This window comes from Lytechinus variegatus, chromosome 1, assembly GCF_018143015.1.
Source record: "Lytechinus variegatus isolate NC3 chromosome 1, Lvar_3.0, whole genome shotgun sequence".
Classification (NCBI taxonomy): Eukaryota; Metazoa; Echinodermata; class Echinoidea; order Temnopleuroida; family Toxopneustidae; genus Lytechinus; species Lytechinus variegatus.
In genome coordinates this window covers 69771441-69826044 of record NC_054740.1, presented here as the reverse complement: position 1 = coordinate 69826044, position 54604 = coordinate 69771441, and the positions used below count along the sequence as shown (strand labels likewise).

Sequence of the window (54604 nt, the reverse complement as noted above, 5' to 3'; positions counted from 1 at the left end):
TGGAAGCTGCACTTTTTTCTAAATCCATGTCATTTTCATCAAATTCGGCTAAATTGTAGAGGAATGCATATCAAAGATGTAGGGAAGTTAAAAATATGGGGTCCATGTGCTCGTTTTTTTAACTATGAGTGTCCAAATTGATGTGAGTTGGCATGAAAACGCCCAAAATGCGCCGAAAACGTGCAAAAGTCTAATAATGCCGTCCAAAATGCGAATGCTTCCTTAGTTTTGCCCCCAAACATACAAAATCCATGTCATTTTCATCATACTCTCTAGATTTGTATAGGAATATATTCTAAAGGCATCAAAATATTAAAAATATGGGGTCCATGTGCTTGTTTGTTAAACTATTGGTGACTAAAGTGTTGCGAGTTGGCTTGAAAATATTGAAATCCACCTATAGTGCGCCGAAAACAAGCAAAAAGTCTGATAATACCGTCTGAAATGCAAATGGTTTCATATTTCGCTCCCAAACATTCAAAATCCATGTCATTTCCATCATACTCTCTAGATTTGCAGAGAAATACATTCTAATGACGTTACAATATTAAAAACATTGGGTCCATGTGCTCGTTTTTAATCTATCAGTGTCTAAAATGTTGTAAGTTGGCTTGAAACAGTCTAAAATGCACCGAAAACATGCAAAAGTCTAATAATACCGTCTAAAATTTCTAAAATACGAATGGTTCTTTAGTTCTGCTCCCAAACATTCAAAATCCATGTCATTTTCATCATACTCTCTAGATTTGCGGAGGAATCTATTCTGATGACGTTACAATATTAAAAACATGGGATCCAAGTGCTCAGTTTTAAACTATCAGTGTCTAAACTGTTGCGAGTTGGCTTGAAACCACCCAAAAATGCACCGAAAACAAGTAAAAGTCTGATCATCCTGATAATACCGTCCAAAATGTCTAAAATTCGAATGGTTCTTTAGTTCTGCTCCCAAACATTCAAAATCCATGTCATTTTCATCATACTCTCTAGATTTGCGGAGGAATCTATTCTGATGACGTTACAATATTAAAAACATGGGATCCAAGTGCTCAGTTTTAAACTATCAGTGTCTAAACTGTTGCGAGTTGGCTTGAAACCACCCAAAAATGCGCCGAAAACAAGTAAAAGTCTGATCATGCTGATAATACCGTCCAAAATGTCTAAAATTCGAATGGTTCCGTAGTTCTGCTCCCAAACATTCAAAATCCATGTCATTTTCATCATAATCTCTATATTTGCAGAAGAATATATTCTGATGACGTTAAAATATTAGAAATATGGGGTCCGTGTGCTATTTTTTAAACTATCAGTGTCCAAAGTGTTGCGAGTTGGCTTGAAACAGTCTATAATGCGCCTAAAACGGGCAAGTCTATTACCGTCCAAAATGACTAAAATACAAATGGTTCCTTAGTCCTGCTCCCAAACATTGAAAATCCATGTCATTTTCATCATACTTTGCACGTATATGTGCAAAGTATGATGATTTATAGATATTCTAGCACCTGAATATTCCAAATATGCAAATGGGTCCATATGCTCGATTTTTGGGTATAGAGATTCAAAGTTAACCCAAAATGGATGATGTTCTTAAGAATTGCTCATCCAAAAGAATTTGACATAGACCTCACGAGACAAGCTTTGCTTTTAAAGGGGTCCTAAAACCAATTCGTCTATGCTGTAATCTAATTGATATATGTTTATGTACTCATTTACGTTGTATGTATACCTATTTTGATTATAATGTGATGCTTTGGGTTTTGAATAAAAAAAATTGAACGTGAACTATTTATAATAAAAATGATTAAAAGTTCACAATAATGATAAAAACAAACGAAATACTTCGAAATCATTGGTCAATTACAAACGTGACAGTTACATAATAATAACACTAGATAAGATAAAATTCACATAAACAGGCACAAACCAATTGAATGCAGTGGCCAGCTATTGTGAGCAAAAAAGTTTGAATGAATGGCAGCTCGCGTGTCGCATCATTCATTTACTGTGGGGAAACGGATACTTATCATGATTGCGAAAATTAGGTCTGAAATCATGGTCTGAATATAAACAAAAATTGTTAGCTCGAGATAGGCCTAAGTGAGTGAAATGCGTGTATTAATTTTCCTGTTCCCCTGAAATAACAATGATGACATTATTGTGGTCATCACCAGGTTTCCTTGACGATACATAACTTATCAAATAGAGTTAAGTCAAACTTATCGCGATGCTACGGGAACTTTGACAAAATATTCGGCTTATCGTGACGTATTGCGTCATTTTATCGGCAGCTGGCAAAACGCATGCGTACTGCTTCAGTCGTAAACTCATTGTGACGTCATGTTTCTGAAATCACACGCTGCGCTAAGGATCGATGATGTTGACAACGTTATTTTGACAAAACAGAATACCAATGTAGGTCTATAATAGGCCCATATTCCAGTATTGATATAGGCTTATAGTCGTAAATTTATCAGGAAGAAAAGTAAATTCAACTTACAAAAACCATAGGATAGTAGATCTAGTCTAGGTTATCATATTTTCAATGTGAAAAAAATAATAGAAAATAAAGATGCAGCAGCAGCCAGCACTACAAGTACCAAATCCAACACAACCACAACAAGCAACTCAACAATATATCTATGTGCAACCTCAACCACATCAAGGATGTTGTAGTGGATACTCAGAAACATACAACATCAGAGCAGGTGAGCTGATCCAGTATATGGTAACCATGGCAACGGGGTTTCAATAATTCAATCATGTTCAAATTTTGTTTGAAGATAGTAGGCCTATATAGTAGAACATTATTATCAAAAAAATACAACATAATGGGGCTTGTAGATTGAGTTGCAATTAAGATCATTAATGACTGCATACGTCACAATTTCGACTTTCGTTTAACGATATGCCGTTGACTAACCACATCTGCTCTGTCGGTCATAATAACGTCACATTTTCTGTCGTAAGATATGTGAATATCAGAAACTTGTAGATTAAACCACTGACATGAAAATGGTGGGGGGGGGGGGCTTAGGGTCATTATAAAAAGGCGCTCCTATATTACCCCAGCTAAGCTGACCTACCAATTCCGGTGCGCACAGCTTTTTGAGGAATTACTTCCTGCCGGTACCCATTCACCTCACCTGGGTTGAGTGCAGCACAGTGGGTATATTTCATGGCTTGGAATCAAACCCACGTCCTTCAGATTGAAAGACGAGGGTGTTAACCACTAGACCACGACACCTCCACCATTATATAAGATGTTGTTTCCTGAATATGAGATCGAATTCTAATACAACATTAGATATTTATTCTAAAAAGGTCAATTTTTTTTAAATGCCTGCTTCGCTCTCTCATGACTTTATAGAAATGTGGCCACGCGTGCCATTAAGAGCCCCTCGAAATTTTTGACTTATTTACGCCACTGATTGTCTCTATATAAGTAGCCATAATAGCCCGATTTCTCGAAGGGTGGCTAACTTATTGTTAGCCCATGGGCTAAATCGCGTTTTGGCCAACCGGGCTAAATTTTGCATTTCTCGAAGCTCGATCGGCTAACCTAGGCCGGGATAAGTTAGCCACCCTTTGAGAATTTGGGCCAATAACGATTCCTTGTACGACCACGATTGTTCTCTTGCCTTTTTCTTTCTAAAGGTCGTACTACCGGCATCATCCAGCTTATTCTCGGTATCGTCATCGTCGTCGTCAACGTTCTCACCTACGTTTACGGTCACATGGGCTACCCGAACGAAGGTTTACCAATTGGCATCGGATTCTTCTCCGTCATTCCTTCGGGTATAATCGGAATCACGACGAAATCCCGACGCAACTGCGTCATCATTGCATATCTTGTCATGTCAGTTTTGTCCTCCGTCAGCGGGTTTGGGGGCGTGGTCACTGAGGGCTTGGCGGCGGGCGTGTTCTCCTACGAGTCAGTCTGCTTCTATACATTCTGCTACTTGGATACTTTCGACGTCGCCATCATCCTCCACGCCGTCGGCGCTGTCCTTCTCCTCATCGAAGGCATCGTCGCTATCGTTGCTTCGGTGTATTGCTGCAGAGGATTGAAATGTTGCCAGGGGTGTTGCTGTCACGGTGATGACACGGGCAACTCGTCGGCAACGCCTGTAGTAACTGCTACATCTGTACACTATCCACAACAACCGCTAGGAATGATCGCTCGTACGCAACCGGAAACTTTTGTTGTAAAAACAACAACTCCCGTCTAACTTATCGAGGAACAAAATTTCGCCGAAATATACTTGGTCTTTGCAAGTTCGCTTCTTTCTTTTTTAACAGACATGAAAAAAAAAATCATAACCCTTTTTTCAGAAAACTTTGTAAGACGTGAAATGATAATCTAATCGTAATTTTGTTTAATATTCAGCCCCCTTAAAAATGCTCCGCTCCCCCCCCCCCGTGCGGAATTTCCATGTATTCATTGCATAAAATTCGTCCATCGGAAATGGCTCCAAATACATAAAGACGCAGAGTTTGAGAAAACTATATTTTCCGTCTCTATCATGGACCTAGTGTCATAACATGATGGCGTCAAATCTGCCTGAAACCCAATTGATTTCAGAGAGACTTAAGGAGTGAAGCAAAATAAATATGCAATGGTAAAAGAATAATCATACAACACAAGTGCAGAAGTTTATTATTTAAATATCTGATGTTTTGGGGTAAACTGTAGAATTAAATAATTTGAACCAATTTTCAAGTATGCATATGGAGAGTGGGACTTTTAAGAATAGGATTAAAATTCAAAATTTTCGATATGCAATCAGTTATTTCTAAGATTTAGTGAAAAAGAGAAAATGTGCAAAGGAATTGATTTAAGTGTGTGTGTGTGTGTATTTGAGTTTTGTCGGACGTGTATCAATTAGATATGATTATTTACGTCTGGGACCGACCTTTAACGCCACCATCCGAAAGACGTGACCAGGTTTAGAAAAATAAGTTTAGAAAAATATATATTACCTGGAGAGGGCGCAAATTCTAAATTACAGAAGATGAAGATTTTCATATTTCAGATTTTCATGAAGATTTTCATAAACAGTCGGTTTATTGGCAATTATCATGAAACAGGTAAAACTCAATTCTATTTTTATAGTTTTTGAGACTTTCCCATGTCTGCTGATATTGATCCATCTTTTGAAAACTGCCAAGAACACACTTGTCGAAACGCGGGTCGGAATGTAGAGTTTGGGAAGTCCTTTTCCTGACAAACATAATATGCCCAAGTGAATACCGTGACGGCTCAGATCTTCTTCGCCATGAAAATCTTCAGAAGTTTGAACCTCTATTCAGGGGCGGAAATCTCTCCCAAAGGGTAAAGGGGACAAGGGGCTGGAAAATTTGACAAGCAAAAAAAATGGTTATCATCGAAAATTTGAAGTCATTTCGACGAAAATGAATTTTAAATTTGACAAGCAAAAAAAAGTCATCTCGTCCCAAAATATATGTTTCATTTCGACCAAAAATAGTAGGGGGACATTTGATAGTGTGTCCCTCCTACTATTTTGAGTAGGGGGGACACGTCCCCCTGTCCCCCTTGGATTTCTGCCCATCCCCCATTTAGTTTTTAGACCTATTTTAAACATGACTTACTTTCTGATTGATGTTTACTGCTCACTTTCTGAACCGCGAGCCGATGCAGCATCGGCTTTTTCATAGCGTGTAAACGCGAGTAACTTGCATCGGCTCGCGGTTCAGAACCGGCAATTTGCACCAAGTAGTAGGTTCTGAACCGCGAGCCGATGCAGAATCGGCAATTTGTGCACATTTCGTTTACTTTACCAGTAGGTGGTTTCAAACCGCCTCGATCACAATAATCCCCATTAAATTACGAGAACATTTTTAGGCTAAAATTACCCATTAATTTATTCCTGCATTCACACCGCCCTATATGGTGGCTTGCGGTAAATGCATTTTTTTCTATGAATGCAGATGCCGACGGTGGCAGGCGGTGGGCAAAGAACATCATGCATAATGTCTGGAGCTGCATGTCTTTCTAATTCTTTCTACCCCCCTAAATTGGCTTCGTGAAACAGATATCGCGTTCTACACATGATAGAGCGCTTCTACCAAAGACCCTTTCAGTTTCATGAAATACCCACCTGGTGGGTATTTCATGAAAGTTGCCAACACTGACTAAATTGTCAGTGCTGACAATTTCAGTGAAATCCTTGGTTTTGATTGGCTGAAAGGCACTGGCCTCTGACTGTTACTAGGTAACTGTCGGAGAAAGACAACTTGTCAGTGCTGACAACTTTCATAAAACAATGTCCCCAGGTGCTTCCGATCATTCCTTCGAGATTACTTTTACTGGTTAAAACAACTATAGCTGACTAACGTGTGTGGAGGGTGGACATTTATGAAAGAATGTGGTGTATGGAGGACCAGTATTTGTCCAGTCTAGTTTTGAAAGAGTCTGAAGTGAATGCCGAGTTTACAGAAGTAGGAAGACTTCCAGGGGGGGGGGGGTTCGTAAAAGGACTTGTCGGGCGTTTTATCTGACAAGTCCCATTTTATCCGACAGTAACCATAGTAACAGTACCCCTCAGCCAATCAACATCAGAGAAAGCTGTCAGATCTGACAACTTGTCGGATGAAAATGTTGATGAAACACTCCCCTGGAGTCAATCACTCTGTAACTAATACCCCTTTCATAAACCCAATTATGCGGCTATAATAGCAGCATAATTTGGTCGTAAAATCGGAGGAGGACCAGAGTTATCCGCATTATTTGATGCTGCAATTATCCGCATAATAGCAGCATCGGGACCAGATGTTGAGTTTATGAACGCATTTCGAAAGTAATGCGAATAATTGCCATGGAGCGGTCACAAGGTCACCCTTTTCCAACGCAACCGCATCGGAGGGGGTGTGTGTGGTTGCCATGACGATTATCCTCCTTTTTCAGGACTGGCGCTCGTAAAAATAGTGCAGATTATTTTCGGAGTTATGAACGCAATTTTATTGAATTATCCGCATTACTCTTAGGCGGCTAATTGGAGGATAGGTTTATGAAAGGGATGTAAAACTTTCTCTTTAGCGATGAGTTGCTTCTACAGCTTCATATTATTTTGCCCTTGGTTATTTTGATGCATGCATGATTGGGATTAGTTTAGGATAAGCCAAACATTTTTTTTAGATTTCTCCCCGGGATTTCTCTGATACCGATACCCTGCTCGTTTAGCCTCATTTTTTACGTGGTTGCCATCGAAGCTGATTTCATCCATAGAGTTAAATATATAACTTTATGATTTCATCCCCAGTTATGAATTTAAATATATTCAAATGAACTATAGAAGCAAGGGCAATTTTATTTACGTATGACGCGCGCACTTATTCTTGCATCCACATAGATATACCCAGAGTTATCAATAGACAGAGTGGCGAAACCGGAAGTGTGTTCTGATTGGTCCGATATTTCATGGAGCCCCAATTAGTTCCCTCTGGCATATTTTCTGCGCTTGTGATCTTCTGCTGGGTGCATACCCCCGGAAATATCAATAAACTACACGTTTTCTCACATTTAGTGATTAAATACCTCGTTACTTTCCACTCGTGGATATATTTTCTAGACGCCAATGTGAGTATTTTAAGAAATAAAGTTGCCTTTTTGGAGATACATCTCGTGTTATTTTGCATAAATCGGCTTCCAAAATAATGTCGAATAAAGTGTTTGGTTAGAGAGAAAAATTGCATTTTTTCAATTTTTGTGTAATCATGTTTTGCACAAATTACCTCAACGTGTTGAAAATAGTGTTTTACTGTGATTGTCAAGGTTGAATGATCTTTTAACAAATTATTTCATGTTATTTTGGGGGAAATTGATTTAATTTCTACCAAAAACAGTTCATAGAATTTAGCATATGGGACTACCCTTCATAAGACCCTAGCCAAAGATAAGGACCTGTGCCGCCGGAGCTTTCGGCGGCGGAAACCTTAGCCCACCCTATAGGCCGTAGGCGGTTAATTGCAGGGATGGCGCCACCAAAGGGTGAAGGCACTTTTTAACTTTAGACTTTAGTCTAGCCTAGTTCTAAGTTGTGAGTCTTAATCTTAAATCTACTAATATGTAGATGGAAATATCTCTTCAGAGAGGAAAGTATCCCTATATTATACTGTAGACCCTGTTTTTGTTATATTTTATAAGGCAAATGTGTTAACAATTTTAGAATTAGATTTTTTTATAGAAAACAGATCTAACGTTAGGCCTAAGTAGTCAGGTTAGTAATAAGACTTGAGCACTGCATGCAGTGCTCAAGTTAGATTAAAATTGTAATCTAACAACTGAACTGCAGACAGTACTCAAGTCTATTTACTCAATCTGGACTAGGGTCTAATGTTGGTGAATATCTTCAGTAGATGTAGACCTAGTCTAGGCCAAGATTGATTCTAATTAATCGATATTAAGAGGCTAAAATCTAATAAAAGAGCTTAGATCTACCTCTCAAGACAGCAGGTGAATCAATCTACATTCTAGTTAATACAAACAGAAGGAATGATGACACAGAGTGCTTTGGTCTATGTCCTCAATAGCAGTAATGGTGCCAGATCTACATCATACTTGTACAAATATATTTTCAATTTTTTCAATTTCAATTCTTTTATTTCATTTCCATTCAAAACATAATACAAAGTAATATAAAGCAATGCAAATCAAGTACAATTTTATAGGGCATTCTTACTTCCTAAAACAGAAAAACAGTATAATATAGAGCATAAATTGAAATAATAATAATATATTTATCAGTGACTGCATATTTATTGCTGCATGTAACCCAGCTATGTATGTTTTATGGGGATCGTTCATCTAGTTAGAAGTTCAGGGCCTCCTGACAGTACTGTAATTTTATTCACTCCTAGTGTATGTCCGTGTAGTATTCAAAATGTGTTAACATGTGCTTTGACCTTAATATGACTGTGACAACAATGCTTGCATAGATTGATGATGGAAATGGCACAGGTCTAATGAGTAGCCACATTTTAGCACCTCACATCTTCATTATGGATTACCTGCTGGTAACTGTACTTGATCACTAATTTTGTTATCATAATTGCATGTGTTTTCAAAGATCATGCAATTAAGGTAATGACCTCAGTGACTACAAGTTTTAAGCATCAACTTTGGAAACAACTAGCTGAACAGAGTTTACTCATTTCAAAGGTGGTTTTTGGTAAGTCATAATCTAATAAACATCTCAGCTAATGATGTTTTAAAAATAGTTTATCAGGGAATGAAAGTTAACACAATCAGGAAATAATGCAAAATTGAAAGTAAAATATATATTCATTCCCCCTTATAATTGTGCAATTTGGAAAGAATGAACAACATATATTGATATAAGTTTTATGTATAATTGGTTTTTTATTTTCATAAATGTATTGTTAGGGTATTTCCTCTTTTTTGTTTACAAATGCATCATGTCATTGGGACTATTGTACTACATTTTCAATAAAATCCCTCATTATCCTTGTGTTAGGATGTACATTTATATTTCCATGTATACCCATCTTTTTTATCTTATATCAAAATGCTTTTTCATATTATGCTATTTTTATATAAGATTCAGATGAAACGTATCTCCTGTCCTCAATGATTTGATTATGTAACCTTCAAATGCAATGTACCTGATGGATGGATGGATTACGACATACTGCATTTTGATGCTGATCTCCGATAAAAGCAGAGGAAGAACAACAAGGAGAAGAAGAAGTGTCTGTTATTCAAATTTGAAATTCATTATTAAAAAAATCTAGTTTAATTAAAATTGATTCAACAGCCTGTTTTTTTAATCTAATGCATGTGATTATGTAAAGGGAAAATAAAAAATTGTTCACATTATTTTTTTTTACCAAGATATGATTTTCCGATTGAGATTTATTTCATTCTTATTGTCATTCTCGATGTATATATAGGATATGCATGCGCAATTTAAAAGTTTTTATGAGCTTTATTGGATGTGAAGGATTGAGTGACATAACGCAAGATTACAAACAAAGTATTGTTTGAATCCATCTTATCGTGCATAGAGAAATATATTTCTTACATGGAAATCACCTATGATATCTTATTGTTTCTCTTTTAAAAAAGTATCAGTTTATCAGGAGTGGATCCAGCTTTTGCCAAGAGGGGGAATGGGGTGGGGCAGAATTTTTTCACCAACATTTTCCCCAATCGACTGCTCAAAGTTAAATTTTGTTTGTTTCTTTGAAGGGTTAGTCAGTCACTTCATTCTTACAAAACAACATGAATATACAAAGGCCCTATTTAAACTATTGCGAGCACGAAGCTCAATCTAAAATTTTCAAAAGTTTCATATAGATTTTCCTGAAAAATGAACATTTTGGGGTAATTTGTGATCCTGAACAAAATGCGTATGTAGCTAAATAATTCATGAATAAATAGTAATTTTTTAATATTCGTTCTGGCCTGATCGAAAAGGGACCTGTTAGGGACTGTTTGCAGTTAGCCATGACGACGATACATATTAGATCAATCAAATAATGCAAGCGAGAAGCGCGTGCTGAAAATTTTTGACATTCCGACCTAAACAAGGAAATTCAAATTTTGTAGTCATGAACAGAATAATTAAACAATGCGAGCGGAAAAAAATTGAGACTTACATGTAGACCTAAAAACGGGACTCTATTCATGTTTTGTAAACCATGAAGATGGGTAATTATATAGGTATCTTCCTACATTAAAAATTTTGATATTCTGATCTGAAAAATGTTCATTGAAGCTCTATTACAAGCACTGAAAATTAAAATTGTAAAGTCGATATGGAATGCATGTAACAGATGATGCGAAAATGAAGCGAGAGCTGATATTTCTTGAATTATTTTAACCTAGGACTGGGACATTCTAAGGACATTTTGTCATCATATGAAAATGGTCATCTTTCTATTTCTCTTCCTAAACGCCAAATGAAATGTGTCAATATTCCATTATAAAAAAATTATTGAATTATCAAGAATTCTCGAAAATTTTATTGTTTATTTATTGATTAATAAGCCCAATGAGAGTGCGAAATTTGTTGATGTCAAGGCTTGAAAACTTGACTTATAAAGCACTTTTGTGATTATGAATAGGATGCATGAGTTAATATTTTATTAACAATTCATCAAGGGTTGTAATAAAAAACGGTTTTTATAAAAAAATTCTTAAAACGTTTTAAATCGTTTGTAAAGTTTTTCCTACCAATTATGCAATTTTATGTAAATCAATTAAACTATACAGTATGATTTAAGCTCTTGTTGTTTTAAATACATTTTTGGAGTAAGTATCAAAGAGATGACTTCAATTTTTCATTGATTTCCCAGAAATCAAATTTTAAATCAAAGAAAATAATGAAAGCTCGATGTCCGAGCTGAAATATGTTTTGTATTATAATTTTAAAAACTTGAAATTTTAAGCTCCGTATCAGCATATTGAACAAGATATGTATCACAAACATCAACATGCAATATAATGTGATATGAACGATAGTTTTTGGGGTATTTTTTACCTCTTCCACTCACATTATTTTATTCACTCGCCCCCCCCCTCATTCCTCTCTTTTCCCTTTTCCTTCTTTTTTCTTCTCTCCCCTTTTTTTTGCTCCGCCAATGAGATCCACTTAGCAGTCTGGTTGTTTTCTCCCTCATTTTCAATATTTGTCCTTGATCTTGCTATAGCTATAGGCTCTCCATCTTAAACATGCATGACAGGCGTCTTTATAAAAGTTTAGAAGGTATACATCGGAGAATGAAAGAGAGATTGAGAGGGAGAGAGAGAGAGACCCGGAGATGAGAGAGGCAAAGAGAGTGATAAAGGGAGGGGTAGTACTGATAAACATGTACATTTACAACTAAAAGATTATTAGAGAGTCAAAAGGGGCCTAAGCTTTCGATCCTAGCAGAATCTTCGTCGGAGGCAAAATGACAAACATATAAAGTGGAACAACCATGAAATAGACCACAAACATCCAACAACAACACTAGAGACAAGGAGACAAAAGGGGCATTAGTGAGAAGAGATGACCAATCAGGTTAATGAAGGGGAAGAAAGAAAAGGAGTAGGTAGACACAAAGGGGAGTAGGTGTGAGTAAGGCCAAAGAAAGACCTCAAGCCAAGAGGGATTAAGATATGGAGCAGGCAACATCAAACAGGATCTGGAACAAAACAGTGATAAAGGGTGAGGAAGAGATGAATAACAAGAGAAAAAAAGATTATTGACAATTTCCACCATTTGCCAGGATAATTGTCAGATTAAACCAATGAGGGGGAAATGGAGGTAAATATTTTTTTTAATGTGACAATTATTGTCAATCCGCAAATTTAAAATCAAGTGAAATTGTTTTTACCAAGAAGATCGAAAAGTTCCGAAAATAAGAGGAAAATAATCAGCATTTAAATAGATGATCATTTCAGAGTAAGCCTACATCATTTCACTTAGAATAATGACATTGCGGCCGCTGATGAAAGTTAAGATGGAAACAACTATAAATCACATTTCTTCAGATATGTACAAGATATTATGATAATGATGATCAGGCGCAACGGGTTGAAAGGCGATCACCCTCTACATTTTTTTTAAATAGTTCAAACAAAAAAGAGAAAATAGAAGGAAATTTGTACGATTGTATGGGTATTGGCACTTTCATTATACCCCCAATTTTTCGTTTGATAAAAAAGTTTATATAACGCTTAGATCCTTTGCCCCCCCCCCTATTAAAAAGATGATAGTGCTTATCAAGGGCATCGCCAGGAGGGGGGGGGCAAAAACCGCCTCAACTTTTTTAGTTAAAAAAGAAAAGAGAAAGTATGTTCGCCGTCCTGATGATAATGATGATCATAATAAAAATAATGATTTAAATGATAATTATTTATAGTGACAATGATGATAGTCATAATAATGATAATAATATAAAGAAAACAACACTAAATTAAGAAATAATTCATACCTAAGACTCCCCTTTTCGTTATACAAAACAGAAAGATAAATTGTTAATTTTTAAGTGACATAAAAAAAGACAAGTTTGCAGGCCGATCCGATTACAAAGCCTTTGACATCTTGATTAAATTCTAATATTCATACTGTCGAAATTATTCGAGTTCATTTTAACACATGAAATTCGATATGAGTACAATGCTCCTATTTTTAATTGATTGACAGTCAGTGAAAATATTGTAGCTAGGAGTTGCCACCTGTATGGGCCCGACCCCTAAATCAGCGCAAATAATAATTATATAACCCACATTTTCAGGGGACTATATTATATTCTAAGTTTAAATAAAAAACATATATCGTCAAAATATATGCTTTTCCTATTTTGTGTGATCATTTATGTTTATTATCCCCGAACGATACCGGAGCTGTGATTACAAATTTCAGTGTAGTGTTTCAGAAGTAGAAAACTGCCCTGCCCCCTCCCTCAAATTTTCCACTCCATTATGTCTTCGGCATCACCTTGTTAATTTTTTGTATTCCCATATTCTTGCCTATTTTTTGTTGTCCATTTTTTATTTATAAATTGAGTGAATCAAACTTGTATAATTCTTCAAATAATTATAAAAAAAACGGAATGGAGCTTTAATAAATATTGCCAGACAATTAAACCAAAATGTTAAAGGGGATCCATCATCAAGTCCTAAATCAAAGAGGAGAAATTACTTTTAGACTAGCTCGATTATGATTTCTTCCGGACCTAGGCTAGTTTGCCGAAAATCAATTAAAGGAATAATAAAAACAGAAATAATAAAAACGGGAATAAAAATAGTGATGATTGCCAAATCATTGCATGTGCGCAGAGGGAACTAATCAGCCTCCCATGGCTGACCTTTGACCGCGCGTATCATGTTTTCAGTGCGCGTGTCGCCACTCTGTCTATTGATAACTCTGCATGAACATCATTAGCGCCACTTACGACGAACTTCCAGAAGTGGTGATTACGAAAATGGAAAGTGTCCTGAGAATCTGCTCAAATTCATTGCGGGGTACACTATGTAGATTTCATATTTTATCTAATTCACACTCGGTAAGTACGAATCAATAGTTTTAGTTAATTTTTAAGGAAATAAATGCAATAATTAAAACTTAGTTTAAAACGTTACTTCTTAGCCTAGTGAAGTAGTTCGGTCCCACGTCATTCGATTTTGTGTTGGCCATACACAGTCACAGTCATGACAGTCGGCACCCATGGGTTCATATCGTCTCGCGAGCGAAGGATTATCAGTCATACGCACGCGACACACAACTACACTTCCAAAATACAGTGGGCTTTTGCCCACATAAAATATTATGTATAAATAAATATTCCACATCCTGCTATGACACTTACCGAATCATTTAGATCCTTCCGTGACTTCTCCTTGAAGTTTCTTTCTAAAAATATGTATATTTTCTTGATCTTTAGTGAAGATTTTACGGAGGTAGAAATCAGTCAGCGTTGATATCAATTTTCTCCTGAAGAGGGCGCGCGATTTATATTCATATCAAAGACACGACAAGGGAAAGAATAGGCACCTACACTATTTTACACGCATATCGACGCAAGGCATTACGCAAAGTCCGTGAAGTGTCCAATCTTTTCATTGTATAGACTTTGGTATACCGTATACGTATTATTGACGTTCGTCAAAGCTTGTACTGCTGGTTTCTTTCCAGGCACGTATATTATTTTCATTTTTTTTTATCAGTCATCTTTTTAAATTAATGCAAATGAGTGTTATCATCACCAATAATAATCATTATGTTTTTTGAAGGCATTTCATTAATTGGTGCCCATAATTAGTAAATTAATCATGAGGATTGTGCATTCAAAGAATTTAGATACAGTTATAAAATTACCGAGGAGCTGAATCAAGGTTGTGAAATTATTAGCGCCACCAACGGGCTTCCTTGTATTTCCGTGGAAGAGACAAGCGAAGTCACTTTCGAGGCCGAGGTAAGCAAAATGTGCTTTTTTTATCGGATTATTATTTTATTATTATTTTCATATTCAACAAATTATTGCTACTTACCGGCAAGAGCCCCGGTGCGTAGCGAGAAGGAGCTTCGGCAAATATTACTTCAGCAATGAAGCGATGTTTGCCGACTACTTCGAAATCCAGGGTCAAACACGGTCTATTGTACGAGGTTAGTACATACTAACCTCGTACAATGTGTGAGTGGACAGTCGGTAGGCTTACTCTTAATGTTAGGAATAGAGCACTCATTCTATGAACAAGGTTATGATGTATGGGAATAGAGGTGCTGGTCAGATAATTGGGATCGTCCCAGTTTACAGGGACTGTCTCGGTTTTCAAAGATTTCTCCACACAAGAAATCTAAGAAAGTTCATTCACCTGTCAAGTGCCGACTAGCCAGGCAGGAGTAGTCTTGAGGACTCACTGATGATTTTTTTAGAGATGTCATATACTTCTTCATCATTGACGTCTTGACACTCTCTCCATAGTGTCTTCAGCGAAGGACCAAAACAAAGATGGATTCCCCCCCAAAATCCATCTTTTTAAACCGAACTCACTAGAATTTTGTTAATTTTATTAATTCTTACACCTTCCTACGCCTAATGCGTAGGAAGGTTTTAAATATTACTTTAAAAAATGTAAAAAAATGAAGATTTCTTACCTAACTGATGCCGCGTAGACCCCTCGTTCCACATGTAAACAACGGAAATACAATAGCGTCGACCCTTGAACCGCTTATGTATGACGTACTTCCGGAAAGCAATGCCGTCTTAACGAACAATTTAGAGATAAAAAATCTTATTTAACAAATATTAAAATTTATTTTGTGATCATAAATAATTTATATCATATATATAAATTATTTATGATCACAAAATAAATTTTAATATTTGTTAAATAATAAATAAATAATTTATATAAAAATCTTATTTAACAAATATTAAAATTTATTTTGTGATCATAAATAATTTATATATATGATATAAATTATTTATGATCACAAAATAAATTTTAATATTTGTTAAATAAGATTTTTTATCTCTATATTGTTCGTTAATACGGCATTGCTTTCCGGAAGTACATCATACATAAGCGGTTCAAGGGTTGACGCTATTGTATTTCCGTTGTTTACATGTGGAACGAGGGGTCTACGCGGCATCAGTTAGGTAAGAAATCTTCATTTTTTTACATTTTTAAAAGTAATATTTAAAACCTTCCTACGCATTAGGCGTAGGAAGGTGTAAGAATTAACAAAATTAACAAAATTCTAGTGAGTTCGGTTTAAAAAGATGGATTTTTTTGGGGAATCCATGTTTGTTTTGGTCCTTCGCTGAAGACACTATGGAGAGAGTGTCAAGACGTCAATGATGAAGAAGTATATGACATCTCTAAAAAAATCATCATTGCGTCCTCAAGACTAGGCAGGAGGCTTCTAGAGATTTACTAATGTAAGGTTACTCTAATACGAAGCCAGGGGCGGTATTCTGAACATTGTCTTATCTCCATATTTTATCTTATCTCAGAGATATGACAAAATCGGTATTCTGGTGGATGTCATAACTTTTGTCACAAAAATTGTCATAAATTTTGTCTTATCTCTTTGGCGCGCACCAAAAATACGCGGCTTTAATGCGCGTAATCTTTTTATACAAGCAAAAGATATGACAAAAGTTATGACAGGGGGTAGCAGTCATAAATTTTGTCATATCTTTTAGTACCAAATATCCCGATACCCTGCCGACTGAATGTCAAGCATATAACGATATCATTTAGATTAGATTGTGGTATTAGTTTCACTCATCATCCACGACAATTTTTAAAATTATTTTTTCATGCTACAATTAGTTAGGCCCTACATATCAATTTCTCTTTTTTTTCTCTGTTTTCCTTATTTTTCTACTTCTCCTCTAAAATCCTTCACAGCTCCCTGTCTCTCTTTGTAATTAAGCGCATCAATATTCGCGTAGTTGCGCGATGCCACCAACAGAATTGGGAATACCCCCTACCTGTCACGGGGCATTCCTATTGGCTAGAAGGGCTCCCACTGGGAACTAACGATGATTTTGATTGGATTGCTTCCGAAAAGATGGGCGGGAACTTTGAGAGATATGACAGGGAAAAGACAATGTTCAGAATACCGATTTGTGACAATCATAGCGGTGTCACATCTCGGAGAGAAATGACAAAATTTATGACAAAAGTTATGACAGAGTTACAGAATACCACCCCAGGTCTTCCTTTCTATACATTTGTGTGTACCACCATAAAACCTGAAACTTTTGCCCCCGAGATTTCTACTTTGTAAAAGATCTAGCCCTAAATCATGTGATAACAACTTCATTTCCGACATTTCTACGCTGTGGATTTTATTTTTAGACAAGAATTCATAAAAAAAATGAGAAAAATATCATGTAAAGACGGAAGAGACTTGCCCGATGTTTACACCGCCATCTTGTTTCCTATTGTTCTTCCCCAAAGTTACGCGAGTGTCTGTATCATGGGTGAAGAACAATAGAAACAAGATGGCAGCGTAAACATCGGGCAAGTCTCTTCCGTCTTTTCATGATATTTTTCTCATTTTTTTGATGAATTCTTGTCTAAAAATAAAATCAATAGCGTAGAAATGTCGGAAATTAGTCAAATATCTGGTATCATTATATTTGATTAATTGTATCCCCCGAACAGAGCGGAGGAAACTATGGATTTGGCCTCGTCGCGCCGCATCTGTGTCCGCCGCAGAGATTTCCATGTTAGCGCTATTTCAGCTGCATTTCTGCATCGGCGGTATAGCGAAGCCGCCTATCGATTTTGGCGTGTGCAGAGACATCGTTGCCATGGTAACAAGTTTTTGTGAAAATAGCAGAGATGTCCTTGTGAGTGTTCTACCAGCTGCATTTCTTCTCCGATCATCTTCAAATGTGGCATGAAGGTCCATTATGGTAAAATGGTAGAGCAAAACCGCCTATTGATTTTGGTTTGGGCGGAGACATCGTTGCCATGGTAACAAGAGTTTATGTGGAAATAGCAGAGATGTCCTTGTAAGCGCTCTACCAGCTGCATTTCTTGTCCGATCATCTTCAAATGTGGCATGAAGGTTCAGTGTGGTATAGCGAAGCTGCCTATCGATTTTGGCGTGGGCAGAGACATTGTAACTTCTGCTTTTTTTCCTGTTTGTCATAACAGTTAGCACACAGAAGCAACATTAGAATGTGAAGCGAAGATGCCTATCATTTTTGGTGGGGGGTCTTAGGGTTAGGTTTGGGCAGGTCTAAGCTATTTGACTTGTGACGTACGGGATATTTAGAGACTTTAAAGTTGTGTAACATAAAAAATAAATGCACAACAGAGAATCTTTTATGGATTTTGGACGGCCAGTTGTGCCCTCTTTATTCAGTAGAAAAATTGGTGATCTAAAATTCCATTAACGATGTAATGTTTTAATTAATATGCGCTGTGACGTACGGGACCAGACAAAAGCTGATTTTTTTGAAAAAAAGTTTGTCATTAAAACTCTTTGAATTGGAATAAGCTGGAAATCTCTCATCATGTTTTCATCTTGTATCTTATAAAGTTTCATTAGCCATGAATGAAATCATAGAACTCATTGTTATGTAATAGCTCAAAATATAAACATCCATGCTGTGACGTGCGGGACATGTGATGTACGGGACATTTGTCCATGTATAAAACGAATGGGGAAAATGAAATTTCATCAAAATTTATGATGAAACTTGATGTAAACCAAAGTAAGTTAAGTTTTACATGGATTATCATGATTGATATAAATTTCTTTAATACCATACACTGAAACAAAACATAGCAAACATTTTACGACCTTTTAAATATTATAAAAGATGTCTTGCAAATAATTTCATGTTTTAAACGAATGGGGAAAGTGAAATTTTATCAAAATTTATAATTAACTAAGTTTTACATAGATTATCATGATTGATATATATTTCTATTATAGTATATGATTAAACAAAACATAAAAAAAACTTTATGACCTAATAATTATGAAATATTTAATTAATAACACATGTTAACATATATGCTAATATATGTACCCTTGTTATTTATTACAAATCATGACTTTATTATCAGCCTTTTATCAATATTCAACCACTGATATAAAATCATTTATCTCAATTTACTTTATCTTTGCTCCTAATTGAAAAATAAACCTAATTAAAATTACATAGAAATCCTATGTATAAAGTATAGTGTGTCCCGTACGTCACACATTTGTCCCGTATGTCACAAAGCTTAATTAGCTGATATAATTAAACATGAAATTAATTCAGTAAATTTGCTTGAATTTTTGGATATATAGTAATATAAATAGAACTCTCCAAAGAGTGAAGAAAACTGTTCAACTTTTCCTTAATTAGAATAAAAAAATATGCTAAATTGTGACGTACGGGACGCTGCCTGTTGGATACCAGATAATTAACTTAATCAATTTTCAAAATCATTTTTTTTTCTCAAATGTTTGCGTGAACTTAGCACTACAAGTCCCAACAGAAATATTTTCAATTATATCCTACATGAATTAAATCCTGTATGCTAATTGGTTTAAATTATTATTTATTTGACCAATATAAAAAGTACATACACATTACATTAGAATGAAATTTACAGTACATTAACATGCAAAGAAATGCGGGAACGGCATGTGGGTCAGGGGGCACAAAAGCGAAATACATCACTGTTGCCCGAAGGCATGAGCCCCCACACATGCCGCTCCCAAGACATAAAAAAAAATATATAAATACTCTTTCACAAAATATTGCACGTTACAAAAGGGAATACTGAAAAGGGTGCCAAAATAATTAATTAGATAGTCTTGAGATGTATTAGAAAAAAATACCACTGCAAAATTGGAGAAATATAACATAGTAAAAAATTAACACCTCGGTGTTGAACAGTAATGAAAGGGGCATCTTTAAATAAACTTGCAATAGAAATTGGGAATTCAAATATATATGATTAAGCAGATCATGGCATGAGAAAATGGCATCATGTGACCAAGAATATTCCCACTATTTTGCGATGATGTCCAAAAATAAAACGCCCACCGAAGAAAATGTGCTATTCCGTGCCGTCAATGATGGAATAGTCGACTATTCCATCATTGACGTCACAGATCATTGACACAGATCATGCAATCTCTCGGGCGCACCGGTCAACGAGTTGAATCTACCAGGCAAGTCCCGTGAAGGGACGGCGCAGGCACAAATCTGCATTCCGCTGAGCACGTGGTTTCAGGAAAAGTAGATCAGTCTGCGCAGCGTGCTAAGAAAAGATGATCTTCTTGTACAAGAGTAGGTAGACTACTGTTCTATATGCCTTATTAAATGTAGGATATAAAACAAATATACCAGGCCTTTATTTCGAAAGTATATAGGGAATTATTTATCCTCGGTTGTACTGGCCAAATTACTAAAATAGTAATTCCAGTCCAACCTCTGAAAATAATTCCCGCTATACTTACTCAAAGCCTGGTATATTTGTATAATATATGATTTGCATTATCTGCAGATTAAAAAATGTTATGTCCCCGTACATCACGCTAATTAATGATTTCTGAAATTTGTGACCTTCATTAAGTATATGTTTTCAGAAGAAAAAAATATAGGATGAAAAACTTCAGAGTGTAAGCTTTAAAATGACCTACAAAATGTTAGATTTGGGCAAAGATTTAATTTTGGCTTCAGAGGGGACAATAGCTTGGACCTGCCCATTTATAAAATATATGCAGATTACTCTATAATTTTATTCCCCAACAGGTGATGCTGGACAATATTTTAGGTTCTGCAGAGTCATGCTGCTACGTCATATTATTGTCATCAAATTTGGTACCCACAGGCAATATGTGGGCAGGGTCATTTTCGCCATGACAATTGTATTTATTTGTCAAATATCTGTGTGAGCTCTATATATCGCAATGACGGATGACGCGGTAGGTTCGGGGGATGCATGTGCTCGGCTGCGTGACCTGCCGAGCATCTCTAGTTATTATTACAATTATAATTTTTATTTTGCTATTCTAAACGATGTCTTGTTCTAAATGGACGATCAAGTTGCATTGCATTCTAAGAGTCCAAGCAACTTAATAATTCATCAGAAGAAAAGCAAAGAAACAAAATTAGAAAAAGAAAGAAGGAAAGAGAAAGGAAAAAAGAAAGAAAGTTCAACAAAGACACAAACAGAAAGAAACAAATGAAAAGCAAAAAGAAAAATAAAAGGAAATAAGAAATGGAAGAAGAAAGGGAAAGAGAAATTTGAAAATAAGTAGAAAGAAGAAATAAACTAAACAGAAAAGTAGGAAAAGGTAGCAAATTTTGTGATAATTGTCAGTTTCTTTGTGCTATTTTCTTTGATCTACTTAAGGTCAACTTACATGTACACGATTAATATACAATAATTCTGGCCGAACCTACAGCAATAGTAAGCCTGAGCTATGTTTACGTTACGTTTACCTTTACAAATGTTTTGATGTAATGATTACTGGTTCATCAAAATCTAACTATTAGACCTATTTTGTATTTAGGAACCCAATATACAGAAATAATTGCCATTTTGAATATCAGATTTGATGACATTTTTGCTAAGTTTTTATGCTTTTCTCAATGAAATTACAGTGCAGTAACCCTTTGAATGCTGTGGGTGCCATGTTGACCAGGTCATACTATGCTGATTGGAAGATGATTAGAGATGTGAAAAGAAGACGACTTGTTAAAGAACATCATAGGGACAGACTACGGATCAACTGTATTCGCAAGAACACCATTCTTCCTGATGAGATACGGGTAAGTCTATTTTACCATTACTTTTTGTTTTTGTGTGATTTATTATTATTGAGTGCTAGTATCACACTCATTTCCACGTAAAGATTATGCATTTCAATTCTACATTAAATCGCTCAAAAATGTTCAAAAGGAAAATACAAATACATGTAGAAGTTAAAATGAAAATTTTCCAATATTTTTACTCATATTGTAGTTTTTGTATTTTCCTTGATATTTGCATCATGTACCTTAGACTGGACATAAACCTTGGCAAATGAATACATGTAAGTATAACATCCTTGGAGTATGATAATATAATGCAGTTAATCTTGACATGAATACATGATAATAACATAATCATGTTAAGCAGGGCCTGCTGATAGAATAGTTTGGGAACTGAAGTGGCTACCCTGGGTAAAATATGACATCAGTATTATTATTAATACAAGTTGATTACATACAGTGAAATGGAAAGGCAATATCAAAGATTGTATCTTCCCCAAATTATGTTCATGATAGAATCAGTTGTGCTTTAAATCATGATTAATATTGCAATCATACAACTATGTTCTTTTTTTAATTGATCATAACCATTTTATCAATGCTCTCTTTGCAGGAAGTTGCAGATCAAGAGATAGCTAGTTTCCCTCGAGACAGTTGTCACGTTAGGATACGTGACCGATGTGCCATCACTTCAAGACCAAGATCTGTCCTCAAGAAATGGAGACTCAGTCGTATTGTGTGGAGATCCATTGCTGATATAGGGAACATGTCAGGCGCTCAGAGATCTACTTGGTAGACAGATTACTAGATGATGGACTATGAATTGACAGGATTGGAAGCCTTATCATAATCATTTCCTTGATTTGTATGGACAACATGAAGCATTCAAGGCAGATTGTTGAGGTGGTTTAAAATCGAAGTCTCTCTGCTGAGAAATGGAAAAATGTATCTATGGACAAGGAGATATTAAATTCATCCTCGATCATACATGTAGTTCTTTTCACATGTAGCTTGGTTTCTTTTTCTTGTTACCAATGTATTAGTGAGACCACATGATTTGCTCAATGGGAATACATGCAGTATGTATGATAATTTATTTGATATTATTTGGAATCAATACAAAACTTAAAGTACACCTTATCACTGACATGCAGATGGGGGGGGGGGGGTGCATGGTGGCCATGGAAAGAAAAGGGAAAGGGAAAAGGTTGTGTATTTTTATCCTGGAATACTCTGTCAAATAATTAGACTTGTTTTGAAATGGTCAAATTTTGCCCCATACACCATATTTTGCCCCCCTCAAATTTTTTGGCATATTACAGCACCTTGCATTACTGTGAATATTATGTGGAGGCCTGGTGAAGGTAAGCTTCTTTCAAGTCTTTTCATTTATTATCCAGAAAATACAGATTGCTTGTGTGCTATTATCCGGCAAAATTTTAATGGGAGGGGGTGTCATTTTACAGTTGCAAAATGATATATAAAAGTTTATGTAATTTTCTCTGAACTTTTTCATTACCTTGTACAAGCTAATTGAACATTTATGATTGCCGTCAAGTAATGCTTGATATAAATTCACTGTACAAATGGTATATATTAAATAAAATTACTGTATACCATCACAGCCACATTATTATATTCACTTATGCTGTTTTTTTTTCATTTGTTTTCTTCAAAAGTGAGATTTATACAAATATTAGGCATGGGATGAGTATCCTGTTTCCCATTTATTTTGTTCGCCAGGGTAAACAGTCAAATAAATGTAGTTGGACTAATCAAGATTTATGGATTATCAGAAAATTTGACCTACATGTATTTATGCGACATGCCAGGGGTTACACAAAATGAGCGAGCTGATTCAGCCGTGTGTCCCAGTCCAGCACTTATGACATGCTGATGCACATCAAACGATGTGTAGTAATCAGTCATGGTTGTCTTGAAAAAACGTTACGGTTTTACAATGTTTGGCGCATCTATTAAATGCTTCCTACCAATTGTCAATTACCCCTGACTTTCAATGCATCTGTATGTATCCTTTTCTCTCCTATTTAATGTGCTTTGGGTAATCTGCCAAGTGGATTTGGTGCACTATAAATGCTATCTTCTAATATTATTATTGTTATTATTTTTCTTATTATCATTGTTGTTTTACAGGTGCCCATTGCAGAAAGAGTTTCCATCTGAAAAACGAAGCATAAGCGATTTTGTGTCTCGCCCAATTATGAAAATAATAACCAGAAATATTGTAATTTGCGAAGGCACGCAACAGAATTGTATCAAAACTTCATTGTGAAATGACTTGGATGGAATAACACTTGTCTCAAGAGTCTTGCCCAAAAACTTTAAATTTTGACCTCAAAATGAACTTTGACCATACCACGTGACCTCCGAACACGATAACATGCAGGTCTCCTAAGAACACCTACAACCCAAGTTTGGTCGAAAAGTGACTTAGTGTTGCAGAGTTACATGTATGTGTCATAAGAGTCTTGCATGTAAACTTTAACGTTGACCTAAAAATGACTTTTGACTTTACCATGTGACCTCAGACTGCAGCATAACACACAGGTCCCCCTAGTCCATCTACCATCCAAGTTTGGTTGAAAAGTGACTTACAGTTGCGGAGATATATGTCATAAGGTTTGTGACGGATGACATTTGGATCCCCAAGTCTCGCCTTCACCTCCAGTAGGCGAGACAAAAAATAAAACGCAACTTGATTTCTACCAGTTAATCCTGTATTACTATTTAGGTACTTGCATTATAAATTCTCGAGTTGTCTTAACCCTAACTAGGCCGGGCTTTTTTGGCTGTTCGGGAGGGTGGGACCCCTCCCCCTGAGATCTTGGCGGCCGATCGCGAGAGCGCCACAAAAATTTGCACGCTGGCAGTGTGCGATGTAATCTACAAGGCTGTATGATAAAATTTTCCAAAATGAAGATTTTAATATGAATAAATTATGCTTATTTATGCATAAATCATACTTTTTGCTTTATTTCACTAAATAAAGCTCTTAGAATGCTAATTTTTAATAAAAATATTCTTTGTAGCATTCTTAACAATCGCAATTGAAAAAAAATTGTTTTGGAAATCAATATCTTATGTTTTTCAACCTTTTGTTTTTTCACCAGAATTATTGAACAAACTTTTTGAAGCATAATTATGCTAAATTCAATTGATTTCAGCTGTTTAAAGTAAAAATAATCATATCTTTATGAATAAGATGAGAAAACTCAATTTGCATTGACTTTGTACACAAAATCATGTTTTGGAACAATTTTTGGTCTGACAAGCACTTACAAAATGTTGCATAATTTCGGAACCGCATACCCGGGGGTCGTAAATTTGGTCTCAAAAGATGCGCGAGACTCAGAAGTATAAACTGTATGAGTGGTGCTGTCAAAAAATTTCGTGCGGCAGAATGATCGCAGAAAATGTTGCCGGGGGGTTAATTCAACCCCCCCCTGGCCATTTTAGGGTTAAAACATAAATTTTTCTGGCCCCTGACTGGGCATAAGCCACACTGTATGAAGCTTTAAACTAGCACATCAATGATGTGGAGCTCATCCGGCATCTCCCAAAAAAATTAACACAATTTTAATTTCAGCCCAGTTGACACTCTAGTGAATTATATTGGTGACATAAATTGATATAAAATTGAAATTGATGAAGATATGACACAGCAATTTTTGTGATCTATGAAGAAATTTCATATAAATTAAGTTATGATAATCTAGTCAGTTTCTTAACTCTGTGTAGAACCTTGGTGAACCTACATGTAATGTAGCTCTCAAATGGAACAAAAAGAACCAAAATCAATCAATAAATAAATAGGTAATTTTTGTGAGTTTTGAAAATATATGAATAAATTAGCATATTTAATGAGTTTCAAAATTCTATTTTGAAATCTTGTATCACCACCTCGAGCTATCATATAAAGCAGACAAAATTGAAACTGATCAACAAATGAAGAAAAAACATTTTTTTTTGTGATTTATGAATAACTTTTGCATAAACTAGAATAATTTTCCAGACAAAATTTAAAAATTTTGTGTACAAGTTTGGAGAACCTAAAAAAAAAAATCAAAATCTGTCAACAAATAAAGAAGAGGCATTTTCTGTGATTTATGAATACATTTCGCATGAATTGGCATACGTAATTTTCTACCGAAAATTTCAAAATTCTGTGTAGAAGTTTGATGGGCCTCATGAAGGTCTACCAGATGGAAAAAAATCAAAATCTGTCAACAAATAAAGAGGCATTTTCTGTGATTTATGAATACATTTCGCATAAATTGGCATACACAATTTTCTACCGAAAATTTCAATTCTGTGTAGAAGTTTGATGGGCCTCATGAAGTTCTACCAGATGAAAGAAAAAATATCAAAATCTGTCAAATAAAGAAGAGGTATATTCTGTGATTTCTGAATAAATTTCGCATAAATTAGCGTAAGTAATTTTGTACTGAAAAAATTGCAAAATTCTGTGTAGAAGTTTGGTGAACCTCATGAAGCTCTACAGATGGAAGAAAAAAAATCAAAATCGGTCAACAAATACAGAAGAAGCATTTTATGTGAATTTTTAAACATATGCATAAATTAACTTTGCATAAATTAGCATGAAAATTGTTCTAGTCAAAATTTCCAAATTCTGTAGGAGATTGATGAACCTCATGAAGCTCTACCAGATGGAAGAAAAAAATAAAAATCGGTCAACAAATAAAGAAGCATTTAATGTGAATTTTTCAAAATATGCATAAATCAATTTTGCATAAATTAGCATAAAAATTGTTCTAGTCAAAATTTCAAAATTTTGTGTACTAGATTGGTGAATCTCATGAAGCTCTACCAGATGGAATAAAAAAAAAACAAAATCGGTCAACAAATAAAGAAGCATTTTATGAGAATTTTTAAAAATATGCATAAATTTTACATAAATTAGCATAAAAATTGTTCTGGTCAAAATGTCAAAATTCTGTGTAGAAGTTTGGTGAACCTCATCTCATGAAGGTCTATCAGATGGAAGCAAAAAATTCAAAATCGGTGAACAAATAAAGAAGCATTTAAGTTTGTGAATTTTGAAAAATGCACATAAATTAGCATATTTAATGAATTTCAAAATTCTGTGTAGAAGTTTTGAATCCCCCACCTAATGCTATCATATAAAGCAAACAGAATTGAAATCGGACTTGAAATGGCGAAGTAGTAGCATTTTGAAATTATGGACGGACGACGGATGCCATGCCACGACATAAGCTCATCTTGCCCTTATTTGATAGTACCTCAGAACCTAATCTGACCAATGTGAAGATATATAACATTTTGTACATGACAGAGGATTCCAGTCACAATCCATCTAATATTATTTGCAAAAAATGTCTTAGGGCAATTTCGAATGTATGTCTGACCATCATGTATGAGGAAACATCCTGAAATGATTTTTCAGTTTTCTAGTTCATCTAATTACAGTGAATAACAAAATATGTATTTGGTAGTTTGAATTAAGCCTAAATACATGTATATTGGGCTGACAAAGGGCTTCAACATGAATACAGGATATAAAAAGCTGTAATGCCCTCAACTGTCATGGTGTGAACTAAGGTTAAAATGGAGAAATGGGGTTAGACATAAATACATGTATACAAAGGTCAATCATTTCATGGAATTGCCCATAAGTAAAAATAATGACAAGAGAGAACACTAAAATAAGTATGAAAATGTATTTATTTTCATACACATGTAGAAGAAATCATTCATCACAATATCAATATTCCATGTAAAACTGGCATCCATTCTCCCAATGTTAAATTCATGTGACCCTGTACAAATGAATTATGAAGGATCATACCTTGGCTTAAAAACGATTCTCGTTCACAGACATAAAATGGAGACATTTGTTATGCATAAAAAGTGGAATACATGGCAGTGTGAGGTATGGGAAGCTGAAGAAATTTGTTAATAATAACCACATAATAACATACCCTAGTTATAACAAGTTCATTTCGCTGGTTGACTTTTTTCCTTGCCCTAATAAAACATGATTTACATGTATTTGCTTTTTTTGTAGCAAGAATTTATACAGATCCTATAATCAGATCTACTTGTAGTTTCACACTTTATTTTCAACACATTAATTTAAAACACAAAGACCAATTTTCACATTGACTGGTGATGGTAATTTTGCCAGACCATGGAAACCTTGATTCTGGTCAGCTGCTGAGCCCCATTACCATAAGTTCCCATAAACCTAAGTCCTGTATGAAACAGGCACCCGGGGAGCATTTCATGAAAGGACTTATCAGACGTTTTATCTGACAAATCCTGATTCATCTGAATGTTACCAGAGTAATGTTGCTTCTCAACCAATCAAAATCAAGGAAAAGTTGTCAGGTCTGACAATTTGTCCGCCAAAAATGTTTATGAAATTCAGACTCGAGTCTGAATTCGACTTTTTCAAAATAATTATTGGTCAGAGAAAACACCTTTTTCATGGAGGAAAAGGGTCATACTACACTTATTATCATCAAGCCTAAAAGGCATCTCTGTGAATGAGAGAAAACATGACAGCATTTGTTAGCTTGAAAATTTGGATGTTGAAATCACAAGGGCAATCAACTTCTGAATCAAGCTAAATTTATCTTCTAGCCAATCGACCGGCAGTTTGATTGTTCTGCTATTAATCCCCTTGCATTCAAGCACAGATCAGTAATAGACTGTATACTAGTCACCATTGTGTGAGGTGGAGTAGCAGTCTCTTGCCATATATCATGGACTTTTTTCTTCCTTTTTTCAGACATTTAACATAACTGACTCGTATCCTCAAGACATAACAAAAAATTGAGATAAAGGTTGCTGTCTTGCTGTCTATAGATAAATGATGATATTAAGTTTTGAGACAACACACAATCATGGCTTTAGATGCTATGAAACACATTTCAAGCAAGAAGAAAAAACCCATCATTTTCCATAGCTGTGATTGATGAATACTTCAGTGTAAATAAAGACTAGGATAAGGAGAATAAGGCAAGATTTTTTAAAAAATGTATATCATAAAATAATTTCCCAAAACCTAAAATATCACATTTCTTATTTATTATAGGTACATGTACACATGTATAACACTGAGCAGAATGATCAGTACATGAACAAGAAGAATGTCTCACCAGTTATTTAAATCAATTTAAGAGAAATAAAATCTGTATTTTTTTTTTGAAAATTTTACTCCAGTCTTCAGATCTCAGTGGCTGAGGTCTGCTCAGTTAAAATGGGGTTAAGTCCTGCATGTGATGTATAATACAAAGCCTAAAAAATAGCATATCTGCTGTAATTACCCTGTGCAGTAAATTGAGAAATGATGCCTGTTTCTGCCAAAATTTAATAAGTTGGGTAAAATTCATGATTACCAAGCAAAAGCATTTCTCATTATATTTTTTTAATATTTGATAACTATTGCAGCTTTGTAGTACCCTAACAAATTATTAGAAACATTGTTAAGAAGGCATTTTAGTATGATACATATTAATAAATATCAAAAATATTCTGTTCATTGCACATTTGAAAATAAAACGTGTTTGAAATAAAAACCATTAATAAAATCTTTAATGATGATATGAGTAATACAAGAGATGATATACAAATATGAATTTACAATGTAAACACCATATCTTCATAAAACCATACATGCATACAAGTCATGTAAAATATTCGCATCATGTGATCAGAATAAACTTATATACATGTACATAACATTTACCAGTGAATAGTAGTACAAAAACTCATTTCACACACATCACTCACTACATTTCATGTACACATAAATTGTAAGCCTAAAATTTGCATATTTGCTGATTTTGTATTATACAAGGAATGTTCTTGTACAAAAATATCCAATGCTGTATGTTTATAAAATCATTTAAATTTAGCTTTCCGTTACTACATACATGAACATGGGACTTTAATCACCCCCCTTTTACCTCTTTTAATTAATTGCTCATCATGCATTTTTTTTCTTCTTTGATTTTCTGGTACTAATGAACTACTTTGCAGAAACTACTACCCAAATCTAGAACATTGGAAAAGCTTTACATGTCAATGGGGAGTTTCCAGGGCTCCAGTATTTTGGGGTGCAATTGCCCAGTGCATTATTTTCTCTGTTGCTCATGATGATTTACTTGTACATAATGTCATAAATAGTAACATATATTTCAACAGAGATGATAATAAAAATATCAAAATTGCCATTTACATGAAGAATCAATAATAATAGGCATTTGTATAGCGCCATCTATCTAGAAACAATCTATTCCAATTTTTTATTATTATTGTAACCTCGGCTTTGGCTCGAGCTGCCTTTCAGCGCTCGTGCATTCAAGGAATTCATCCTGCCGGGTACCCATTCACCTCACCTGGGTCGATTGCAGCAGTGTGGATAAATTTCTTGCTGAATCCATGGCTAGGATTCGAACCCACGACCCTCTGTTTGAAAGGCGAAAGTCAGAACCAATAGACCACAATGCACCCACAATGACAACAATTCAGGAAACTTATAAAATGATATAAAATATTTACGTAAAAAAAGAAAAAAGTCACATAGTACACCTAAAATACTATCAATTTGTGTATGGTCACATTGTACAATACATGACAAAAAAAGTGATAACTCTCTTTATGAATGAATATGACAAATGTATAATTCTTAAGGATATGGTTTCAGATTTTGGGGCACCACACGACTACCCTTTCCAAATCCAAAATCTGAGTGCAGGGACAGGCAATTAAAGGTATTGTTTAACTTTGTGAGCAGCCGATTTAAAAAATTCTCAAACCAAGATGAAACATGTGTACAAGTGCATGTATTAGAACTAATAAACCCTGAAAACAACCATTATTGAGAATGAAAAGCTAAAACTACAAGGCAAACCCCCATTTTGTAAATAGGTGTCTTATAGACGCCTAAATAGTACACATAAGTGTATGGGATGAAATTAAGATGGTGTTTCCGGTCACTTTATATTTCAATTTTTGGAAGCACTAAATAATTATTTTCGAACGCAATTTTTTCTGGGCTCTATTTTTGTAACATATCACAGACACAGGTGACAAGTGTGACCTTCTAGCTCAGTTTTTTTTTAAGTCAAACCAATGTTAATCAATCACTTTAATTGAAATTCTGTGCTGCATCATTAGCAGGAATAATGTAATTAAAATTCAATACATCTTTCCATTGCAGCTTTCCAGCATGTTCTATTATTGTCTATCATGAAATGTAAAATGATAAGTGAAGATTTGCAACGAGAATCCACCTGCAGCATTCCTGCCGGAAAAACGAGGTTCTGGATTTTGTCAAGGTTCCTTACCATCCTCAACCTTGGAATCATGTCATATATCAGTACACATTGGTAGTACATTTATATTGTATTTCATCACCATGCAGCATTAGAGTAGGTGCAGATAGGTCTATGGTTTAAGAGGTTGGTGTCATTTCTATACTTCTCTTGGCATTCGCTTTCCAGCTTAAATAGGTATTCCACATCATTGAAACCACATTGACAACCATAACTCTGCAAATGAAAAATGGAGAAAAAGAGAATCATGGTTAATGTTTTGTCTAGATGTAGACCTTAACTCTTTATCCCCTTTTAAAACTATGAAATGTATTACATTACTTTGTGTTACATACATGTATGTTGGGCCCTAATTCACAAGTATTGCTTTCTAGGGGTCGAAACCTTTCCTTTTTTGTATTTCATAATTTGTTTGTATTTATTTGATTTTTTTGGTAAATTAACTTCAAACTTGAAACATTACCCAAACCTGTCCAACATACGTTTCTGATACTTTTCAGCACAAACCATAGTGTGTAAAAAAAAAAAAAAACATAGCACAGCTATCTGTATGGTATGCAAGGTGCTTTAGATAAAACGGGGATTGTATAATGTTGGATTACAAGTATACACAAGTTGGAACTTGTGTTAGAATGGTCATGTGATCCGAATGAATACTGTCAATTAGGGGCTGTTCCTATGGGTAGCAGTACATATGCATGATCATGAATTACATGCTATTCCAAACCTAATTTGAGTATATTTGGATATCTTGTCCTTGATGTAAACAGGTAGCTGTGAGATTCAATCTAATTTCAAATCAAATAATATTTTTTTCTTATCCACTGGAAATCCATTTTAAATTTTACAAGAGCCGCCCACTGGTAGTAAAAATATATAAACACACATTTCAAGAGAGAAAAAAAATATACCCCGGTACTGTACATTAGAAAATATCCAGACATTATGGGAATAGAAAAACATAAAAATATAACATAATATCTCCAATGAAACAGATTTTTAAAGAAAAAGGACTAAATATTTACAGGCCTTAAATTTCGAAAATTTTTCAGGGCAAAGCCACTTCTCAAAAGGGCACATTTTTATATTACCGCACAAATGGGGAAAATAAAAAAGGGCCCAAAATAATTCAAGGCCAGTGAACGGAACATTGCCTGCCAATCAGTAGTTGGCCTAGGATGAATTTAAGTCCCGTTTTTAGCAGCATTACGCAAGTACCCCAAATTTGACATAAGATCCAACAGATTTGGATGTAAAAAATTCCAAATCTTTTTAAATACCTGTGGAGAAGAGGAACATAATAAAAGTTGACTAGTTGTACTGCTGGCCAGATCTGCATGAGAGAAAAGAGATGTGAAAGAGTTATAAAAAAAAATATGTAAATCAGCCGAAAGAGTCAAATGTAGTCCCATGGTAATCTTTTCTAGGGTAAACTGGGCAAAAGCATTAAACCAACCAAAAACTGGACCATTTTATTGTGACTGTGTAGTAACCTGTACTCTCAGTTTTCAATGAAAAAAACATTTAACTAATTCCTGCTTTCTTTAAATTCCAGTTTTCATGTGGCACCAACATTTCTTTTCAATGAAATGAGAGCAGTAATATTTTGATAGTTTGTACTGAAAGTTTAGCAAGTCTACATGGTATCATCATATAACACATTGATAATAAAAAAATGTACTACTATATGGATTGGTAAGTGCAAGTACTGTACATAAATGTGTAGTTACATGTATCTAAAATTGACTCGAATTTGACTGTAGTACCATCACATTTTGAAAAAGAGGTAACTTTGTATGAATATTCAACAGTCAACCTTTTTCCAACCTGTAAATTTCAATTGAATTTAGCTGGTATGTTTTCTTTAACACAGAGAAAATGATAATGCCTCGCCACTTATATTTCAACAGTTCAGTACATATACATGTAGCTTAATCCCTCAATCCTTGGCCAAAGAATAGATGAGCCTTTCTAATCCCAATCATGCATGAATCGAGGAGACTTTACTGCTACAGCTTAATCCCAATACTTGCTTAGTCATGAACTACTTCTCTTCATCATGCATCATAATATGATGCATGGTAAACCTACAGGTAACTTGGGACATTATACCAAATAATAACTAGCACATCAATGATGTGGAGCTCATCCGGCATCTCGCAACAAAATTTAACACAATTTTAATTTCAGCCCAGTTGACACTGTAGTGAATTATATTGGTGACATAAATTGAGGATATAGAATTGAAATTGATGAAGAAATGACATAGAAGCATTTTTTGTGATCTATGAATAAATTTCATATGAATTAAGTATCAATAATTATCTAGTCAAAGTTTCTTAACTCTGTGTAGAACCTTGGTGAACCTAATCATAATGAAGCTCTCAGATGGAACAACAATAACCAAAATCAATCAACAAATAACTGAAATAAGTAAGCAATTTTTGTGAGTTTTGAAAATATATGAATAAATAGCAGATTCAATGAGTTTCAAAATTATATGTTGAAATTTTTTATCACCACCTAAAACTATCATATAAGGCAAACAAAACTGAAATTGATCCACAAATGAAGAAAAAAAACCAATTTGTCGTGATTTATGAATAAATTTTTAATAAATTAGAATAAATAATTTTCCAGACAAAATTTCAAAATTTTGTGTACAAGTTTGGTGAACCTCATGCAGCTCTACCAGATGGAAGAAAAAAAATCAAATTCTGTCAACAAAAAAGAGGAATTTTCTGTGATTTATGAATAACATTTCGCATAAATTAGCATAATTTTCTACTGAAAATTTTCAAAATTCTGTGTAGAAGTTTGGTGGGCCTCATGAAGTTCTACCAGATGGAAGAAAAAAAATCAAAATTGGTCAATAAATAAAGAAGCATTTCATGTGAATTTTTAAAAATATGCATAAATTAGCATAAAAATTGTTCTGGTCAAAATTTCAAAATTCTGTGTAGAAATTTGGTGAACCTCATAAAGCTCTACCAGATGGAAGCAAAAATTCAAAATCGGTTAACCAATAAAGAAGAAGCATTTTCTGTGAATTTTGAAAAATGCGCATAAATTAGCATATTTAATAAATTTCAAAATTCTGTGTAGAAGTTTTGAATCCCCCACCTAGTGCTATAATATAAAGCAAACAGAATTGAAATGGCGAAGTAGTAGCCTTTTTAAATTGTGGACGGACGACAGACGCCACGCCATGGCATAAGCTCATCTTGCCCTTCAGGCTGGATGAGCTAATAATCTGCTTTTATATATAAAATACATACCATGAGTCCCCTCATAAAGGTGCTTGGTACATCCTGCAAGAAAATATTAAAATCAAAAGGATTTGAAAAATAATGTATCAATTATTTTGTAAGATGATTTTACCAATTAAATAGAAATCCCCAAATTGTGGAAACAGCTATACACTACCGGTACCAAAAATGTGTAAAGCCAACTAAGTACACCCCCTTCCTATATCATGGCAACTAGACCTGATAACCTCTGGGTATTAGAAACTGAATGATGATCTAAAATAAATGCATTTCCCACCCCAATTAAGAAACACCACAATGCTTCCATTTGATTGAAGAATGTAATATGGCAAAAATGTAGTGATTGGAATGAAAGTATTGATCTGATACATGAAAAAAAATTAAATCCCTTCCAAAATATGAAATTTTGGCATAATTTCTCTTCTCTTCCCCCAAAATGCCAATCACTATTGCTGTGTGTGTGGGGGGGGGATGAACTATTACAAGTGTCACCCCCCCCCCCCCCTCCCTATTGAATAGCATAACATCATATATTTACACCCATGTCAGATAATTTGACTTCTGTTAGCCAATAGACAAATGAAAATATCATATGTCATTACTAACACTCCTGACGAAATATATAAAGATTGTCCTTCATTATTTTTTTTCTGTTAAATAAAATGCCAGTTGTGGCAGTGATCTGAAAATTATCTTGAACACAAGCCAATGAAATGGCATGCAAAGTGATAAGAAATACTATACACCAAATGCTTCTTATACTAAATGTGTAATTGTTGATAGTTGACAAGATAATCATGGCATTCCAGCAAGCTGATGGGTCTTTTCCACAGGTCTTTTCCCTCGCAAAATAATATTGCACTGTCCCACATGTGCTTATCTGTGTTGTTGATTCTTAGTTTGGTCATTTTGAGGCTTAGAGTACATGATTGTATTAAAATAAACCAGATCTAGACCTATCATGATATGGTGACAAATAACCTTCATTCTATAAAAGACTTTTCATGAAATCTTTGTTGGCTGCAACTTCTCTCATTTAGATTTAAAGGGATATCAAATTATATGAAATTCATTACTTTATCAGTATGAAACTTGAAAAGTACACTGACCCTTTTTAAGATGGCAGGGAGTTCTTCAAGCTTCTTCCCCGTTGTTAACGCAACAGTTGAGAAATAAATCATGAGAAAGTTTGGTCCAAATAGAGTCTGTAAAATAGAAAAAAAATCAACAACTTATGATAGAATAACAACATAAAAAATATAATAGTTTATTTAATGGATAAGTGGACTCTTTGGAATAGAATATATAAATCATGATTTCAATCAAAGTGTTTTTAATCTGCCAACCCTGGTCATTTACAAAGCATGAATCAATACACATACCCACAAGTGCTTGTCTGTGTTTGAGAATTTCTCCATAACTGGCTTCAAGATACATTCATATTTCACAGCAATTGTACACATGTATATCAGAATGTACTAGCTTTAGATCTGTTTAATATATACATGTAAAGTAACTTTAATCTAAAGGACTACCAAAATATTCTTTACTGCAACTCCTCACGTTTGGTTTTTAAATTACAGGAAAAGGGTATTCCATTACACCAAATAAATGTGAATCATTGGCAATTTCGACTCTTAACTTTTTTTCAACTCTACACAATTTGAATTTTGACTCAATGCACTATACACAAAACCAGCAAAAGTTAGTTTGACGTACTTTCTTTTCAAAATTCCATACAGAATCTACATGTTCTAGAAATATGTTTATTTCAAGTTATCAGTGTATATTATAAAACACAACGTTCATGTCAAGAGAATGAATTTTATTTACATGGAAACAAATATACATGTAGGAGATGGAAGTTGACTTACCTGATCAGTTATCACCTTCCATAATGGTGTAAATTTTCCAGAACCTGGAAACAGTCTGTTTAGAGTTTTATACCAAGCAAACAAAGCTGGACCCTGAAGTTAAAATATACATGTTTATGATTGTTTCAATGCCTTGAATCTTATGTAGCATTATAATTGTTCCCACTGGGAAAAATTGAATGGTGGAATTTTGTGGGCACATCATCATCCGGTGGTTGTCCTTTAAATAGAAAGTTGTAGGTTTGAAACCCAGCCATGGCATGTGGAGTCCCAACCATGGCATATTTTCCTTCAGCAAGAAATTGATCCACAATGTGCTGCACTCAACTCGGGTGAGGTGAATGAGTACCCAGCAGGATTATTTCCTTAATAATGCACTTGAAGTTGCAACTCAGATTAAAGCTGGGGTAATAATGTCCTTTTGGAATAATATTTTGTTTTATAAATCTTCATCAGTTGTATTGTCTTCAAAATATTTGATTTTAATCATTAGTCATAGTATCTTCTTTAAAATGTCATTAGGATCATTGAATGTGGTTAAGTCAAGAAATACATCGAAGTTCTTTTCCTGAAGGCAAAGTAATAAACTGCAATGTTGCACCTTTTCTGGGACACCTAGTATACACATCAACTCTTGAATAAAATCAATTTTGTTAAGAGTTAAATAAACAAACTTGTTTCATTGGTCCTGAGATTTTGGCCCAGGAAAATAGAACACATGACACCTCCCTCAGGCGTCAGCTAAATTTTTAGGGCGCACATAATTTTCTTGTGAATAAAATGCTTCAGGAACCAATCATTGACCTGCAGCTACAGGCATATCATATCCCTACAAAAAAAATGTGCGACTTGATTTTAGTCTACATGTAACTAAACAGTTGAAATACTGAAATTTTTCCTCTGTGTGGAAAAATGTGAAGTAACCTAAATTACTGCCTCTTAGTCCATGAGTCTAATCACGTTGTTACTTACAGCAAAGCACAAGCCAAAAAGAGTTTGCCTCATAGTCCTTGCTTTGTCGTGATCTTTCCATCCTATCCTTTCAACTGCCTGCTGTGATATACAGTCCGAGGTGAAAAATAGGACACCTAAAAATCCAAACATAATAAAAAAAAACACAGAAAACTCTTACTCTTAGGCTGTATGTTGTGGAAATATGATACCCATGTAGGTAGACTAGAGAATGCCCTATTCAACTGGGTATCATTCCTGAACAACATTGATATGGTAGCAAATTTAATTGATTTGAATTGATTGGAATATGAATGAATGCCTACAACAAAGGATGCTGACCTCACACAAAGAATCAACTCCAGATAAATTGTATACAACATGAAATAAAAACAAAACATAGGGCAAACAAGTCTTGTAGGTAAAACTTTACGCCCACAACAAGGTATCTTATGATGAAAAAAAAAGTCGTAACCAAAGTCCAGTACGAACATGATTATTTACTCAGGTTTTGGGGTTGCACATATTTGTCGATCAAAAGTTTATCTTTGTTCTGAACTGTATGCAGCTAATTTTTGTATCATTATTTGGACATGAACTATAGTCTATACATAATAAAGTTCAACACTGTACACAAGTTAAGAGCATGGCAAACATGATCCTATCAAGTGTAGTTTCCAACTTGTTCAAAGTTCAAAGTGCAATTAATGCAGAAGTATCTTGAGATATTTTTTACTCTAGATATAGAGTTTATGTCATAGAAAAGTGAATAATAAAACAGACGTCAGACTGACGAGCTGATTCACCTGATGTTACTGCTTGCGTCCGAAAGGGATACTTATGAAGTACTCCTAGATATGCTCTCCATACTGCCGCCATCTGATACCTATTGACTATTAAGTCTAGAAAATTGAGCAAAACTACACCAGGATGCCAAGCTTCAGCAAATCTAAAGATAGAATTAGAGAATAGATAATGATATTAGGGACTGAAACGACTGTAAAGTTACTTTTAGTTGTATAACAAATTTAATAGTTTGTCTCTGACTGTACGGCAAGTTCCCAAAGTCTCCGCAGTCCCCCTTGTTTGCGCACATGCGTATCTGCCAATTCTAGTAAAAGATACGCAACAAACACAAACTTTACACATGCAACACATAGATACATATTCATTAAAAAGTCTGATCAAAAATGGTGGAAAAATAATGAATTTGGGGCATTTCATGTGACGGCCTCAAAATGAATGCAGCCTTTCTCATCAAAATACCCGAATCGTGTGCAAAGTGAATGGGTGTCCAGACATGGGGTATACCCAGTTGTTGTGTGTCCGGACAGGTTTTGTGTCCAGACGATCAATTTTAGATTTAGAAAAATTTATTTTGAAAAATTTACAAGCAAAGTTTCATCAAATTTTAATGCAAAATTTTATAAAATATTATAGAGAACAAAATAGAAGATGATTACAACTTTTTAATTCATATTTTTAAAGGTCAAGTCCATCTAAAAAAAAACGTTGATATGAATCAATAGAGAAAAATCAGACAAACATAATGCTGAAAATTTCATCAAAATCGGATGTAAAATAAGAAAGTTATGACATTTCAAAGTTTCGCTTATTTTTAACAAAATAGCGATCTGAACGAGCCAGTTACATCCAAATGAGAGAGTCGATGATGTAACTCACTCACTATTTTTGTTTTTTATTGTTTGAATTAAACAATATTTCAATTTTTATGAATTTGATGATTAGGACCTCCTTGCCTGAAGCACAAAATGTTAAAATAATGGAATTCCACGTGTTCAGGGAGGAATGAAACTTGATTTCACATGACAATGACGAGAAAATCAAAATATTTCATATTTCAAACAATAAAAAAAAAAAAATAGTGAGTGGCATCATCAACTCTCTCATTTGGATGTAACTGGCTCATTCATACTGTTTTGTGAAATGAAGCGAAACTTTAAAATTTAACTTTCTTTTTTAATTTTACATCAGATTTTGATGAAATTTTCAGTGTTATGCTTGTTGAATTTTTCTCTTTTTATTCAAATCAAGTTTTTGTTGGGGTGGACTTGTCCTTTCAGTGTAATCCAAAGACAAAAAAGAATGCAATTCAAAATATAAAGTGCACCCGACCCCCCATCATACAATTTTTTTTTCAATCTGAAAATGACTGCCTAAAGTTTTTTCCAAGAAAATCCTTTATTTCTCTCAAATTGTTGAGATATTTGGTACACTTACTCATAATAATATAAGGAACATTGATAAATTAAATATTTTGTGAAATGAAAAGAAATTCATGTTAAATCTTATTTAACCCTAGTCTTGAGGACGCATGATGGGTGCGCAGACTTAGCCAGGCGGCTTCTTGAGAGTAAAAATCATTTACTGACGTAGGCTTACTCTCAATGAAGCCAGGTATTCCTATCCATTCATGTGCGTGTAGGCCGCCAAAACCTTAAACTTTTGCCCCCGAGATTTCTACTTTCCTTCTGAAAGATCAAGCCCTAAGTCATGTACATGGGATGCAACTTCATTTCCTACATTTCTGCGCCAGAGATTTTATTTTTAAACAAGATTTCATAAAAAAAATGATGAAAATATCATGACAAGATGGAAGAGACTTGCCTGATGTTTCCTCTCAAGTAGCTGCCTGGCTAGCAGGGGTGTCAATCCATTTTTCAGATTCCAATGGCCCCGCCAATGGCACTCGATCACAAAAAACAAACTCACACACATATATATACATGTATATATATTTGACTCATGAGATAAAGACACATATCACACCAACAAATTAATGCTAAAGCTAAAGCGCAAGCTGAAAATTTTCAGTATACTAACCTGATAACAGGAAAAAAGGTGCCTGTTTAGGACTGTTTGAAGTCACTCATGAGGCGGAAACATATCTCACTACACAAATAATGTGAGTGCCGAGAGCGAGCTGAAATTTCTTTATATTCTGATCTGAAAACTTGATATTCTAAGCATTTTTGGTACCAATTATTAAGATGCGTTTCATTATATGCGAGCGTGAAGCTCGAGCTGAAAAATTTAACATTTCGATCTGAAAAAATTGAGTTTAATGGATGTTTTTAATAAAGAACAAGATACGGTATATATCCATCAAAAAAGATTATTGCCAATCGAAGCGGGAGTTCTTTTGAGGTTTAGAACTGAAAACAGGATATTATTCATTTAATTATGAAAATTAAGGGTTTTTGCTACAGAAATGATGCGAGCGCAAAGCGTGAGCTGAAAATTTGACTTTTGTATAGATCTAGCTATCCCAGTCTGAAAAGCGGAAATTTTGAGCAAGACTTTAAATAAACAAGTGGAATGCCTCTGGCCGTCTCACCTGCATCACGCGGTTCAATATAGCAGCAGTGCTGACTTTGAATACTACTCTAACTCGCACAAGATGTTCAGTGATACATGGTTACTCTTATGTCCACTTTTTATGAACTAGACCAATAAACTTACAGAGATATGATGGTTATTCAACAAAAAACCCCAACATGGCCAAAGTTCATTGACCTTACATGACCTTTGACCTTGATCATGTGACCTGAAACTCGAACAGGATGTTCAGTGATACTTGATTACTCTTATGTACAAGTTTCATGAATCAGATCCATAAACTTTCAAAGTTATGATGGTAATTCAACAGATACACCCAATTCGGCCAAAGTTCATTGACCTTTGACCTTGGCCATGTGACCTGAAACGCGCACAGGATGTTCAGTGATACTTGATTACTCTAATGTCCAAGTTTAATGAACTAGACCAATAAACTTTCAAAGTTATGATGGTAATTCAACAGATACCCCCGATTCGGCCAAAGTTCATTGACCCTAAATGACCTTTGACCTTAATCATGAGACCTCAAACTTGCACAAAATTTTCAGTGATGCTTGATTACTATTATGTCCAAGTTTCATGAATCAGATCCATAAACTTTCAAAGTTATGAGGGGAAATCAACAGATATCCCCAATTTGGCCAAAGTTCATTGACCCTAAATGACCTTTGACCTTGGTCATGTGATGTGAACCTCATGTAGGATGTTCAGTGATACTTGATTAACCTTATGTCCAAGTTTCATGAACTAGGTCCATATATTTTCTAAGTTATGATGACATTTCAAAAACTTAACCTCGGGTTAAGATTTCGATGTTGATTCCTCCAACATGGTCTAAGTTTATTGACCCTAAATGACCTTTGACCTTGGTCATGTGACATGAAACTCTAATAGGATGTTCAGTAATACTTGATTAACCTTATGGCCAAGTTTTATTAACCAGGTCCATTTACTTTCTAAGTTATGACGTCATTTCAAAACTTTAACCTCAGGTTAAGATTTGATGTTGACGCCGCCGTCGGAAAAGCGGCGACTATAGTCTCACTTTGCTTCGCAGGTGAGACAAAAACTAGTTGTGTATCTCAATCTCGCTTGCTGATTTCTGTGTAACATTACAATATTATTTTATTTTTTGCACATGTGGAATTATGGGGGGGGGGGCAAAACGATAGGTTTGCCCCCCAATATTTTCATTGGTGGGGTGACCGCCCCCCTGCCCCCTCCCCAGGATCGAAGCCTCTGCTGGCTAGACTTGGGCCTTAGCTTAGTTTGGGACCACCATTTCATACGGTTAAAAACAGAATAACAAGAATTGGTGATAAAAAAAGCAGCCTGTTGTCATGGATGTGTTAGTTATCCCATGGAATAAATAAAATAGAAATATTTATTTTTACAACAGTAGATCTATCTAACTCTTCCGACAAGCGAGTGGGACAGAAATGTGGAATGGTGCACACCTAGTACCAATGAGGTCCAAACATTAACATGTATGGACCTCATAGGCGACATTACCCAAATTATGGGTTAGACAATTCAGTTCTGATTTCAAACCCAAGACTTTGGTAAATGTACGCCTTAATACAAATTGGAGTTATGCGATATGACTTTCATTTGGTGGGAAGACATTTAATACTTAAAAAAATGAGTTGAAATTAAAATGAATTACTATTAAACTTACATTTCAGGCCCTTTTTGTTGATTTTCGGTGAGCGTTCCACACAGCTGCGACGAGTGATCAACTCCGAAGTGATACGCGAACTGGTCAGCTGATCGGTCAGGTGATCGGTAGATTATCTTTTTGTCAGACGTTCATAATTTATGTAAAGCGTATCAATCTTCAGTATCTTGATTTCAAAGTATCAATATTGCAGATAATTGTCATTATTGATTGGAATCAGTGGCAGATCGGGGGGTGGGGGTGAGCATTTCTGCCCGATCCCCCTATTGAGATTTATAGTAAATATTTTGGAATTAAATACGTTGTTCATACTAGTTATGTGACCCCTCCCTTATGATGATCACAGCATTATTTGTAATGGGGATATTTCGTTCATATTCTTGTTTCTTCTTTCTCTTTTTAGCCTTTTTTTGCTTGTTAAAAACTTTTTTCCCTTTTTTTTTGGGGGGGGGGGGCTCGCCAAATTTACGTGGGTCAAAATTACCTTCATTTTTTTAGTGACAATCTTTTTTTTTATTGATTTCATTGCACTCGATATATACAATAATCTTGTCCTCTCGTTCAAATGAATGTGAAACTCATATAATTTTCATCAGAGCATTCAACAGGAGTACTGTAGTACACATTTCTTTGTTATAAGTGAATTAAAGTCTCTCCAGTGAGTTTGATCACCCCTATTGTGAAAATGTATCACCCCTAAGTTGTAACACAGTCAGCTGTTTGCACTCAGGGTCACTCTGTGACCTGTGTGTGCGTTCAAGAATCGTACACGATTTTCTGTCTCATTTAGGCACAAATCTTTCATAATGTTTTATTCGACTTATAATCAAATATTAAAAGGGGCTTACCACAGTTTTTTTAAAGTCAATTCATAAAAATATTCCTCCTCGGGATTTGAGCTTTCTTTCATGAAATATCAATCTTTTTCATGATTACCAAAAATACTTAAAATGTCCAATTTTTTATCGGTGTAGGCCTATAAAGCTTTAGCTCATGCGTTGCGCCTGCCATATTTTAATGTTGAGATACAACTTTATGCTTTTAATGAATTCCTAAAAACACTAAATTCTCAGATCATCAATTTTGTCGCAATCGAATAATTTGATTGCGTCTCTATCAGTTTTGAATATTTATAAAAAAATATCAGCTCGTGCTTTTTGCTCGTAATATTTTGATTAGTAAATTCTTCTCTTATATAATCGAGTCGGATAGATGGTGTCACGAAACCAAGCTGAAGTATATTCTCGCCTTGACGCAAAGAAATACCCGTGACTAAAAGCTTGCGAGAAGAAGTTGATTTTATTACAGGTTCAAGACTTCAAGATGAATCTTCAACACACATGTGTATATATTTCAACACAAGCGCAATAAAATACCAGCTCTGAGACATACGTCTCCCTCTCTTTCGTAGCTATACTATCTTCTGACTAAAAGTCACTTTCCTTCCACTATTTATAACGTACCGTTACATAAATATAACCCACTGTTACATAAAAATATATAAAGCAATACATAGAGAATTCTCTACCCTATGTTTCTCCTTGTCCGAAATTACATAAACTACTCTAGCCAATCAAGACCCAGGACTGACTTATATAAGTTATATTATTCCTTATCTTGGGGTGGGTATAAAGGGATACATAAAGAAACTACTTGGAACCAATCATCTAACAGGACCACCTTACATAAGCATCGGGAGGCGTCTTTAAAGAAATACATAACGAAACTTCTTTGGACCAATCACATCATAGGAGTTCCTTACATAAGTTAAGTTGTTCCTTGTCTGAAGATGGATACAATGAGTTACAAAGAATAACCACTTTTGGCCAATGATACTATAGGGCTATCTTACATAAGTGTCTGGAAATGAACTAAAGTTTTGTAAAGAGAAACTCTTCCTGACCAATCACAGTTTATTACTTTCTTACATAAACTGTGTTTTTCCAGACAGGGGTAATGATTGTTTATCCCTCCCTTGACGTTTGTATCAAGGACAAAGACTCCTGCAGTAGTAGAAAAGACCCTGGCCTATTTTGAGCCATGGCCTTAAGACTTGAAGCCATATGAACGTAAATCCTGGCATGTGAAATGGGTTACTATATATACTATTAGGACTTTCACATGCCTACTTTAATCTTAGGTACACACACCTATCATGTAGAGAGAATATAATTTAACTGTGAGGACTACTTCGTCACAGACAGATAGAGAGAGAGTTGGGGGGGGGGGGGTCCCTCAGCTACTTGTCCTCGCTTATTCCCAATTTGTTATTATGCTCATGTTGTGAGAGCTTTGTGTTTTCATATTTTTTCTTTTTCAACCTTTTTATTGTCTCGGAGCTTCCCTCTATTTCTTTACACTATGATGTAGTCCTTTTTACCTCATTGTTTCAATCATTGGCGGCGGAAGCCCTAAATTTTAGGAGGGGACAACCCAAAAAATTTTGACAAGCAAAAAAAAAAAAAAGGCTCTCAACCCAAACATTTTAGGGGGGACGTAGGAAAATAAATTGACAAGCAAAAAAAAAAAAAAAAAAGTCATCAACAACAAATTTAGGGGGGGACCGTCCCCCCCTCCTCAAATTTAGGGGGGGGGACACGTCCCCCCCCCCCCCCCCGCTTCCGCCGCCTATGGTTTCAATTCTTTTTTGTTCTCATTTCAATGAAAACATCATTATTAAACTGACGTAGAAGACTTTATTACGAAATTTTGACATTGTTTTGTCTCATTTGTTTGGCTTTCTTTTTTTCTTCTCCTCATCTTCTTTTTCTTCTTACTTTTTCCCTTTCCTTATTTTCTCTTTTATTTCATTTTATGAGGTATCCGCCAATTTATACAACACCAAGCATATAGAGGCGGATAATCAGTGAGGGAGCGTGGCAGTGTGCCGCTCTAAAAAAAAGAAGGAATATTGGAAGAAAAAAAGAAGGGATGGGGAAAAAATAAAGGAAAAAAAAGAAAGATGATGATGGCAATGATGATGAAAATTATCTTGGTGATGATGATGGTTGTGGTGATGATAATGATAGTGGTGATGATGATGATGACGAGATGTAATTTTGTTATTTTGTCTTTGAAAAAATTAAGTAGTGCAAAGTTGAATTCATTTAAAGTTTATTATGAAAATAGCAGAAAAAAAATAAAAAATTGGTATGCGTTCGAGGAAAATCCATCCCCCAATTTTTTTTTAAAAGGTAGATTTTTTTGTGACGGCGTAGGCCTTTGCAAGCAGCTATTATTATGGTAAAAAAGTAAATGAAATGTCAAGAAATACATGATGATTTTTATGGTACATTTAGTATATCAATAGATAACTTCATACTTGTTATCAAAAAGAAAAAAAGTGGGTCGTTACGGACCATTAAAAATGGGAAATTTGGGCATTTTATATTTAGGATAGAGCAACTGCTCGTTATAGACGTCACAATAAATCAAGCATTCTAAATTCTATCAACTCCATTTTTTGTCAAATAACACCTTCATTGATATTTTGAAATGATTTTTCTCATATTTTCATCATCTTTTTATCAGGGTGAAATTCCCCTTTAATTTACAAAACAGATTCGCAAACAATATCAAGAGTAGTGGGAGGCAAGGGCAGAAATCTAAGGTAGGGGACCAGGGGCTGGAAAACAGGCAAAAAAACAACAAAAACAAACTAACAAACAAAAAAGAAGGTTTATCACCCCCAAAAGAAGGTCGTCTCGTCCAAAATACATGTTTTATTTCGATTTAAATGATGTAGGCCTATTTCTTTCCATCATATATAAAAGAACAAAAATAGTAGGGGGACATTTGATGTGCCCCCTACTATTTTGGGTTAGGGGAAAGTGTCCCCCTGGGATTTGCGCCCATGTGGGTGGGGGGTGTTGCACCTCCTTTCGGAATCATTATGGAACAGTGTGAATAGTCGCTGTGATTTCGATCTCATACCTATAAAAAAAAATAGAACAGAAGAACGCCTTGACCACAGGCCAAAATGCCTAACAATTTTTCCGCGGCATTAGCGACTCTCGTAAGGGGCGCTCCATTTATAAATAAAGTTGCATGTATAGCTGTCTATGGCGACAGAATTTATCGCTGAATTGTAGCCAGAAGCGTGGGAAATTGCCAGAAAATTCAAGAAAAGAACCGGTGAGTACCGATTTAACAGTACTAATGTAATTAGTAACATTTATTGAATTATAAGAATATTCAATTTTTCGTGAAACAAAGCTTAGTTCTAAGCTAGGGCGGCCCAAATGTGCGTGAGTGGAGTCCCAGTTTCTTAACACGGTTAAGTATTGCGGTGTCGCCTAGAGTGGAATGGTGCGGCTACAGTAGAGTCACTTGTTCACTGCTACCACCCTGCCTGTGGTGAATCTACAGGTAGGACTATGGTATGCCAATGTTGTACAGAAGACACACTTTAAAAAATCATTAAAATATCACTTTTGTGACCAAAATTACTAATTTCCATACAGTTGCAATTTATTTTTCATTAGTAACTTGGGAATAATTTTTTTATTCACCAGAGCGCTCAAAAACTTGAATTTTTGGCATATTTTTGTGTACGCCCTCTATTGGTGGAAAGTAATATGGCAAGAAAATTTTCTTTGATCTCTATTTTTAATTAAGAAAAAATGATATAAAGTCTAAGAATCAAATTTAGATAAGAGCCAAGCAGTATGAATTAACATAGACAGCTGGCAGCCGTCTGTTTCGAGGAGTTTTTTAACATTTTTTTTTATTTCTCCTCGTACACAGACGGCTCGCTATCGTGCAGCCACCATTTAGGGGACTTGCAATGCAAAATCCCCCCGTCGGGGCTTTTCAATTTTTGTCTTTAATGAATAAAAATTTCGAAAATTATAGTGACCAGAGTGCAAATTGATATTCCCTCTTGGCATCAATTGCCAAAATACGGAGAGAAATGAAGTTAAAGAATAAAGGAACAAAAACAGTGACTTACCTCGGCTGCCGGCTGTCGCGCAAATTCACTTCCCCGTTTTATCCGATCTTAAGTACATAAACATATGGCCATTGAGTCCCCTGTACAGATCGCGCTAGAACTTCGGTCTCTGTATTTGGTGAGTGAAGCCAACGAAGTTCAGCTGAACAACCAACAAAACAGAGACCGATCGGCCGAAGCTTTTGGTCTAGAATTAACAGGTCTAATGGAAACTGTCGGTGTAAAAAAATCAAGCATTTGCCCCAAAGATAAAGAGAAAATAAGCCAAACATTGCCACCTTTATTTTGTCACACATGGAGATATAACTGAGAACAAGGTTATATTGTCCTTGTTCATTGAATGAGTGAGTAGAGTAGGCCTACTACTACTAGAACTAGGCCTACATCAAAAAAAACATACGGGACTGTAGTGTAGCTGTATTTAGCGGCACAAATGGAAAGCTAGCGCCAGGACAATTTAAAGTAAAAACATTCTCAATGATACACTCCAGTAAAAACGGTACCATCGTTTAATGAGTTTGTTGTTGAAATCGTATATTAATATTACTAGTACTTAAGTACCACATACCTACGCACAAAATGCAAAAACCGGTAAAAGTTCGACCTGGGCTAACTCTCCCTCACAGACGCGCAGACACAGTCTCTGTCATCAACACTCCAACGTCAACACGTACACCGATATCTGTCATAGATATCGCCGCGCGCGTCGGCGCGGCGCCGGGCCGGGGCGGCGTGGCCTAGCGCCTAGCTAGCGCAGCTATTATTTCGTTCCCACGGTCCCACCAGTCACCCCGTATAAAAATGGGACCGGATAAAGTCCGACAATCAATTTCGTGAACGCCCCCCCCCCCCCCCGAATGCATGCAGGGACATACGACCGAAGGACCCGTACATTCCTGTTTAGGGGTTCATTTCAGGGAATATTTGCCAAGAGTGTCGTTTTGTTTCCAATACTTGTTAAGGGTAGGGTTTCACACGCCAATACTTGTTAAGGGGTGCATTTTCAGAATATGGAAATTACGTGTTTAGGGTGCTTTTCGAGACCCCATGGTCGCGCATGGTATCCACTTCTGAATGGAAGTGGCCCCCCCGGGATATAGATGTAGGCGGCCGCGGCGGTTCCCCCTAAAATGCTGGTTGATAACCTTTTTTTTTGCTTGTCAATCCCAAATTTTAGGTCGACCCCCCATAGCTTCCGCCATTGTGCAGGGGCAGCGGAACGGTTTTGAAAGACGGAGGAATGGGAGGGGGGGGGGTCTAAGACAATTAAAGCGAACTGATCATGCCCCCCCCAAAAAAAATCACAATGATCACAATCAGAATGTTTGGTCATTTTTACGTCCTTGAACACAAACATGGTTCGGCCGGGGCACGTTTGGAAAAAAAAAGTTGGGGGGAGGGGGTCGAGGCTGCTGAAGCTCTTAGCCCCCCTCCCCCCTCGGGTCCACTGTCCCGGTCCCTGTAGTTATTTTACCCTTTTCAATGACCATGAATTATTAATCCATGCTGCTCTGTTAATAGTTGACATATCTCTCGTTAAATTCCAATTCCAACACATTCTTTTTCAGAGTGCTATGATAATTCGTCTCATGCCGGGACTCATGCCACTTTCCGTTTTATGAATGTTGGCCTGTTTATGCATCCACCGTAGTCCACCCCATCAAATCAAAAAGTTGATTTGAATAATAGGGGAAATATCTAACAAGCATAACACTGAAAGTATTACCGAAATCGGATGTAAAATAATAAAGTTGTGACATTATAAAATTCGCTAATATGCCTAACATTTTATGCACATCCTGGTCGGTATGCAAATGAGGGGACTGATGACCTCATCCAGTGGCGTAAATACGGGGAGGGGGCATGGGGGGCACGTGCCCCCCCCCCATCGGCTGGCCAAAAACATAAAAACAAAAAACGGGAAAACGAGAAAAAAGAGGGAGGAAGGAAAAGAAACGTAGTTGGGAAAAAATGATTAATTATATTGTTACTTTATATTATAATTATGTTACCATAACATATTGTTATATTACATTAAAAAAATCAAAACTTTATAAAACATAATTTGCGCAGGGCCTATGTCTTCATTGTTCCTGGTGCTCTCAAAACCTTCCGTTTCATGTCAATATTTCCTCGCACTTTAAATTATTGTTTTATGTATATGGTTCCTTTTCATGACTAATTAAAGTGATTGCCCCATTTCAAGGTCTTACTATAAACCATTTCCTGCTTACGTCGCATTCGTGGATTGGTGAGATATGTCTGTTCTTCACGAATTCCTAAAATCAGTCCTTAAATATCCCTTTTTCTGATCTGCATATCAACAATTTTCAGCTTGCACTTCGCGCTTGCATAATTTGGTCAGTGAAATACGCATGATCTTCGTGAATTCCCACAAGCAGGCCTTAGAATGCCCCTCTTCAGATCTGAATTTCCTAAATTTTCAGCTCGCGCTTCGCGCTCGCAATATTTGATTAGTGAGATGCGTATGATAGTCATGATTATAATGACTACAAGTGCTTCATGTGTTTAGATGTATATTATTCTAACAAAATCAGCAAGCGCTTGGCACTCGCATTAGATGACTATCATTATTAGATATGTATTCTTAAAATCTGCTTATTATGTCCCTTTTTAGGTCTAAATTAAAAAAAAAACAGCTCGCCCCTCGCGCTAGCATTATGTGATTAGTGAGATACATATACGTTTAATGGCACTGTCCTTATATTTGGTCGCTATCTAAGCCTTTTGACTTAAAATTTTGCTGGTGACCCCCTCCATGCCGTTACCCACGGTACGCCACTTACCTCATCCACTCACTATTTCCCTTTTATTTTCATTATTATATGAAATATTTCAATTTTCTCCATGTAATACAAAATTTTATTCCTCCCTGAACGTAAATTACCATTGTTTTGAGATTTTGTGATTCAGTCAAGTTGGTCATTATTGTCAAATATGAAAAAAAAATTACATAATTCACACCGAATTAAAAAAAACAAACAAGAGAAATCGTGAGTGATGATGGACACATTTGCATATCAATGAGTTGTGCACCCGGCCACTCACATTGACGAGTGGATACCATGCGCGACAAAGAAACACGTAAAAACTGTCTTTTTCACGATAGGGCACTACGTACGTATATTATAACGTGATAAGGGTGTCAAAAGACACAAATAATAAAAAGGGTTTCTATTTCGGTAGGAAAATTACGTGTTTAGGGTCGAATTTGCGGGGATGATAAAACAAAATTAAAATGTTTTATAGAGGATGTCCTTTTTGGGCCCCAACACTTCGTGTTTAGAGTCCGATTTGCGCGAGGTGTAGAAGGTGGGGTCGTACTAAACCAAATAAGGTAAAGCCGACGACCGAAGGACCTGTAACGATAAAACATTCCTGTACTTGTTTAGGGGTTCATTTCAGGGAATATTTGCCAAGAGTATCGTTTTGTTTCCAATACTTGTTAAGGGTAGGGTTTCACACGCCAATACTTGTTAAGGGATGCATTTTCAGAATATGAAAATTACGTGCTTATGGTGCTTTTCGAGACCCCATGGTCGCGCATGGTATCTACTCTTGAATGGAAATGGCCCCCCGGGGTTGTGCATCACTGTTTTGTGAAAATAAGCGAAACTCTAAAATATTATATGTTACATTCGATATTGATGAAATTTTCAGCGTTATATGCATGCTTGATGCTTAAAATATTCTGTTTAACCGTTTCACGAAAGTTATCAGCATTGAAAGTTGCCAATCAAAACCAATGGTTTCACTGAAATTGTCTCTGAGCACTGAAAAGTTTAAGCAAACACCCCCGGTCTTAATTTTCATAAAAGAAAATAAATCGGCCTCCGGTGGACCAGCCCCGCGGGTTCGAGGGCAACTGACCCCCCCCCGCCAAAAGCCGGTAAAAATACGATAGTGTGTTTTGGTTTGATTTATATTGAGAGTTATCTTGTTTTGATTAAAATTTCTAAGGCATAAATAGCTAAAGCTGCATTTCGTTTTACAGTTTTACACGTCGAAAATTGGTTCGCTCGATTCCCTCGCTTGCAAATATTTCAAAGATATTCCGTTTTAAAAATCCGACCCTCGGGTGCAATTTATTGTTCATGCCTTTAGCCAATTTTGCAGCGAAATTTGATTTTTTTTCACCGAGCATCTCATGCTATCACCATGCAAGATAGGAAATACAATTTAAATCCTATTTAGATAGCAACACCCCCAATGGTTTATGCTTACTATTTCTTTTCTAGGCCTATTTCATTATGATATGAAATATTCTGTTTTTCCTCGATCCTTTTTGCTGTGTAAAATAAAGATTTATTCCCCCTGAACATATTTTATTTTTGATATTGTGTGGCCCAGTCAGGTTGGTCATTTTTGTGAAATCTGTAAAATATTAAATATTGTATAAGTCAAACAAGCAAAGCAACAGTGAGTGAGGGACGGACATCTTTGAATCTCTGATTTGTATATCACTGAGTTGAAAATAATTGTAACCGTTTTGTGAAAAATAAGCAAACATTCTTCAAGTGGATAATTTTTAATTTTACATCCGATTTTGATGAATTTTCCAGCGTTATGTTTTTGTTAAAATCAACATTTTTCTGGAATAGACTTGACCTGTAAGAATGAAGTTAGCGACATTATAAGCACCGGTGATGTGATTTTTTAACGTCAAGTAGGCCTATTATGCACATTTGAGGATGAAAAGTTGCAACTTTTAGGGTGCAGACGAGCGTTTCTTCGTGTAAATGATGATATATAAAAAAAAAATTGGCACCGTTTTCCACTCAGGGTGCAAGATTACGGTTACACCCAAAAGATGCTGTGTTTACTAGTAGGACTATAGTTTTTCGTTTCGCGTGCAAACTTGAACCTTTATTGATTATAATCGGCAGCCAGTGGCGTAACTACGGGGGGGGGCATGGGGGGCACGTGCCCCCCCCCAATCGGCTGGCCAAAAAAAAAAACGGGGAAAAAGAGAAAAAGAGGGAGAAAGTGAAAGAAACATAGTGGGAAGGAAGAAATTATTGTTAATTATGTTATATTATATTATAATTATGTTATGTTATATTACATAAAAATAAAAAATATATATAACTTTATGAAACATAATTTGCTCAGGGCCTATGTCTTCATTGTTCCTGATACTCGCATTGTCTGTTTAACGAGATATATAATCCTGTTGTACTAAAGCCTCCCGTATTCAAGTCAATATACACCAAATATATTTCCTCGCACTTCGAATTATTATTGTTTTATGTAGTGACATATCAATTTAAGATCTTAATATAAAACATTTCCCGTCCGTGCTTACGTTCGCATTAGTGGATTAGTGAGATAATATGTCTGCTCTTCATGATTTCCTAAAATCAGTCCTTAAAATGTCAATTTTTTAAATCTAAATATCAAAGATTTCAGCTTGCGCTTGCATCATTTGGTTAGTGGTCTACGTGAATTCCTACAAACAAGCCTTAAAATGCCCCTAGTCAGGCAGCATATGTCATGATTTACCGGCTACTTCGACAAATTGGCTAAGTCTGATTTTTCACTTTTATGTGATTGGTGACATCACAAGGATCAACTTTCAACTTGGTGACAAATTTCTATTGGTCATCTTGACCATGCGAGGGGTCAAAATGGGGTCAATAGGGAATAGGGAATTTTTGGAATTGCCCCGATTGTGTCGAGTTATACATCAAATTGTTTGTCTGGTTATACTGAACAAAAAAATGTACACAATTATATACTCTTGACCTCCCATAAAAAAGTTATGCCCGGAAATAGCAAAAATTCAACGAACTTTCGTTACATTGTAGCCTATATGGCAAATTACACTGAAGGTGTTAAGAAAGCTATTTTCCGGGGGGTTCTTACTTTTCTTTTTCATGTTTGTACTTTTTTATTTTCGATTTTAATAAGTTCACCTTCAGAGGTCCTTATCCAGAAGATTTTAGGGTCAAGACAAGGTCAGGGAATGGTCAAAGGGTCAACATGTAGCTGAAATACCCTAAAGGCGATCGTAGAAGTCTCATTTTTAAGGGTTGTTTATTTTGAAAAGTCTGTATCTATAACATTAATAAATTAAGATGCTTATTTAGGAACAAAATAGATTAACAGAGATAGACGTCGAATGCGTTTAGTGTGGTATCATGGTATTGCAAGAATACATTGAAACAACTTGACAAACCCTTGTGCCCTTATCATCTTCATGATGTAATAAGTGCAACCAGCTCTTTCCGAGTGTCTTTTTTTTAAGGAAATCAATTTTAAGTTCAATTCATTTTCAATTTACTAGTCATTGATATGTAAAGAAACATTTCCTTCATTGCTTTGTCAGAATATTTCAATCAACAGAAATTATTGTATTGTAGTAGGGTATAAGTGTAATACTATGTAACAGAATAAACATCGATTGACCAGTGCCCCAGCTCCTAAGAAAGATGCATAACATTTCATTTGGATTAACTTAGGATTGAGGATGATATTATAAGTTGGGCTCCAATTGCTCCAAAATTCAAAATGTATGACGGTTATATTATTTCTGACAAAGAGGCAACATCATGCAGGCATGCGTATTGTAGAAGTGTATGTCAATTATGCTGATGTGATATATTCTGACCATTACTCGATCTCTGGAGCCAAGAAGGACTACTCAATTCTGGTGTTGTGCTGTTCTGAGCTAATCATCGGGGCCGCTTTTGCATATTGTAAAGAGAAATTTATAGATTTCGTGCATACTTTTGGTCAATTATTATGTATCTTTCAGTAAAAAAATATGCAATTTTCTTTTACAAATTCTGGGGACCGCTGCAACCTCCGCCCGCTGCGGCATGGCCGTGGTTTATTTGATGTGATTATTCTTTCTGGCAACATCCAGGTAGTTCACAAAGTAGGAGAAAAAAACGACAAAAGAACATATACCCCAGTACATGACAATATTTTCTGTTGATTAAAATATTCTGTACAAACAAATGGATGAAATGTTTCTTTACATATCAAAGATCGGTAAATTGGAAATGAAAAGAACTTGAATTGAGTTCCTAAATCAAGCAACTCGGAAAGAGCTGGTTGCACTTATAACGTCATGAAGATGATTTGATTTTTTTATAGGATTTGTCAAGTCGTTTCAAGGTATTCCTGCAATAAAACATGATACCACACTCAAACTATTCGACGTCTATCACTGTTTATCTATTTTGTTCCTAAATGAGCACATTCTACCCCCTTTTTATCTAATGGATAATGTCTTCTTAGAGACTTTTCAAAATGAAGAACCTACTTCTAAATTCAAACCGCTTTTATAGTGTATTTTGGCTACCAATGAAAGTTTGTTGACCTCTTGACCTTTCCCTGACCTTGTCTTGACCCTTAATATCTTCTGGATAACGACTTCTGAAGATGAACTTATT

General features: G+C 35.5%; 3 protein-coding genes across 5 annotated transcripts; 2 read left to right on the top strand and 1 right to left on the bottom strand.

The window, feature by feature from the left end:
• The first annotated feature begins 2566 nt into the window (after positions 1–2566).
• LOC121431722 lies at positions 2567–4565 on the top strand. The gene is made up of 2 exons (XM_041629386.1): positions 2567–2702; positions 3652–4565. Exons 1-2 carry the CDS (start codon positions 2567–2569, stop codon positions 4224–4226), a joined length of 711 nt encoding a protein of 236 aa, XP_041485320.1. The 3' UTR covers positions 4227–4565.
• A 9342-nt stretch (positions 4566–13907) lies between these two features.
• LOC121421356 (28S ribosomal protein S14, mitochondrial-like) lies at positions 13908–23378 on the top strand. The gene is made up of 3 exons (XM_041616056.1): positions 13908–14031; positions 21607–21774; positions 22370–23378. The coding sequence occupies exons 1-3, from the start codon at positions 13951–13953 to the stop codon at positions 22550–22552; spliced, it is 432 nt and encodes a 143-aa protein (XP_041471990.1). The 5' UTR covers positions 13908–13950; the 3' UTR covers positions 22553–23378.
• A 7449-nt stretch (positions 23379–30827) lies between these two features.
• LOC121421336 (protein Mpv17-like) lies at positions 30828–47860 on the bottom strand. Of its 3 annotated transcripts, none has more exons than XM_041616027.1 (8): positions 47752–47860; positions 38001–38143; positions 37216–37331; positions 36244–36336; positions 35479–35574; positions 34379–34411; positions 32381–32433; positions 30828–31316 (listed from the first exon to the last, which is right to left on the bottom strand). In XM_041616027.1, the coding sequence occupies exons 2-8, from the start codon at positions 38071–38073 to the stop codon at positions 31220–31222; spliced, it is 561 nt and encodes a 186-aa protein (XP_041471961.1). In that variant the 5' UTR covers positions 38074–38143; positions 47752–47860; the 3' UTR covers positions 30828–31219. The 3 variants fall into 3 exon arrangements, with proteins under 3 accessions (XP_041471961.1, XP_041471970.1, XP_041471978.1); XM_041616036.1 differs by having other exon boundaries at positions 47760–47848; XM_041616044.1 differs by lacking the exon at positions 47752–47860 and adding an exon at positions 40039–40172.
• Between the last annotated feature and the right edge of the window lie 6744 nt (positions 47861–54604).

Bases quoted from the DNA above. Each gene is read 5' to 3' on its own strand.
- LOC121421336 (XM_041616027.1), bottom strand. From the start codon at position 38,073: ATGGCGGCAGTATGGAGAGCATATCTAGGAGTACTTCATAAGTATCCC. The intron at 37,332-38,000 runs GTGAATCAGCTC...TTGGATTTTTAG, and splicing joins GACGCAAGCAGTAACATCAG to GTGTCCTATTTTTCACCTCG. The intron at 31,317-32,380 runs GTATTTAAAAAG...TTTCATTTGCAG, and splicing joins TATGTTCCTCTTCTCCACAG to AGTTATGGTTGTCAATGTGG.
- LOC121421356 (XM_041616056.1), top strand. From the start codon at position 13,951: ATGGAAAGTGTCCTGAGAATCTGCTCAAATTCATTGCGGGGTACACTA. The intron at 14,032-21,606 runs GTAAGTACGAAT...ATGAAATTACAG, and splicing joins TTTTATCTAATTCACACTCG to TGCAGTAACCCTTTGAATGC. The intron at 21,775-22,369 runs GTAAGTCTATTT...CTCTCTTTGCAG, and splicing joins TTCTTCCTGATGAGATACGG to GAAGTTGCAGATCAAGAGAT.
- LOC121431722 (XM_041629386.1), top strand. From the start codon at position 2,567: ATGCAGCAGCAGCCAGCACTACAAGTACCAAATCCAACACAACCACAA. The intron at 2,703-3,651 runs GTGAGCTGATCC...TTCTTTCTAAAG, and splicing joins AACATACAACATCAGAGCAG to GTCGTACTACCGGCATCATC.